A 62399-nucleotide genomic window follows, 5' to 3' on the forward strand; every position below is an offset into this window, starting at 1 on the left:
CTAAGGATTGTGTATTTCAACCAAAATTGTTTCCAACTGGTCATGATTCTTGGAATGGCAAAAACACAAATGTTATATGTGTTTCGTCCAACATTTGGCTTCCACACGTCTTTTAAGAAATGGATAAGGCAGTAAAAGAGTTACTCCGCCTCGTTTTAAAACTTCTTGTCGAAAAGTAGTAAATTTCTTCTAGAATATTCTAATCCCAACATCGTCGAAGATATAACCATCTCTACATCAATCTTAATGTCGAAATCTTCTTAATTTTTCTAGTCGAAAGTTTACCAATTTCACCTAATTCTTCTTAAAAATCTTTTCAACCCTTCTTGCTCTATCAATTTTATATTAACGTAGATTTTTCCAACTAACGCGCTCATACTTTAGAAAGAATTTCTATGTCTTATTTAATAAAAAATGCCACAAATTAAATTATACCAAAAAAATGGTAATTTGTGGTATTTTTTTCCCAAAGAAGACACACATCTCTTAGATGGATGGTATTAAATTTGTGAAATTTAAAATGTCTTAAAGATTCTCACTGATCTAAACCATGTTCTACTGGGTGGTATTTTTTAATTAAGAATTTACCACAAATTAAATTATATATAAAAAAACATGGTTTAGGACGATAAAAATCTCTTCCCTAAAAAATACCCAATTCCTATAAAAAGAATTATACCGCTAACTACACAAATTTTAAAAGCAAAAGTAGAAACCCGGTGGTTTTTATATTATTTTCCAAACCAGCATCTTTCTTCCTTTTTCAACAATCCTGTGTGCTGAATCTCATACATTTCTTCTTCTGTCCTCTCACACTCAGACCACATTAATACCCTCAACTCAATTTCTCAACTTCATTCTCCACTTCTTTCTCTAACCATACTCACACACTCACACTTCACACCACAATCATCATGCACAAAAGCAGTTCCGGTTCACTAGGCCCAGACGGCCTCGACCTAACCCAATCCTTCTTCAAACCCATCTCCAACGCATCCCCTCCCTCTCTCACCAAACGCCACACCAAAATCTCCGTCATCGGCGCCGGAAATGTCGGAATGGCCATCGCTCAGACCATCCTCACTCAAGACCTCACCGACGAGCTCGTCATCGTCGACAACAAACCCGACAAGCTTCGCGGCGAGATGCTCGACCTTCAGCACGCAGCTGCTTTCCTCCCCCGCGTCAAGATCAACTCCTCCGTCGAATACTCCGTCACCGCCGGCTCTGATCTGTGCATCGTTACCGCCGGTGCACGACAGATCGCCGGTGAGTCTAGGCTTAACCTTCTCCAGAGAAACCTCGCTCTCTTCAAAGGAATCATACCCGTTCTGGCTCGTTTCTCGCCGGAAACGGTTCTTATAATCGTGTCTAACCCCGTTGATGTTCTCACCTACATCGCGTGGAAGCTTTCCGGGTTTCCGTCGAACCGGATCATCGGGTCGGGTACCAATCTGGATTCTTCCCGCTTTCGTTTTCTCATTGCTGATCACCTCCAGGTCAACGCTCAGGATGTTCAGGTCATTTTCATTTTCTTTTTAATTATTTAGTATGTAGCACCGAGACCTCTGAAAACCGAAAACTTGCACAAACACTTGTAATTAATTTAATTTATTATTTTTTAAATTATTATCGGTGTTGCATGTCGGAGTCTGGTTCGGTGTACATGTTGGTTTTGTTGAAAGATTGTGTTATTAAATAGAGTTATTGGTGGTGCAGGCAAGCATAGTGGGGGAGCATGGGGACAGTTCAGTGGCATTATGGTCAAGTATTAGCGTTGGGGGAGTTCCTGTGCTGAGTTTTTTGGAGAAACAACAAATTGCTTATGAGAAAGAAACGCTGGAGAATATACACAAGCAAGTGATTGACAGTGCTTATGAGGTGATTAGTCTAAAAGGTTATACTTCATGGGCTATTGGGTATTCTGTGGCTAGTTTGGCTCGGTCGATAATTAGGGATCAAAGGAAGATCCATCCTGTGTCTGTTTTGGCTAAGGGGTTTTATGGCATTGGTGATGTTGAAGTGTTTTTGAGTTTGCCTGCACAGCTTGGGAGAGGAGGGGTACTTGGTGTGACCAATGTGCATATGAATCAAGAGGAGGAACAGAGGCTTAGGGACTCTGCTAAAACCATCTTAGAGGTTCAGACTCAGTTGGGTATTTGAATGGGTGGTTTATTTACATTTTTCATGGTTTTCTTCCACTGCAACTCTGCAAGTGTTTTTGTTTACTACTTGCTTGTATCCAAAATGTTGGCCAGACTCAGATCTTGTGATAGGTTGTGTAATAGGTGTACTATGTAATATTTACATCAACCACTCAAATTATCAACTTTTCTATATGATTGTAGTCTTTGTGCCTCTTCTTTGTTCACCACATTGGGTAGTTTTCTTAGTTTTATTTTAGTATAACAAGTGTCCATAATAACCACATATTCACTCCTATAACATTCCAAATTAGAGAAATGAGTTTAGTGACTTTGAACTCTTAAGCCTTTTTGATGAAGTATTTTTTAAGAGAGAAAAGTGAGAAGGAATCAAATAAGATGAATTTTTATTCCAGTTTCCCAGTTTTTTTAGTGCAAGTGGGGTAGTTTAATGCCAGACTAAAACTAAATTTTTGTTCATTGAGCTTGACTTCTATAAAATTGTCAAGGTAAAGAGACATAAATTATAACTAATGAACAAAAAAGAACTAGAGTAATTCTAATAATTTATTATAATGTTCGACTTGTTATGTTCTCTTTAAATAGATCAACTTTTATTTTTAACATCTTCAAGTATTTTCTTTAAACTTCTATTTTTTCTAAATTCTAACCTAATTTTAGTACATATTACTTTACAGAAGTTTGAGTTACATATTTTTAGTACATTTTTTAATGACAGATCACTAATAAGATTTTAAATTACTATTTGTTTAATAATTTAGTCTTTTTATATTTATTAATTTATCCATAACAAAACCAAAGATTAAATTGTTAAACTATATAGTTAAGATATATTTTAAGGTCTTAACAGTTATATGTAATCTAAAGAATTAATTTGGAACCTAATAATAGAAAATTTAGATGGACCATTGTTGAAAAACTTTTTTTTAGCAGAATTAAAAATAAAAACTCCTATATCTATAATATAATAAGAAAACTATATGTAATGGATTTTTCTTTCCTACCTCTTTCTTTTTATGCAACACCTCATCATTTTGGTTTAGACAATTTTTATCTAAACCAATTATTTTTCAACTTTGTTTTCCATTCCCGACTTCCCGTTAGAAATTGACCTTTATTCTCTTTTGACAATACAACTTCCAATTCAGTTTCTAAATAAACCATTATTTTCAACTTTTAAAAGTAGCTAAATTTCTATCACAGAAGTTCATTTAAACTTTTGCAGTTCATTACTGTGTCTTTTTAATACTATTTTTTCTTTACTTTTTCTTCAACCCATCTATTTTCTAAGGATCTAGATCCTCTCCTTTTTCTTCTCTACTGTCCTGTCCTGCTTTAATATCTACTATTGATCTTATTTTTGTATATTTTTTTTAAATTAATTTCCTTTCTTTATAATTTTTTGACTTTTGGATTAGCAGCAGAATTTATGGTAGATTAAATAGCAGGAGAGAGGATCCATACACAGAAAAAAGTGAATGAAAAAGCATTAAAAAATTGTGTATGAATCCTCTCCTACTATTTTGAATTTACTGCTGCTAATCCAAAGGCCAAAAAATTGTAAAAAAAGAAAATTAATTTAAGAAAAATATACAAAAATAAAATCAATAGTGGATATTAAAGCAAGACAAAGGAAAGAAAATTAATTTAAGAAAAATATACAAAAATAAAATCAATAGTAGATATTAAAGCAAGACAAAGGACAGTAGAGAAGAAAAACGAGAGGATCTAGATCCCATTTGTGTACCTAACCAGGGTATTATTTTTTGTTTGTAGAAAATTGAAATTTCACAAAAATAACAACAAAATCATAGATAAGTAAATAATTTTCTCCTCGTTAATCATATTGCATGTTTCTTTCCTTATTCTAATTTGTTCCTACCTTTTACTTATTCTCCTTTTCAACTATCACTACGCCAAATTTAAGCTGTAGCAGCGCAGCTACTAAAGCGCTTTTAGCAAAAGCGCTCTCGTAGGGCTCGCTAAAAACAAAATTAATAAACAAGGGAAAATGATGCAAAAAAAGCGCTCTGGTAGGGGGGGTTATGAGAGCGCTTTCAAAAAGCGCTCTGGTAGGGGGGGTATGAGAGCGCTTTTAAAAAGCGCTCTGGTAGGGGGGTTATGAAAGCGCTTTTAAAAGCGCTCTGGTAGGGGGTGTTATTAAAGCGCTTTTGAAAAGCGCTCTGGTAGCCCATTTAAAAAATTATATATTTTACAAACACACGCGTTTTGTTTCAGATCCAATTAAAACACGCGAACCTTCTTCTTCCTTTCGTTGCTCCGCCGTCCTCACTCCATCTCCGCCGTCCTCACTCCCTCTCCAGCCTTCAACCGACTCCGCCACCGCCTTCCTCACTCCATCGCCACCCTTCAACCGTCTCTTCTCTATTCAGGTTAGGGTTTTGTGCCGGAAATTTTCCTTCTTTTCATTGTTTGCTTTCAAAAATACAAAATTTGTTAGGTTTATAGTTATAGTTAATATTATTGGGGCTTTTTAATTTAGGGTTATAGTTAATATTATTGGGGCTTTTTAATTTGTTAGGTTAGGGTTATAGTTAATATTATTGGGGCTTTTTAATTTAATTTATCAGTGATTTAGGTTTTATCAGTGTGATTTAGAGTATTGAAGACAAAGTTTGTTAGGTTTTTATCAGTGATTTAGAGTATTGAAGACATGTATCAAGTAAGTAGAAGATGTTATTGATAATGAGACCTACAAGGGATTATATTTATTAGTGTGATTTAGAGTATTGAAGACAAAGTTTGTTAGGTTTTTATGCAGAAAAAAAAACTCAAGTAATTTGTTTTTGGAATAAAAGTTTCATTAGATCCGTGAAGTTAGTATTTACATCTATAGATGTATTATCTATAGTTTTATACACTTTTTAATTTAGTATGAATTGATTTAAAGGGCCTCCAGGATTGATCGCTTTTTACATGATCTTTTCTGGACATAAAGCATAGGACTTTTTGTTTTATTAGCCACTATTACGAGTTCCATTGTGGAACGTGTTGAGAACATTCATTTCTAGGGAACTTTTGAACTCTTTTAGCTTTCACATTCTAATTTTTTTTCAATATAATGTATCTGGAAATTAACATGATTCAAGATTTTCTATATGTAGTTAGTAATAATCACGTTTTTCTATTGTAGGTTGAGCTTCAAACAGTGGATGGACTGGTAAAGGATAGAACACAATGTGCCCCTGCCGATTATGTTCCACAGAATATGAATCAAGTATTGTACCCCGAAGTCTTCTGTGGCAGGATCCTTCGGGGTACAGTTATTTGATTCATATTCTGTGACACAATACAAATTGGATAGAAATGAGGCGATGCAGGTTAAGTCCAACAAAACCTTCAAATTTCTAGTCCAACAACCCCTTCTCATTATTGCAACATTTATTGATTGAGTAAACATACACCCCTAGCTTACACCAACACCGTAATTTTCTACATACAAGGTATACAATTCATTTTTTATTAATTTATTCTATCTTAATTTCTGTGCACAAGTATCTATCTGTGTTAAAATATACGGTGTAATATACAAGTGTAGGAAAATAAGTGTAGATATAGCATAGCTCAAAGATGAAGGAAAACGCTGAAGGGTAGGTAGTAGTAACTAGTTGTCATGTATTATTTGTCATAGAAATTAATATTCAACTTTTATTTGTGTCTAATTTTTCCTGTCAATTGGTTGTGAACTTTACATTAATTGTTGTTGCAGAGAAACTTCTTATATTGCTAAGAGATAGTAGAAAGCTCACAAGGATACTGGGCTCTTTTGATCAATTTGGTAACAACTTCTCAAATTCTGTAATTGTTTGACATGCTGTTGGTTGAGTTTCTAATAGTGTTCCTATCAATAACATGTAGCTAATGTTGTTCTTGAGGGTGTCTGTGACAGGATTATTGTTAGTGATCTATATTGCTTTATCCCTCTGGGCTATATGACGTGGCTGTGTTAAATTTAAGGTAAACTTTATGTACAAAATTTGTTGAACTAATTTACAATAAATGATATTCCATTCCATGTATTCAAGTTAGATATATAAAGTCCTAAATATTAATAAATTAATTTGTATTTATTGATATATTTAATTTGATTATTCTTTTTACACGACATATATATATATATATATATATATATATATATATATATATATATATATATATATATATATATATATATATATATATATATATATATATATATACTCGTTCTACTCTTTACCTTCTTATTTTAGAGCCTTTATATAATAATAATCTTATTTTGATTATATTATTTTTATTTTGCAGATTGTGAAGATTTTCAGTCATTTGAAGATGTTCAGACTTTGCAGGACGAGGACCGATTTAGTTGATTTAGTTGTTTAGGGATGATTTTCTTATTGTTATAATGTCATGTGAATTGGTTTAGTTGTTTTCATGTTAGAAATATGTGAATCGGTGTATATATATTTTGGATTAATTACAATGGTATAATTATAATGCATGTTTAGTATATAATCGAAATCGCTTCTTTGTTGAAATAATGAGATTACTGAAATAATGGGATTACGATTATAAATTATAGGTTTATGGGATAACAATGGTAAATTACAGGTTCATGAAAGAATGCTGCCATAAATGCAGGTTTAGAAATTATAAAAATAATAGGTTTATAAAAAAAAAGCATAAAAAATAAAATAAAAAACGCAACCTACGAAAGCGCTTTTGGAAAAGCGCTCTTATAGGGGGGGCTATCAGAGCGCTTTTTCCAGAAAAAGCGCTCTAATAGGGGGGATACCAGAGCGCTTTTTCCAGAAAAGCGCTCTTATAGGGGGGTCTACCAGAGCGCTTTTAGAAGCGCTTTTGTTACCTATGCCAGCGCTGGCTTTCACAGCGCTTTAAAGCGCTTTTAAAGCCCAAAATAAGCGCTTTCGTAGGCCTTCCGTGTTGTAGTGTATAAAATTAATATAGATGAAAGAAAAATTTACCTATATCTTTTAAATAAAGTTGAAAAAAAATCATCTTTATCTTTTAAAAACTAAAGAAAGTAACTATTTTAGTTTATTGATAATTTTTATTAAATATCTCATCCAAAAATAAATGAATCCACCATTAAAAAAACAGTATAATAGAAATAAAAATTAAAAATAGAAACAAATCAAAATATAATAAGAAATCTTCAAAATTATCAGATCTCCAAAAACAAGTAAAAATATGTCTAACTTTGATTTGATCTTCTAATTTATCTAGTTTTGTTGCATATGTAGGAGACAATAGTGTTAAATTGTAATGTGTGTCAAAGTGTTTGTAATTGTAGAAGTGTGGTATAAGTAGGTTGCTACACACTTATTCAATTTAGATCTAAAATAGATATTTTAGACTTTTGTAGTTTTGAGTTTTATTTGACTTAAGGAAAAAGCAAACTTAAAATTATAAATAGAGGGAGTAACCCCTATTTTAAAATTACAACTTGTATTCACAGAATTTACAGTTGCAAGTGATTAAGAGATTTTTCACAGTTTGTGGGAAGAGAGAAACTCTGCAGTAAATCACTGTCTTCTTCCTTTTATTTCGCAAACCCTAATCCTTTGCAACCCAATTTTTCTTTCTTGTTTACATCATTGTCATTGAGTAGTGATAAAGAATTACTCAAGGTTTGAGTCTAATTCCAACATATGGTATCTAGAGCTCAGGTTAAACGATTCAAGGCAAGAGAATGATGACGACAATGAATCATCAGAATGGACACTTTCCAACAAGTCTTCCAATTCTGAAAGGAGATAACTATGAGAATTGGTTAGTGATGAGTTTCCAATGTATGAGTTCAGATATTTTGAGAAGGTTAGTGATGTAGAATCTGCAAAAGAAGCTTGGGAGATTCTTGAAACGTCTTTTGGAGGTGCAGAAAAGGTGAAAGAGGTAAGGTGAGCGTATGAATTGCTTTAGATGGAAGAAAGCGAAAGCTTAACTATTTCTTCAATAGGGTTGTGAAATTGATGAATCAAATCAAGGTATGTGGAGAACTGTTGACATCAAGATCAGTTGTTGCAAAGATCTCGAGGTCATTGGCTCCAAAGTTCGACCACATAGTGGAAGCCATAGAAGAGTCGAAAGATTTTTCGAAAGTGACAAAGGAAGAGCTTCAAGGGAAGCTTGAATATCATGAACAAAGAATGGCTGAAAGAGCTGCAGGAAACATCATGCATCCTAGCTAGAGAGGGCGGCAAAGCTAATCTATATGCTACTTCTCCGATTCTTCAAATGATCTGATAAGGTCCCACGTATCTCGGACTTAACTTCCGTGACTTAAAAGGTCTTTTCAATCTTAACCTTGGAGTAACTTTCAAGAATACATGATTGCCTTCTTCGTATTGCAACGGTCTCCGTCTATTATTTGCATAAGTCTTCTGACGGTCTTGAGCCTCCTTCATTTTCTCTTGAATCATCTTTATCTTTTCAGTGGCCTCTTAGATGATTTCGGGCCCTAAGATCCCTTCTTCACCAACTTTCATCAAACAAAGAGGTGTTCTGCATCTCCTTTCATACAAAGCCTCATACGAAGCCATATGAAGGCTCTCATGGTACCTCTGATTATATGCAAATTCAATCAACGATATGAGATCTTTCCAATTTCCTCCACTTTCAAGCACACATGCTTTTAGCATATCCTCCAAGGTTTGAATCATCCTCTCGGTAAGACTGTTCTTCAGAGGATGATTAGACGTACTCGAACATAGATTCGATCCCATAGCTTGCTAAAAGGCTTCCCAAAATCTAGAAGTAAAATTTGAATCTTTATCAGACACGATACTAGTGGGAATTACCATGCAACCTCACAATCTCTGCTATAAACAACCTATAAGATGAATAGCCTTGTAAATAGTGTTTACGGCTAGAAAATGGGCTGACTTAGTTAATCGATCCATGATTACCCATATTAATTCGTAAACACCCCGAGTATGCGGTAATTGAATTGCAAAGCCCATTGATATACCATCCCATTTCCACACCAAAACTTTCAATGGTTGCAACAATCCACCTGGCTTTTGATGCTCAACATTTACTTGCTGACACACCACACATTCAGCAATAATCTTCTTCATACCAGGTTACCAATAATTCTTTTTTAGGTCTTGGTACATCTTTGATGAACCTGGAATGGTAAACGCACTCTTGTGTGCTTCCCCCAAGACTTTTCTTCTTAAGTCTACATCATTTGGAACACATATTCTTTGATTAAAGAGAAGAAATCCATCCATGGATTGAGTGAAACCCAGTTGAGTTGGCAAGGTTCCAACTCTTCATATAACACTTGACTTTAACAAATCTTCTCTCTCAAATCAGAAGTAACATTCAAATTCCCAACCATCACATCATTATGAGTCCAAGCAAATTTAAGATTGATATCTCAAAACTTTTCTAACAATTCATACTCCAACATCATTAACTCAGCCTTGTGCATCTCTTTATGATTTAACGTATCCGCAACTTTATTCGCTTTACCTAGATGGTACTTTAGTTCAAAGTCGAAATCCTTCAAGTACTTCATCCATCTCCTTTGCCGCATGTTTAACTCTTTATGATCGAACAAGTATTTAAAACTCTTGTGGTCACTAAAAATCTCAAAGTGTACTTTGTACAAATATTGACGCCACACCTTCAAAGTAAATATAACAACCGCCAACTCAAGGAAATGGGTTGGATAGTTCTCTTCATGAGTTTTCAACTGTCAAGAAACATAAGCCACAACTTGTCCATTTTGCATAAAGACTCCACCTAATCCTTTCTTAGAGGCATTATAAAACACCTCGTAAGACTTACTAGAATCACCCATTCTTCAAAACATGTCCAAAATCTTGAAAAGATATTTTGACATAATGGTTGGATTAAACAATGGCACCATTTTGCCTGGGACTTAGTATATTTTCTAAGTCTAAGTTAGTTGGGTGAAGAGATGTTTCGACCAAGTACTATAGAACTGAATCAGATATTCTGGAAGGCAGTTAGGAAGTTCAAAGCAGTTATCAACATAATTATTAGCATGATACTCGATTTCACAGGAATTATATCCTTGAAGATGCGCGGAAACAAGTTAGAACATGAAGGCCTAATAAGTAGTGAATATGTGTCAAATCCATAGATTTGAACCGTTGTTGACGATTATCTTTATAGTGGTATATAATGCAAGCTTATGCATTGTAGCCGGGGTTGCAAATCCTCTCAGATTCTTTATAGAACTAAAGTACTCATGTCATCGAGAGAAATAGTTTGTGAGATATGTGAGTATGCGTCCACCCTTTAAACTTTCTACAAACCCTTTGTATTCAAAATGTTTATATTAAATGTCATTTACTTCATTTACTTCGTGTCTTGTCTATTATCTTTATCCAAAGTTATCCCCTGCATCCAATTGTTTATTATTCAAACGTTATAAGTCCAAAACAAACACGTTTTTATGACTATCGTTTCTTTCCACAATATGTATTTTATATTTTTTGAGTTAATCTCTTAAGTGAACTAAGCTTGTGATTGTTTACTAAAAACACCAGTAAACTATTCGACAGGAGCAGTTAGAAGACTTGAAGATGGTTTTTGACTAAAGTATTTAAGAGATTTTTTAGAGCAGTTGTTGATTTGGGTGGCAGTTTAAAGGCAGTTCAAAGACCAATGACATGTGGAAGCAAGGTTCGCAAATTTTATGAGTACTCTCTATACAACTCGAGTATCCAAGTCACAAATAGAAAAGAGTTTATGAGAAACATATTTACTAATTCTTTAATCAAAACATTTATTCCTTTACTTGTTTTGTTTTCTTTATTTACTCTATCCCATTTTTGCCCAACAAGGTTATGAAAATCCTCGAGAAGCTACCGTCAAATGGTATGTGCTAATTGCCATTTAGCTAATAAGCCCGTAGATATTGAGGTTCCACAAGCGGTACTTCCCGATACTGTATTTGAAGGAGTTGTTCGAATTCCTTATGATATGCAAGTGAAACAAGTTCTTGCTAATGGTAAAAAGGGGGCTTTGAATGTAGGAGTTGTTCTTATTTTACCGGAGGGTTTTGAATTGGCCCCTCCTAATCGTCTTTCGCCCGAGATTAAAGAAAAGATAGGTAATTTGTCTTTTCAAAGCTATCATCCCTAAAAAAAAAATATTCTTGTGATAGGTCCCGTTCCTGAGAAAAAATATAGTGAAATTACCTTTCCTATTCTTTCTCCGGATCCCGCTACTAAGAGAGATGTTTACTTCTTCAAACAATCTTGCATTGTTCTAATTGGAATTTCTATTCAATTTTCCACATTCAAACATCAACTACTCAAACACAAACACATAATTTCTCAAATATCCTGCATAAATTATCCATAAAATTTTTCCGAGCTTAATCCTTTAAATGAACTAAAATTTATGATTTAATTTACCGAAAACACAAATAGTTATACTTTGTTTTACAATAAAACTTAAATTTATTTTAAACTTGAATATATAAGTTGATTGTGCTTATTTTTAAAGAGAAGTGGTGAATATTATGAAAATATTCAGGTACACAACTCGCAAACAAGTTATGTAACCTATATAAAAAAGTCAGTCACACACACCTACGATTCTTGATGCAAAATTTTGTAACATTTATTATTGTTATTATTATTATTATTATTATTATTATTATTATTATTATTATTATTATTATTATTATTATTATTATTATTATTATTATTATTATTATTATTATTATTATTATTATTATTATTATTATTATTATTATTATTATTATTATTATTAATGTTTTAAAAACCGGACCGGACCGGCTGGTCTGACCGGTTGAACCGGGAATCGGTCAGGTAACCAGTCTGGTTCGATTGTTGGATCGGATATGTCATTGAACCGGTGTGAACCGGTTAAAATCGGTATAAACCGGTGGTTTAAATGCATTTTTAATTTTTAATTTATTTAAAAAACTTAAAACAACATCATTTTAATGAAAAATAAAAATAGAAAACAAAATAAAAAATAGAAAATAGAAAATAAAAAAGAAAATAAAAATAAAAATTTTCGGATTAAAATAATTTTTTTTCTTTGAAATTAAATTTAGTAGACAATGAAGTTATTTTATTATAATTTAGGGTTAAATGGATTTCACCCCGCAACCTAAGATTTGAACCCATGTTACTAAGGCAACATTGCTGCAAGCTTACCACAAAATCATGCAAGTTTGATTGTTTATCAAAGGAGTTCTATATATTATAAATTGATTACATTTTGAAAAGTTAATTAAAATAAAAACGTTGAGTATATTTTAGTTGTATTCCAAAATTATTATATAAACTGTACAATATATCCAAAATTTCCAAAATTAAACGTTTATATAAACGGTACAACTAAAATATTATTATAGTTTTTTAAATTTATATAACCGTTTTTTAAATAATTTTATTTAAATGTTTTTTATTTAATAAACGTTTTTAATAATTTATCTAATAATTTATATAAACATTTTTTTAATAATTTTAATAAACGTTTTAACGTTTTTATTCAGTTTTTTTAATTATTAATTATTGCTCAGAAAAACGTTAATTAAACAAATTATTAAATAAAAGTAAATATTAACGTTTTTTATTGCTCAATTTTTTTATTAAAAAAATTATTCAGTTTTTTTATTAACTAGTAACAAACCTGTGCATACGCACGGGTTCTGCTTTGATACGCGCATTTGTTTACATAATACATTTTGTTTAAATAAAACATTTAAAAAGAAAAAATATTTAGATTATGTTGTTTACATAATACGTGTATTGAATATGATGCTGTTGCTGTTCCCTAACGTTAATTAAACAAATTATTAAATAAAAGTAAATATTAACGTTTTTTTATTGCTCAATTTTTTTATTAAAAAAATTATTCAGTTTTTTTATTAATTACTGTACAACTAAATTATTGCTCAGTTTTTTTATTTTATTAACATTTTTATAATTATTAACGTTTTTATTTTATTAATGTTTTTATTTTATTAACATTTTTATAATTAATACACCCATTGTTTTGATTTCAAAGGTATAACTGAATAAAATAAATATAGATAATACAATAATTATAAAATTAATTATATTTTTCAATTATAAAACTGAGCAATAATTAATAATTAAAAAACTGAATAAAAACATTAATTAAAAACGTTTATTAAAATTATTAAACAGTTTATATAAATTATTATATATAAATTATTAGATAATACATTTATATAATTATTAAAAAAACGTTAATTAAAAAAATTATTAAATAAAAATTATTAAATAAAATGTTTATATAAATTATTAAAACTGAATAAAAACGTTAATTAAAAATATTTATTAAAATTATTAAAAAAATGTTTATATAAATTATTAAATACATTTATATAATTGTTAAAAAAACGTTAATTAAAAAAACTTGCATGGTTAATCACATAACATATTAAGAATTAATATTTAGGCTAAATTACAGTTTTGGTCCCCCTATTTTGCTCTTTTCACGAAATCAATCCCCCTATTTTATTTTTAAACAATTTTAGTCCTTCATCCTCTATTTTGGTCCCAAAAATGTTGAAGTGTAATTTTTTTTACCACATGGCATTTTTTTATTAGACCATGTGCAATGGTGGGTTTATTTGAAGTCAACACCACAAAATCATGTGCAATGGTGTGTGTAGTGTAGTGTTGAGTGTGTGTTGGAGGAGAGAGATGTTGAGAAAACTCAACACCATGTAAACTGACGCAGGGGCTGACGTGGCAGCGCATTATTGGTCTGGGTCAGGCGCGTGTAGTCCACTCGCTGGGTGTGAGAGTGGAACTTAATCCACACGGAGAGAGAAAGAGAAAAGGGATAAGTGGAGCCACGTGGCTGTGCTTGATTGGCTGGCCAGATTTTTATCCATTTAATACTTTGAACTCAATTATTTCGTTGCAAATTATTTTATTTTATTTTTTTTTTACCAAAATTCATGATTTTTTTCTCTATAAATAGAGACTTGGTTCATTTGATTTGGACACAGAAAAAAAACCAAGTTTTTCACTATCTTAATTTTATTATTAGTGTTTATTTTGAAGTTAAGTGTCTTTTTTTAGTGAAATGGATCCCAATAATCATTTTAACACTCAAAATTCTGCTAATTTTTCATTTAACCAAAATCCCAACAATTTTCAAAATCCCAACAATTATCAAAATCCCAACTATTATCAAAATCCAAATCAATTTTCCAACCAACATCCTCAAAACATACCTAATTTTGGTTTTCCACCAAATTTCAACCAATCATCATCTGTTCCAAACTTTCAACCATATTATGGATCTATGCCGAGAAATTCATCTCAAACACCCCCGTTTAATGGTTATGTGACAATGGCGAATGCAAATTTTCCAAGTGGTGGTGTACCTGAATTTCCCGAGTTTTCAACACAACTAACTATTGGTGGCATGATAGTTTCTAATGAAGTCGGTCCAAATTCAGAGGATTCAACTCCTAAGAGCAGGAAAACTCAGCAACCAGCATGGAACACTGAACAAAATTTGGTGCTAATTAGTGGGTGGATTAAATTTGGAACAAGCAGTGTTGTCGGGAGAAACCAGAAAGGTGAAACATATTGGGGTAAAATTGCTGAGTATTATAATGAGCATTGCTCATTCGATCCTCCGCGTGATGGACCCGCATGCCGAAACCGTTTTAATTATATGAACAAAGTGTTGGGTAAATGGATTGGCGCTTATGATGGCGCTAAACGTATGCAAGGATGTGGTTGGTCGGAGAATGATGTTTTAGCAAAAGCGCAGGAATTATATGCATGTGGGAAGAATGTTAGATTCACTTTAATGGAAGAATGGCACGCTCTCCGTGATCAACCACGTTATGGTAGTCAAGTAGGAGGAAATATTGGCTCAGGAAGTAGTGGATCTAAGAGATCTCGCGAGAGTGATGCATGTGGCTCAAACACTGTAGAATCCAGTGCTCGTCCTATAGGAAGGGAGGCAGCTAAAAAAAGGGTAAAAAGAAAAGCAAGGAATATGCCTCGGAGGTGGTTGACAAAGAATGGGCTGAATACAAAGAATTCAAGATGAAAGAGCTTGAACGATTGGACAACATAGCCTTGATGCAACAGTAGGCTAACAATATAGCCTTGGAAAAGACTAAAACCAAGAAAATGAAGATGTATCTAAAGCTAACTTCCGAAGAGCATCTAGATGACCGGAAGAACCAGCTGTTGAAAAAGTTGGAGGTAGAACTGTTTGATAATTAATTTCAATGAAGTATTTGTCAGTGTAGTGTTTGCTTTAATTATTGTTGTTTCAATAGCCAGTGTAGTGTTTGCTTTAATTATTGTTGTTTCAATATGTCAGTGTAGTGTTTGCTTTAATTATTGTTGTTTCAATATGTCAGTGTAGTGTTTGCTTTAATTATTGTCGAATCTATTCCTTATCTGATAATTAACTCTATACAATAAATTATTTCGAATCCGTCAGTGGTCCACCGCCCAATTCGAATCTAATCCTTATCTGATAATTAACTCTATACAATAAATTATTTCGAATCCGTCAGTGGTCCACCACCCAATTCGAATATATTCCTTATCTGATAATTAACTCTATACAATAAATTATTTTGAATCCGTCAGTGGTCCACCACCCAATTCTAATCTAATCTTTATCTGATAATTAACTCTATACATTAAATTATTTCGAATCCGTCAGTGGTCCACCACCCACATCCATTTATATATAGGGACTCATACATCCATTTATGTACCAATATCCCAAATCCCATCCAACCTACTTCCAATATCACAAAAAAAAATGGATCCATCACAATATCATTTTGATATCGCAGCCTACAATCAAAATCGTGAAATTGAAGAAAATTATATAGTCAATCGATTTAGAGAGCGTAGAAACAAAATATCGGAAGATAATGCACCTCGTAGTAGAAAATATCTCAATAGAGATCATGCAGCGGCAAACCAAAGACTAATTGACGACTACTTTGCCAATGAGCCTACATATGACGATGCAATGTTTCGTCGTCGGTACCGGATGAAAAAAAATGTTTTCCTTCGAATCATTGGGGACCTTTCAAGTAGTGATAACTACTTCACCCAGCGAGTTGATGCAGCCAATAAAGAAGGTATATCACCCTTAGCAAAATGTACCACAGCAATGCGAATGTTAGCATATGGTGTGGCAGCAGATGCGGTCGATGAGTACATCAAAATAGGAGGTACTACAGCATTGGAGTGCTTACGTAGATTCTGTAAAGGAATCATACGCTTGTACGAGCAAGTGTATCTGAGAGCACCGACCCAAGATGACCTGCAAAGAATACTGCATGTTAGTGAAATGCGGGGATTCCCAGGGATGATTGGGAGTATTGACTGCATGCACTGGGAGTGGAAAAATTGTCCTAAAGCATGGGAAGGACAATTTACTAGAGGGGATAAGGGAACCACCACAGTTATTCTTGAAGCAGTTGCATCTCATGACCTATGGATCTGGCATGCCTTTTTTGGATGTCCGGGAACGTTGAACGATATAAACGTTCTAGACCGGTCACCAGTGTTTGATGACGTGGAACATGGAAAGGCTCCAAGTGTGAATTTCTTTGTGAATCAACGTCCATATAATATGGCATACTATCTAGCCGATGGTATCTACCCTTCTTATCCAACTTTCGTCAAATCGATTAGACTTCCTCAAAGTGAACCCGATAAATTATTTGCAAAATTTCAGGAGGGATGTCGGAAGGACATCGAACGTGCATTTGGAGTGCTCCAAGCTCGATTTAAAATCATCCGTGAACCAGCTCGCTTGTGGGACATAGCTGATTTGGGTATCATCATGAGGTCATACATCATATTACATAATATGATTGTTGAGGATGAACGAGATTCATATTCTCAACGTTGGACCGATTTTGAGCAATCTGGGGAAAGTGGATCTAGTGCACCACAACCATACTCGACCGAGGTGTTACCCGCTTTTGCAAATCATGTGCGTGCTAGATCAGAGTTCCGTGATCCAAATGTTCATCAAGAATTGCAAGCCGATCTAGTGAAGCACATATGGACAAAGTTTGGAATGTTCCGTGATTGAATTATTTGTGTGTTGTATTGCATTTTAAATTATTTGTATCGTAGTAATTACGTTACTTGTGTGTTGTATTGCATTTTAAATTATTTGTAACGTACTAATTACGTTAATTGTGTGTTGTATTTTAAATTAATTTAAGATGATTTGTATCGTATCCAATTATTTAAATAAATTTTGTTTTTATTACAAAAAATTAAAAAATAAATTATTAAGTATTTATTATTTTAATTTAATTTTAATCGATAATTGTAATTTTATGTAATCATAAAAAAAAATTTAAATAAGAATATGAAAATAAAAAGTGGTGGGGTAGGGTGTTGAGTGAAAAACTATTGGAGAGGGTAAAAGTTGAATGGGTGTTGAGTTATTAGGTGGAAGAAAGAGAAAATGATGTGGAGTGTTGGGAGTTGAAAAAATGGGTGTTGAGTGTTGAAACCATTGTAGATGGTCTTACGTGGCAGATGACAACTCATTTTTAACTAATTAAAAATATATATTATATTAATTAATGCCAAAATTAATATTTTAATTAAAGATCCATTATTCCCCTTTTTCTCCCCCTTCAATTTTTCACTATTCTTTCAGATTTTCTTTTCTTATCCTTTTTCACTATTTTCACATAACCTAACAAATTTTCATCAACAAAATCATAACAATCTTCATTGACTTCAACACTAGCATCTATTCCTCTCACTAACAACCATGTTCAACAAAATTTAATCATCTCAAAAAAATATCTTTTCAACATTCTTGTGTGTTCTTTTTCATCTAGATCAATTACTTCCAAACAAAAGTTAAACCCTTTAAGAAAAATACAAATAACAAATTAATCTTCTTCTTCCTAAATTTGCTGTGTAAACCCAGAAAAAAATTCAAAAAAAACAAATTCATGAACAATAAACTCAAAAAAACAAATCCATAAAAATATATTTTTAGTCAAAGGAGCCTTGAACAAAATCAACTCCATTGTTAAACCACGAAGTTCTTAACCACCAAAAATAACATTGTTAGCTTTGTTTAGTTCAGATCTGAATTTGAGATCCTCTAAATCTAACTCTGTTACTTTGAAATATAAAAAAACAAAACCGTCAAATTGGGGGCACTTCTTCTCACTTTAAAATGAAGCTGAATCCCATATCAGATGCCTCAAAATGTTGGAGATTTTGGAAAATTTTGGGTCTTGCTTGAAAAACGTGCTCACCTTTAAGAAGATTTGATATGCATATGGAAAAAATTTCTCTGGACAATATAAATTTATTCCTCGTCTAGATTATTCAATCGATTTATTTCTCTTCAATCCCAAATAACAAAAACAATAGATTTTCAATCCGAATAAAAAAGGGAAAGGTGAGATATTTGTTATCAATAGAAAATTCTGATTTCAGCTGTCAATAGAAAAGGAAAATAAAGATTTATGTTATTAATAAAAAATCCATTACACTCTTCAAACCTTCCTTGTTCATTTCTATTGTCAACTAGTGAGAGACCCGTGCTGTCGCCCGGGTGCATTATTTTTTGTGTAGTATTTTTTGAACGATATGAAAAATGTGTACTAAATAATCTCAAAAATATGTAGTAATTTAGAATCTTCAAATAATAACCATGAAGTAATAAAAATAATAACAAAATATTTGTTAATGTGATAACACATGAATGAGTCTTAATGTCATAACATTTAGATACTATGAAATACAATTAAGCAATTTTAGATATGAATGCAAAATTTAAAATTGTTTACTTTTTTTTAAAAAATGAAAATAATCATACACAAAGAAGAAAAAATATAATTGTGAGATGGAGAAAAAATCTACTATCTATCTACTATCTACTATCTACTATCTACTATCTATCTACTATCTACTCTACTATCTATTCATTAATAATAGATTGACCAAATTGCCTAAATTACCCTTTCACCAAAATTTATTTGCACTAATAAAAGGTCATTTTTGTAACTAACAAATTAAGTATTTACTCTTTCAACTTTATTGAATGGATGCACCAAGTGTTAGCTTTTCATTGGTCCGAATTAAATAACATTTTCCCTACAACTTTATTGCATGAATGATGACATCACATGTAAGCCATGGATGATGGAAGTCATATTTAAATTTCTTTTACATTTCATTTTCCCACACTTTCTTACTTTCATTTTAATTTTTCTTAATATATTTATTATCACAAAAAATATTAATAATCTATTTTTAAATTTTAATCTTACTAAAAATTTCAAATTTCTTTCGCATTTCATTTTTCCATACTTTCATTTTAATTTTTCAATATTTATCTATTATCGCAAAAAATATTAATAATCGATCATTTAATTATTATTCCCAAAAATATTTAATTATTTCACGGGCCACTATCAACTCAATATTTAATTTTTTTTAATCGATCATTATACATTTTCTCTATCTTAATTAAAATTGCAAATTTCTCTCACATTTTTTCTCACTTTCTTACTTTCATTTTAATTTTTTCTCTATTTATTTATTTATTTATTATCTCACGGGTCACTATCAACATAATGTCTATTTTATTTTAATCAATCATTGTCTTTATTTGAGAGATAATATATTTATTTTTATTTTTTTCTCCATCTCACGATTTTTTATCATTATTTAATACAATTAATCTACTATCTATTCATTAATAATAGATTGACCAAATTGCCTAAATTACCCTTTCACCAAAATTTATTTGCACTAAATTCTCCATCTCACGATTTTTTATCATTATTTAATACAATTAAATTTCCATGATTATTGTTTATTTTACATTTGTTTTTAAAAATATTTTATATCGCATCAAATTATTTTTTTATTTCACGGGTCATTATCAACGTTAACATAGTAGCTATTTTATTTTAATCAACAATTACTATTAATTGAGAGTTAATTTTTATTTTTAAATGTTAATATTTCATTTTTATTATCTCCATCTTATTGTATTTTTTATATGATTATTTAATATAATTGAATTTATATGATCATTTTTCATTTATAATTAAACCATAGTGATCTATATCATTTTCTTTTAATTGTTGTTGGACCGTCAATTATTAAATTACCTGACCCAATTTTGCTATTGTGTTCTTAACCTATCTTAAACATTTTTTTGTGGATCATTGTTTTCTATATAATTATTGTTAAATTTACAATTAAGTAAATTATTTCATATTTTTCATTTATATTTAAAACTTTACATTTGCATTTGTTAAGATTTTATTTTTTTCTCCAACTCACATGTTCTTTTTTATATGGTTCTTTATTACACACAAAATTAGCACATGAATACGATAATAATGTTTAATCTTAATGGCCACTTTCAATACAATGCCTATTTTATTTTAAACAATAATGATTTTTATTTGAAAACTAAAGTATTTATTTTCAAATTTCAAAACGATTCCTATGGATATTCGGTTTTCAAAGAATTGGGAGTATAACAGAGCAATCAATAAAACTCAAACTCTATTCAAGTAAAACAATTCCTTTTAATTACGCATATTGCTTATAATTCCTTTTATTTATATTATTCATATCATTACAAAAATACTACACCAGAAAAATATCACCCGTGCGGAAGCACGGGTCTCTGACTAATTAATATTTAAAAATAAAGATTTTGTCTCTTATATTAAAATAACGATTGATTAAACTAAAATAAATATTGTCTTGTTGTGACCCGTAAGATAAATATATTTTTAATGTTATTAAAATTAAGAAATACGTTATACTATCATGCCATTGATATGGTATAAAATTATTTAAATATAAATAAATTTAAAATGAATTACTTAATTATTAAATAATTATACAAAAAAATTGATCCATGAGACGGAAAGAGAATAAAAATAATTTTAACTTTTGAAAAAATAAATAAAATATGTATTTTGTTGATAGTGACCCGTAAAATATAACCTAATAACATGTAAATTTTTTTAATATTGTATATAATATATTTAAAAACATGTAAATTTAAAATAAATAATTGAATTATAAATGAATAATAATCATAAAAATTTAACTATATTAAATAATCATATAAAAAAGATATTAATACAATCCAATTAAATTTTATAAACCTTAAAGCATTTGAAATACAAAACATGTTTGTTAAATTATTTATAAAAGTGTAAATAACATTGTCTATGTTAATAATAAGTGATATATAACTTAGTGCTAATCAAACTAAAAACCAAAGGATGCTAGTTGGCATGTAGTGAATAGGTTAGTTTTCTGAAAATGTGACAGGAAAATATAGGAATTGATAAAGTAGGCAAGTAACCTTTATAGTAGAGAAACATCTACTTAATGGCTAGCTATGATATTACGAAAAAAATTAATGTCAATATTTCAACTTAAAAACAAATTTTCAACTTAATTTTTTTTTCCTGATATCAATCCTACCCTACCTATTCCTATTCATTTCAACTTAAAAAAAAGTCAATATTTAAATTAACAATTAACATACACTCTTTTAGCCTATGTTTGTTTTAAGAGAATTATAGAAGAGAGAAGTAGAAGAGAGAGAAGTAGAGAAGAGAGAAGAGTTTTCCTCTGTCTGGTATAAGAGATAGGTTGAGGAGAGAGAATTAGCAAAGACCAAATTTTTACTTTTTGCTTTCTTCGTTGTTCAGCAAAGAAAAGGAAAAACTGCATGAATTAGTTATGAAAATTACAATTTTGTCCATGCGTTGATTTTTTTTCTTTGAATAATTCATGCTTTTACTATTACAAGTAACACAATGCTTAGTTGTGTTGTGATCATCTTTTAAAAACTAAGCAAGACACAACCGTTAATTTACAGCAAACAACATTCATATTTTTATTAAAAATAATAATTTAAATCGTTTTTAATTTTATTTTGGAAAGGGATTCATAACTGTTATTTTTATTTAGAAGTAAAAATAATTTAATATTACTTTAAGATAAGGGTATATTTGACAATTTATAAAGTTAGTCAATTTCTCTCTTTTGCATTCCTCTTCTTTCTCTCTTATACCAAACAATCTATTAAATCTATTCTATTTCTCACCTATTTCTCTCTTTTCATACTCTCTCTCACTTATTTCTCTCTTTACAATTTCTCTTAATAACCAAACACACCATTAATGTTTTTCTCGATATCAATCATACCCATTCCAATGACACACATAAAATAATAATCAAGGTTGGAGCAGTGTTTTCTGTATTTTTATACTGACAGGATTGGAAAATATATTTAGCTGTCTTAGGAAATTGACAGGACTGCACACGAATATCAAGGAAAAGCAGTATGGTTGAAGCAAGAAAAAAATAAAAGAGACCTGTAGAACCTATATAATAAAGTTGTTGAAATTGCCGAGCTAATATGTGATCTGCTTGGCTATAGCTGCTGCAGAAGTCAATTCCAATGAAGCTCACAATCTTGAGATGAGCGAAATAATACCTGCAAGTGGTATTTTTCTAATAAGTAAAGTATAAATGAAACAATTAGTAATAATGAAATAGACATGGGCATATAATAGGTACAACTGTAGTTCTATACAAAGGATGGAAAGAGATGGGTTCAAATATATATTAAATTTATTCTGTTATGAGATATATTAAAAGGACATGTAAGTGCAGTATTGAAGAAAAGCATGAAATCGAAGAACAATCCTATCTGGAGAAAAGCATGTTGCAGAAAAACGGAAAATGTTACAACAAATAATGGTAAATGACACCAATAGACAAAGAAAAATCAAAACTTTAAGAAAAACCAAATAAAGATAAAATTTTGAAACAAAACCCAAAAGCTTATAATAAATGATGCAAACCGGGCAAAGTAAAGATCTTTCCACACTTTTAACAACACCCATAATACAAAAGAAGGGAATAAACACCCAACTTTGACAACAAAGCAATATCATTGCAGAAAATATTAAGGAACATATATGAATGCACTTTATGGAAAGATAGATGAAGAAGAAAATCACCTGTGAGCAGGATGAAGATGAAAATTTAAAGCTGAGAAACCAAAATACTGCACTTTGAATTCCGCAGGGGAGAGAGAAATGAAGCACAATGTTTATGAAATGAGGAAGAGCAGGGAGGAAGAGTTGTTTTATTGGAGGGAAATATTATAAAATAAGTAGGACCAATTAAATTGCAACACTTGGTGAATGATTTCACAAAAGTAGGAGAATGTAAGGGTGAATTTGTTAATTACTAAAGAGGACATTTGGTAGTGTATTTAATTTTTAAGGAAAGGGCAATTTTGGAAGTTTGCTCAATTTTTTAGTAATGGCTTTATAGTTGATTGATTACAAAAAAACACAGATTTCTCGTAACCTAAATCAAATTTATATCAGAGCCAATAAACCCAAACTCAATAAAGAAATAGAAGATGAAATTTAAGTCAAGAAGTGAAAGGCTGAAGAAAGAGAGTTGTATTTAGAGATTTTGTTAGATTATTGGCTCTATCCATTAATCTGGGTTTGAACACGATGAAATATGTTTGAGAAAGAACAAGGTTGAATTTAGAAATTCTGTAGTTTTTTTAATTGTTATTTTGTATTTTTACAATTTAGTTTAATATAATTTTTATATTTTTAATAATTATAAGTTATTATTATATTTATTTAAATTCATTAATACACATCGATTGTGACACATCATCCCGTTGTTTGCCACATTACTAAAAGAATGACAAATCATCACTTTTTTGACAAAAAATCAGAAAAAAGGACCTAAATTGTTTAAAAATAAAATAGAGGGACTGATATCGTGAGTTGACTAAAATAGGAGACTAAAATTGTAATTTAGCCTAATATTTATATAAATTATATACAACTTTTTTATAAAAATTATTCCCTAAACTTATTAATTTGAAATTATATACAACATTTTAGTAACTTATTAATATATAGAACTCCTTTGCAATTATATACAACAAAACATGAATGATTTGGTGGTAAGCTTGCAGCATTGTTGCCTTTGTGACCTGATTCTCCACGCCCAGTCAGCCAAACATGAAATAGGGGTGTCTGAAAACAGAATATTTTTTTCTAAGGGGCGAAAATGTGAACCAGTACCCTCATCGGTTGATGTCCGGTCCGGTTTTTAAAATACTGTATTTAAGTATTAGTCATACTATTTTATATGTTAGAATTTACTTAAGAACCAGTACCCTCATCAGTTGATGTCCGGTCCGGTTTTTAAAATACTGTATTTAAGTATTAGTCATTCTATTTTATATGTTAGAATTTACTTAAGAAGTAAAAAATAGTTTAGGGATATTTTTATAAATTATAAAACAGTTAAGCGATTTTTTTAATAATATGCCGCCACGTTAGAGTTTACATTGACTAATAATCATCTTGAGCAAGAGTCTAATTGAAGAAAAGATAAAATAGTTTATGAGTCTGATTATTATCTACTTTTAGAGGTTTATTTAAAAATTTCTAAGAAGCACAGAAAAATTACAGATTAATTAAATCTAAAATAATAATAAACTTTAAAAAAAAAAGAAAATGGGGTATAGAAAGAAACCAGGGGTGTAGTAGGTAGCCCCAAAATTACATAAATTAGAAATGAAGATCCAATTTGAGTCCAGCCCGTTTAATTAAAAATAAAAAATAAAAATAAAAACAATTCTAAAAGAAGTCGTTTAGGACTGTGCGTAGCAGTAACATAAACATTAGGCAATAATAATCAACCAGAAATTGAACAAGAACGAAGAAGAAGAAGAAGAATAGAGGCAATAATCATGGCAGGTCGATTAACAAACGTAGCATCGCAAATCTTAGGTGGAAACGGCGTCGTTCACCGATCGGTAGCTTCCTCGCTCCGTCTCCGCTCCGGCATGGGTCTCCCCGTCGGCAAACACTATGTCCCAAACAAACCTGTTAGTTTCCTTTAACCCTAACCTATCAAATTCATTTTCATTTTCGTAGAATCGTGAAAACTAACCTCGATTTTCAGCTTCCTGTGAATGAGGAACTTACTTGGGACAACGGTACTGCATTTCCCGAACCTTGTATAGATCGCATTGCTGATACTGTTGGAAAGGTAACTAATTTTCACCCTATGGATGTAATTTATTCAGTTTTTTTTATATATAATTTTAACGCGTGAAGTTGATGATTTTTACTTTTGAAAATTAGTATGAGGCTTTGGCTTGGCTATGTGGAGGATTGAGCTGTTTTGGGGCTCTGGGATTATTGGCTGTGTGGAATGATAAAGCTTCCAAGACACCATTTGTAAGTCAACTTGCTAAATCTATGGATTGTTTGGATTTGGTTCCGTTTTGCTATGGGTATTTGCAGAATTCAATTCTTTAATATTTGAGCTTTAAATGCTATGCCTATAAGGTTGAGTGTGATCCTTCGTTGATGAATGTTGGAACTTGGATGTGTTTTAAGGTTGATTGGATATTACTGGTCTTATTTCTTGCTTGTACTTGGAGTTATGTATTACCGTATTTTGTTTAGATCCTTCGGGTGTAGTTGTTTATGGGTATCATTATTCGATAGTGGAATTATGTGACTTACCTTACAATGCTTTACTGAATATGATACATCCATGAGATAGAATTTGTGTTAGACATATAGATATGCTCATTAGTAAATTTTTTTTTAAACTAATGACTTTCACAGTTCGTTATCGAAGTCATGTCCTAATGCACAATTACTATACAAAAAGTAGAAGGAAAATGAGGAATTAAAAAGAGTGTATTGATGAGTGTGGAAAAACAATTCGGAAACAAGAATTATTCAAAGATGGTGCGAGTTTGAATAATTCAACGGAACATAGAAACAAAAATTTAACAGAGGCTTGTGTTACTGGGAGACTTATAGGCAAGTACTGAGTAAGGTTCAGCAAGTAATTGGTGTGCTGAACCAGGTGGAATGAACAGAGACCCATGGTGGAAAACAGTGGTTGGCTGGAAAATGGAAATGAGGGTGGGGAGTAGGTGCTTTCTTTGTGTTTCTTATGTTGTTAATCTTAGATAGTGACGTGTAGCGCTGAATCCCGAAAGTGCTATACTATAGCGCTATGGAGGATAGCGGAATGACTACTATTGTGAAGTCTTAAAAACAATGTACAAAGTATACATAAATTTCAACAAAACACATACATAAATACTCAAATAGAAAAATACACAAAATTAAACAGACAATCATACTTTAAAATTATAATCAACTTTCTCATTTCCCATCAAAATAAGTTCTGAATGTTTTGTATGTTTTCTAGAGAGTAAGCTGCATGGTTATCAATTTTGAATTGTTATGATATATTTGTGTTTTCTTGTTGGGTTGAGTTTAGTCTGCCCTGGAAAACCTGTTCGGTTTGGATGAGAAGAAAGAAAATAGACCTGGCATAGGCTATGTTGATTCTCAAGTCAAGGAAACTGAAATACACCAAACCTGTCTCTATTTCTTACTCCATCCTTCCCACAAAAATTGTCACATTTGCCTATTTCAGAGAGATTATGAAAAGAATATAAATGAAAGAAAGAAAATTGTAATTTTACCGAATTATCATTGTCATGTATTGGTATGTTCACTATTATCATAATGCTAAGTGGGAAATATTGATTTGGGAGTGATGCACATAATATTAATTAGGGGGCACAATTGGAAAAAAATGTAGTTTATATTACTTTGAAAATTGAAAAGACACATTCAATTCGGGTCCTTTTTTTTTGGTTTTAAATGTAACAATTATTAATGGACAGAGACTGTAATTTTATGTTTCTTTTGAATTTGAACTTTAATTTTTTTTTTTCAAAATATAAATTTATGTTGTCTCATGAGTCAACCTGATTAAAGCTAAAGCCATTGCCCAAAATAATTAAACAAAATCTGAACTGACCCGACCTAGCTTATACTGCATCCCTGGATCTTTTGGATGATAGGATATTTCTTTTCTTTTTTCATCCTTGCAGTTAAATAATACAAACAGCTACCATATGTTAGTGTGCATTGCAACAAATGTTTAATTAAGTAGCAAGTTAGAAGCTTGCAAGTTGCAATATAGCTGCTGATTAATCTAACTTCGCCTGGTAGAATTACAATACAACTAACTTACAACATAAATTTAGATGCTTCATTTAGTCCTGTATTTTCCCCATGAGTAATTATTATATCCAAGAGACCCAATTCTCGGATTCTTAGTTTCGCTACAAGTAATTCAGAGGCGAATTACATTTACTGTGGTTGGTTGTAGCAGTTAGTTCTGATTCTGGTCTACTATTTTCAGTTTCTTTTCTTTTATTCTTTCCTCTGTTGTAATCAAGTATTTACGGAACTAATTCACTGTAACAAGACTATTCATCTTTCATTCTCCTGATTCTTAACCTTAACATATGCTATCAAAGCAATTTATCTCCCAGCAAGCTCTTGACCTTGCTTTATCACTTCCTCTGTTATTGATTGTGGTTCTTCATATTCAATGCATTTGCTGTTCTCGTTCATTCTTGGATCTCTTCAATCCAGTTGATCATGCCTCAAATATTTACCTTCAGATAATCCCAGTCTAGTTCTAGTTTCTCAACCATGTCTGGTTAGAACTGTTTTATTGAACCGTGCCATGAAGGTGTCCCTGTTAGCAAAGTTTTTTTGGCTTTGTAGCCTTTGTTGAGTGCTGGCTATGTTCAATTTCCTGATGTACCTTCTATTCAGATTTTCTCAATCTGGCAAAGGGACATCAATTTTGTTGTTTCCAGACTCTTTGATTCCAAAAAGAAATACAGCCAAGCCAGTGCTCGTTTGCTCCAATTCTGCAGCAAAGATTTGGAGTGACCATTGTGAAATACTTTAGCAAAAGAATGGCCCTGGTATTTTTTCAATTTACGGAAAAAAATGTTGGAGCCTCTACCAATGTTCACATATTTTGAACCAATATTTCAGAAAGCCCAAAAGTATTTTGGAAGAACAAGTGCCATCTGAAAGTTCATCAACATTGTAGTACTAGCAGCATATTAGAAAATAATTGTGGTTCAGCATATTAGAAAGTAATTGTGGCTATTCTTAATAACTTGAGCCTATATGCGAAATTACTTTTCCATCGATTTTGGTTAAATTTAAAAGAAAGTTAGTTGGCTAGACTATTGAGTTATATATTGCTTACGGACTGCATAATATTTTGTCCTGCTTGTTACCTTGTCATGGTCTGTATAACCTCCATCTATCTCGATTGTAGTCACGCTTAGACTCGAAGCTATATTTTCTTTGATATTTTCATCTTTTGAAGTTTCACATGCAATGCTACTTTCTCCATTTATTTAGTACTTATGCTGATAGATTTTCATATTATTGTGCCAGGCACCCAAAGTATATCCATATGACAATCTGCGAGTGGAGCTTGGTGGTGAACCATAGGTAGATCCAAGGCAATAATGGGATGATTACTTCTTTTATGTACTTGTTCTGTTCATTTGTACTCCTATCTTATCTAATGTGGTCGAAAATAATGGATCAGAAAGACTTGCTGAAACCAAATACAGGAATGGAACAGCCGAATCTGGTTTAATTCTTTTGATCGTTCTCATGTTTGTGATGGTAATAGTGAGTTGGCAATTTATTCTGCACAATTTCTTCACTCTTTATTAAACCTGAGTATAATCTTACAAGATAAAAAATTTGAACCTTATTTAACCCTTATTCTTTACCCTTACTATTTGTTGTTTGTCGAGTGTCGTATTTAATTTCCCAAATTCATTTGGAAAATTTTTAGGTAGACACAAATATAAGAAGTTGTTTGTCGACTCTCTCATTCATTATCACACTAATTAAAAAAAAAATTTAAATTTAAATAAATTTAAAATTTTCTTTTTTTATTGGATGTTTCTATGAACATGAATATAGGTGTATTTTTATGCAAGAATTTCTCAATTCATTTTCAATGAAACATTGCTCATAAATACAAATATTATATACTAGTACTACGTATGATGGACCCGGACCCTCCGTTCCTACGTTGCCTCATGCATTGCAGTGTCTTCCGTGCCTCTCCCATTACGCCATCTGTGATGTCTCTCACCTATGAGCCATTCAAAAAGAGTCATTTGTATATACTCGCTTGTCGAATCTTCATGATACAATGATATCTATATAGCACACCAACAAAATGATCTGTCCTAACCCGCTCCTCCTTTAGTATCTCCTGATGAGCTGGTCTAGGTGGATCTTCAGGAACATCCAATGTCATATAAGGATGTGACACTCTAAAATACTATTGGATGTAACCATGTACGACACTCCAGTTGTTAGGAGCTATGGTACTCCGTGCCTCATTCGGTACTAGATGATTTAGGTAATCATCATACATGGCACCCATATCTCTACATGTTATAGCAGGAGGAGTAGACTCAAAAGGGTGTCTGGGAGCAATTTGCATGTAGCCGAATTGCCACATGACACGCTCAGGTCAATGAGGATACATCATACATGAACCACAAGCCAACCATCCAGAGTAGAAGGCAATGTTGTCCAAGGCATGTGCCTCACGGTGATCGATGTACGTATGGGAGCGTATATTCTTTGCTGCCATGTGGTCAAGATACGCTTTGTATGGCTTCGTCGTCTGATTCCCTAGGAGTGGGAAGAATGCAAAAGCATGTGACATATCTTTAGTGTAGGTTGGAACACATGACCATCCAGATATGCGTGAGAAGTGTTGGAGGATACAAGCCTAAATACGGTACTTATAAATCATTGATAATTTTTAAAAATGAGTTGCAGATGTATTATGAAAATGACACACACACACACACACACACAAAAAGATGCAAAAATATTATTGTCAACAATGTTATGCTTTAGATCATTTATTTTGTATTCCACATACAACCTTCAACTAATTTGGAGTACTAGTATACCAAACAAGCAGCCCCCAACTGTACTCATGGATCCGCTTAAAGTCAGCGAAGTATCTCAGGTAGATCACACCCACATAAGTGACACTCTTGTCCATAAAATGAACGCGTCAACCAAGTCCAACAGGCATGCTCTCAATGCGTATGCTATATGCAGTGCAACCTCCTCATCCTCACCAGGGTCTGCTTTACATTATGCAGCTGCTGCGTATACAATCTGCCAAGGAATTGAAACCTAGCATGCGCTCCTTAAGTGACTTCTAACTCCTGTAGGACATCCTCTAGGTCAGCTTTCAAAGAGTCTACCATCATCTCCAAAGCGTCATCTATATTAATCCTATAGTGGTTTAACAGTCTCTCCCTGATTGGAAGATGCGCAACAGGCATGAGACATCGTCTAGTGTGCTAAATATGTCACCCTGTAGTGGATTAAGATACATCTTTGTGAGAGGGGCAAGTCGGTGGAGGTGGAAGCTATAAGGCATTTTAGATTATTGATGTGCACCAAATTTTATTTGGATTTGAAATACTCTTTTATGGTTCCTTCATTTAGACAAAATTTAATTTCAATTTCTTATTTTGACAAATCATGTTATTTATGTTCATTTGGAAACAATATTTTCGAGTTTTCTTTTAATTCAGATATTATTGAAACTGGTTCACTTATGAGTCATGATAATATATATTTGGTTGACACAATAGCTACCTATGGTGAATCCTTAAATGTGGAATCATGTGGTACCAAGCGTAAATTTGATAATAACAATTTAGGAGCATTATGGCACAAACGACTAGGTCATATCTATAAAAATAAAGTTGAGCAACTAGTGTCAAATGGAATTTTGGATTCCATTGACTTCATAAACTTTGATGTTTGTGTTGAGTGTGTTAAAGGTAAACACATCAAAACAAACAAATACAATGCATATACAGCTACAAATGTCTTATAATTGATACATACTAACATTTGTGGACCATTTCCCACACTTTATTGGAATGATCAACAATATTTTATATCATTCATAGATGATTATTCTAGATATGCATACATATATCTTATACATGAAAAGTCTCAATCATTGGATGTGTTCAAATAATTTATGGATTAAGTATGTTGAGAATCAACTCAACAAAAGAATTAAGAATGTCAAATCTGACTATGGAGGTGAATATGATGACACCTATGACGGTTCGTGTGAACAACGTTCGAGACGTTTTGCCAAATAACTAGAGGAATGTGGAATCGTCCAACAATATAACATGCTAGGGTCACCTAACTTGAATGGTGTGGCAGAAATACAAAATCAGACTTTAAGAATATGGTAAGGAGTATGATTTGTCATTCTACCTTGCCAGAGTCACTCTGGGAAGAGACACTAAAGACTGTAGCTTTCATTCTAATAGAGTGCCAACAAAAGCAACAACTGAAACATATAATGAATTTTGGACTGGGAAAATGCCTAGTCTGAAACATTTTCACCGATGGCGATGTCCCGCTGAGGCAAGGCCTAATAGGCCAAATGAAAATAAGTTGAACTCTCGAACAATGCGTAACTATTTTATTGGTTATTCTGAAATATCCAGAGGCTACAAATTTTATGATCCCAAATTAAACTCAATTTTTGAGATGGGAACAATCACATTCTTTGAGGATATTGAGTTTGGGGGAAAGAATAAGGTTAGCGACTTTGTTTTAGAGGAAGAATCAGTGACAATTCCATAATCGATTCATACAATTGCTTTTGGTCAAGCAAGTATGAAACCTTTATAAGACATTGTTGAATTTACTCCTACTTATTATGATCTGGTAATTCATGAAGAACAAACTCAAAATCCTCAAGAACAAGTGTTACAAGAACCGATATCATTACGGAGATCCACTAAAGAATGGAGAAATGCTATTCCGGATGATTACATAGTCTTTCTCCAAGAACAGGAGGAAAATAATGGTATGATGGAAGATGATCCAATTAACTTCCGCCAAGCCATGAAAAATTCCAACTTACAAAAGGGGATTAAAGCAATGAAAGAGGAGTATAAGTCCATGCAATACAATAAGATTTGGGACCTTTTCCCTTTACCAAAAAGTGTGAAACCCATTGATTGTAAATAAATTTTTAAGACCAAGCAGGATCCTAATGATACCATGGAGAGGTATAACGCTCGTCTTGTGGCTAAGGGTTATACCCAAAAGGAAGGTATTGGCTTTAAAAAGAGTTTCTTTCCGGTTTCATCAAAAAAATCTTTTAGGACAATCATGACTCTTGTTGCACATTATGATTTGGAACTCCATCAAATGGATGTCAAGATGATATTTTTCAATGGCAACATTGATGAAACAATCTATATGGTACAACTAGAAAACCGTGTCAGGAGACAAATAATATGATATGCGAATTGACAAATTCCATTTATGGACTAAAGCCGACATCTCGTCAATGGTAACACAAGTTTCATGAAGTAATTATCTTATTTGGTTTTAAGGTTGTGTGTATCACAAATTTAGCGGGAGCAAGTGCATTTTTCCGCTCTTGTAAGTTGATGACACATTGCTTGCTAAAAATGATATAGACATGATGCACGGAAACAAGAAATTCCTATCAAGAAAATTTAAAATGAATGATCTTGGTGACACCTCCTTTGTATTAGGAATTTAGATACAACGAGACCGATCTCGAGGTATTATATGATTATCACAAATAAACTATATCAAAAAGGTACTTAAAAGGTTTGGCATGCATGGGTGTAAACAAGGCGCACTCCTATTGCTAAGGAAGACAAATTTAGTCCCAGTCAGTGCCCTAAAGGAAACTTAGAATTTTAAGAAATGCAAAAGATTCCTTACGTATCAGCTGTTGGGATTTTGATGTATGCCCAAGTCTGTACGCGTTCAGATATTGCATTCATAGTTGAGGTGTTAAGTAGATATTTGAACAATCCAGGAATGGATAGTTGGAAAATAGTCAAAAAGGATGGGAGGTATTTAAAGAGAACAAAATATTATATGCTCACATATAGGAGGTTAAACCAGTTAGATATCACTGGATACTATGACTCAGATTTTGGTGGATGCCAAGATAGTAAAAGAGCCACTTCAGGCTATATCTACATGTTGGCCGGTGGAGCAGTTTCTTGGTGCAGTGCCAAGCAAACTCTTACGGCTTTATCCACCACGACAGCGAAATTAATAACATGTTATGAGGCATCCAACCATGTGATTTGGTTGATGAACCTTATCACTAGGTTGCGAATTATGGAAGAAATTGAAAGACCACTTAAGTTATATTGTGACAATAAATCAGTCATTCTATATTCAACAATAATAGGAGCTCGACCAAGTCAAAATATATTGATATCAAGTTCCTAGTTGTTAAGGAAATGGTACAAAGTAGAGAAATCTCCATATAACGCTTAGGGACAAACTCCATGGTAGCTGATCCTCTTACAAAAGGTCTTCCACTCAAGGTCTTTCATGAGCACACTACTCACATGGGTGTTTTATGGTTAGAGGAATATTTAGTTTAGCGGGAGTTAATCATTTATGAATTTTGTGTTCTATGTTTGGTATTATGTATGCATACTATGATTTTAGATATTTTCCAATTAATAAAGTTTGATATTAAGCTATTTACATAATGTACAATAAGGTTATTGAATGATCTCACTAAAGTAAAGTAGGACTAATTGAAAATCGACATGTATATAGCAACTTCATGTGATTTTCATGCTACACATTTCATGATGAATCTATGTCATTTAGTTATGATTAATAGATATAGCAAAAGTCACTTTGATTCTGTTTACTGGTCTGACTAATGGACGAGATAATTTGGATATGTTTAAAGAATATAATGGCAAATTTTTAGCAGATAAAGTCTAACACGTGTGTAAAATGACATATGTGACTAGTGGAAGATTGTTAGAACTTTGATTCACAAATGTAATATTACATGTGTTAGGTGTCGCACCCTAAATTTTGACCTAAGCTTTTTCACCTGATTCATTTGCATTAGCATCAATCAATTCATATGCATCTAGAATAAGTTTCGACTTCACACGTCGATTTCAAATTAGTATGAAATTCACCATTAACTGAATCATCATTCAATTAGTGATCATTTTAATTTCTGCATCAAAATCATGTTTTGCTTATTTTAATTAACTTTTGCATATAAAATTCATTTTTTACCTTTTAATAAATTTTCATGCATTTTTTCAATTTGAAATTCTATTTAAAGTTGGTTTAATTATTAAATTATTATTTAATTGTTATCAATTTAAATTAGAATTAAAATAGAAACTATAAAATCATATAATTCATGCATTAATAATAATTATTTACATCATTTTTTTTTTATTATTATTACATAAAATGAATGTTACATAGAAGAAAAAGACAAAAATTGATAAACATCTTTGCCCATCCTTCAACGCACCATCAACTTCATACAAGCCTCAACTTTGAATCCACAAAACAGACAAACTGCCATTTGCTGGCAGTCTTGTTGTCTGCTCTCTACTACTCTGCTCCATCTTCTCCACTCTGCTGTACCAAGCCAAAACCCTGTACACAACTCCATCTTCTCCACTCTGCTGTACCAAGCCAAAACCCTGTACACAACAAGCCAAAATAATCACCAAATAAGCCATACAAACCTGCACCAAGAAAGCATCAAAACAGAATACCAGATAAGTTCAAAAGCTCACCCAATTTTCCCCCCAATTTTCATCTCAAGGGGGAGATTCAAACCCTAATTTCAGGCTATAAAAAGGACTTAGCTGCAAGCGCAGGAGGGGAATCGCAGCCACCAAAACCTAAGAAAACTCTGCTAAAACATTTGCCCAGAATCCTCCATAAGCCCTTCTCAAACCTTTATTCAGAAACTTCACCAAACAACAGTTACTGAAAACTACGTAACCTCTCAAAACATGACCTTCACCCCCACCCTGTGAATCCGACAATCTCATAGAGAAAACTCTTCTAAACCTCTGCCGAATCAAACACTACAACTTAACCCCACTCTCCTCAAACACTCACGTATCTCACCTTCAAACACACCATACTCAACTTACAATCAACCTTCACAACAATCACAAAACCACACACACACGGTTCAACACAACAACAAAATCATAGCAACAAGAACAACAGATCGAGCAAGAAGAAGAAGAAGAAGAAGATCGAGAAGAAGCAGAGTTCAAGAACGTACCCGGTTTTGTTTTTTTCTCTCTTTTTCATTTGTTATTTCTTTGCTGTTAATTTCGATTCCGATGTGTAACCTGTAATATCCTTTGAATGTAGTGCTATTTGGGGTTTTAGGGTTTGTTGGGATTCGGGTTTACTTGTTGTTTCCACGTCTGAACATTCCATGGCTATATTGCGAGAGAGATTGTAAGAGAACACCGACCGAGAGTGAAGCCGAGAGTTTGCAGCGAGAGAGAGGAAAGCGTGTATGGTTCATACAGAGAGAGGAAATTTTGTTCTGATAATAAAAAAATTAACGAGTGAGAAAACAAAGGGAGATAGGCGGCCAACTTTTGGAGACCCCTAGGGTTTCTTTTGAATTTCTCAATCACCAAAGTTCATGTGGGCTTAAAGAGAACCCAACCCGATATGGTTTTTTCTTAGTGCACCACTTTTTACTATTAAAACACCCCACTTTCTTGTTAATTAACTAGGTAGGTTTTTAATTGATTAAACTTGTTGGTAAGATTTCGACTATTTTTTATTAATTGATTAAATTTATCTAATTAATTAATTTTGTAATTGATTTTTTTTAATTAGCTTGATCAACTAATTTAATAAATATAATAATTTTCATTCAAATAAACTTTCTCGATCCAACATCGAGCTCTCTTCAAATAATTTCTTAAAAAAATCTTGGTCAACACCAAGTATCTTTTTCAAACTTCTTTTGTCACAATCAAAAACCTCAAAAAAATGTTTTAATAATCGAGTTGAGTTTTTGTCAATAATGGATGAAAAGAAGGGTTTGTACGTACTTGTACAAGTTGTTCTAAAGCATTTAGGCGATGACCGTTAAGCCTTTGTTTGAATGCTTAGATTCCATTAAAGACTCGTTCAAACTCGATTTGCCTCTCGCTTTTTACAAACTCTAAAAAAAAAAACAACTTCAACTCATCAAATCATTCTTTTCATCGCCCAAGTGCGAATATTTTCATAACAAACTTTGGTCAACACCAAAGTCCATTTTTTAATCAAAATGCTTTTTTTTACAATCGAATTGAGTTAAGTCCACAATGAATGAAATTAGAAGGGTTTGTACGTACTTGTACAAGTTGTTCTAAAAACATTTAGGTGATGGCCGTTAAGCCTTTGTTTGAATGTTTGTATCTCATTAAGGACTTCTCAAAACTCGAGTCGTTTCAATCTCTTTCACCACCCAAGAGGGGTTTGTACGTACTTGTACAAGTTGCTCTTTCAAGCATTTAGGCGATGGCCGTTAAGCCTTTGTTTGGATGCTTGTACCCTATTAAAATCCTCATCAAGCTCAATTTAATAAATGCTCTTTTAAGTATTTTAGGCGATGGCCGTTAAGCCATTGTTTGAATACTTGAATTCTACCTTTTCATAAAACACTTTCAATTCAAAACTCATGTTTTCTTTGCCCAAATGCAAATCTCGCCCAAGTGCGAACCACATTCAAAAACCCATCTTTCCCGCCCAAGTGCGATTAAACCCATCAAAATTAATCAACAATCTCGTAGTTCTTTAGAACTACAATCGCTCTGATTCTTCCATTGAAGATATGTAGGCATAAGATACAAACGTCTTGGCGAGCACAATAATAAAAAAAAAACCAAATCCCGTTTCTTTCTTGTCCATATAATAATTAGAACGCAAGTAGATAATAAGCTAGCAATCGATCACAAGACTAACTAAATGGGTCCCATCGAGTACGATGGAGGTAAGGGGTGCTAATACCTTCCCCTTACTTAACCGACTCCCGAACCCAAATTTGGTTGCGACGACCATCTTTGTCCATTTCATTTCATTTGTGGGTTTTATCAATATTTTCCCTTTCCCATTGGAATAAATAAAAGTTGGTGGCGACTCTGTTTGTTACAATTTCGTGGCGATGATTTTTTGACCCGCGACAGCTGGCGACTCTGCTGGGGAATTCCAAGAGAGTCAACCCTAGTTTATTTTTCCTTGTATTATTGTTAGCTTTTATTTACTTGCTTCTTTATTGCCTTTATTATATCATTGTTTGATTTCTCATCATCATTATGGTTGGAATCTTTCTATTTTTGGCACTTTATGGATAAAGCTCTACACCCGAGCTCAAGAAACACATAAGATAAGATGGTGGTTTAGTATTAAACTTGCTTGACGTAGTGTCAAGTAGGAGATACTAATACCCCGCCTAGAGTAGGTCCTTTGAGAAGATGTCTTTGGTTGAGCAAGTTATTTACTCGAGCGATGATGTTTTCAATTCGGATCGTTAACTCTAGGGACCTTTAGAAAACCCTGAAACCATGCCTTTTAGGAAATGGTGGCTTCGCACCCAACTTGCGTAACGTAACTATTACCGTGGGTAAGTGCGAAAACCACACTCAGAATAGACTTCGTTTGAAAACACAGTTGGGTGGTAAGTTATTTACTAGATGACTGAGTTTTCGAAAGAAGTTTGTAACTCTGAGAACCGCGTCTAGAACCTTGTCAAAAAAACCTTAGAACTATCCTATGGTGAGCCACTGTGTGCCAAATAAATTGAATTTTTCTGTATCCAATTGATTGAAAGCCCATTACTTGTGAATCATACATGATATGACATTGCATTCATTCTTGCATTAAAAACAAAAAAAATCATCATGCATCTGCATTCATTTGCATCTCAATCCAGTACTCATACATCTATTCCTCCAACAGTTTAACAAGGCAAGCTGATTCCCCGACATCCTTATCAGACGCGTAGTGTTTCTCGAAAAAGAATGGCTGACCAAGAGCAACACAACATGGAAGTTAGGATGGAAATCGACGAGCTGAAGGGAAGCATCACCAAGCTCACTGAGATGATGCAAGTGCTGATTGCTAGGGATGCTGAACCCCAAAGAACTGTCGTAGCTGAAGTCTCCGAAGCTGTTGAGGATCCCATTCCCGTTCAGAGGCCACCTTCTACCTGGCCAGAATTTGGTTTACCACCTGGTTATACTCCCCCATTCGCGAATACTTTGGGAGTAGGACTTTCTGCACAACAAATTGCACCAATACCGGTCGTCGCTGAACAGTCACCGATTGTTCACACTACTGTTCAACCTACTTTCAACAATCCTCCTTTTGTCTATCATGTTGATGATTTTGAACGTGGTGATCAAGAACACAACCACGAGGTGGAGGAAGTGAAAGAAAAGTACAATGTCCTCGAGAAAAGGTTGAAAGTCGTTGAAGGAAATGACATTTTTGGATTTGATACCATGAACCTCTGTTTAGTTTCTGACTTGATTGTGCCTGCAAAGTTCAAAGTCCCTGAGTTCGAGAAATATAAGGGGCACACTTGTCCTAAAGATCATCTGACTATGTACTTTCGCAAGATGGCCGCTTATGCCAACAATGACAAATTGCTCGTCCACATCTTTCAAGATAGCTTAGCTGGAGCTTCTCTGAAATGGTACATGAGTTTGAAGAGGGAGCATATCCAAACATGGAGAGACTTAGGCGAAGCTTTCCTGAAACAATACAAGTACAACATGGACTTAGCCCCTGATCGCAGACAACTTCAGACTATGACCATGAGAGATAGAGAAACTTTCAAAGTGTATGCCCAACGCTGGAGAGAGCTAGCTGCTCAAGTCGAACCTCCTCTTGCTGAAAAAGAGCTTACTGGTATGTTTATGGATACCTTGAAGCCAGTCTTCTATGAGAAAATGATTGGAAGTGTCTCTTCTAGCTTTGCTGATTTGGTCACTATTGGAGAAAGGGTCGAAGAAGGCTTGAAAAATGGAAAGATTGTCAATGCTGCTGAATCATCCAACAACAACCAAGCAAAGAGATTCCCTGGAAACTTCCAGAGGAAGAAAGAAGGAGAAACTAATGCTGTTGTGACTAGTGGTGAAGAAACTCAAAATCCACAACCTTACCAAGTTCCAACTTATCCACAAGCACCATTCATGCCTTACTATCAGTATCCACATGTTGCAGCTGCTCAACATCAACAACCGTACTTCCCAATGCCATCGCATCAACAACCATGGAACACTTCTCATCAGAATGCTTCACAAAGTGCTCCTCAGAATGCTCAACAAAGTCAGAATAGGCAGCAGAATCAGAATAGGCCTCAGAAAGATCCGCCAAAGGAGCCTCGCCGCATCGACCCAATTCCAATGACTTACACTGAATTGTGGCCTGCACTAATCCATAAGTCGTTGATAGCTCCTAGGCCAACTAAAGCTCCAACTCCACCGTTCTCCAAAGGATATAATCCTAATGCTAAATGTGCTTTTCATAGTGGAGTAGTTGGTCATTCCATTGAAGACTGTTGGGTTCTGAAGGAGAAGGTTCAAGATCTGATCGAAAGCAAGATGCTCACCTTCCGAGATATTAATCCAAATGTGGTCACTAATCCCCTACCCCATTGAGGGCCGAGACACAAGGGATTATCCTAAAGCCAGATATCAGACGGGAAAGCTCATCCTTGCTGCTGATAGTTACTAGGCCTCTGTCATTTCATTTGTTAATTTTTCCTTGCTTGTATTGTGCTTTGTTGCTTTTGAATTCTGTAATCCTTAATCGTAATTTTAATGAAATGAGCATTGCATTTGTTTTGAATCAATCATAATGTGTTTTTCTTGCTTTAATTCTGTATCACTTACACAAAATCAAAATTCAAAAAAAATATTTTGCTTTTCCACTTCACTTTCTTTATCAGCTTTCTGTCTAAGCAAGGTTCCAGGGAGGATGATGATAAACAAATACCCAATTTGCATCAGTGTGCTTTCAAACGAAACTTTGTTGATGATGTACAGGCTTTCTTTCAAATCCCCAAACACTGGAGATATAAGGATGATAATCCCTCGTTAACCCCTTTGAGCCTTAGAAGTAGGTGTATTCTTTTTTTGCACGAAATTTGAGCCCTTAATAAAAAACCTGGGGCAGGGTAGTTGTTCAGTTAAAATGACTAATGCATCTGATTTCCAAGAGAATCATTTCATGGGAACCATTCCCGACCAAAGGTTCAACCGCATCCTCTCTTCGTACACAATGTCGAAGTAGTAGTGAAAATTCAAAGCTTACGACAGTCGTTTCCCTTGGAACATCAATAAGGCAGTCACAAATCTCAAATTCTCATATCATTGAACAATTGTCACACAAGTTGTTCCAAAATCAAAGAAAATTCCGCTAAGTCAAAACCTAAAAAGGAGACTTAGGCAAAAAAAAAAAATAGGGATATAAAAGTCAAAAAAAAAGAGATCAAAAGATCATTGTCAAAATCAAGAACAAACTTGTGTGATTTCCAAAGAAGAATAGGTGACTGCCACCTTAGAACTCATTGGTTCTCAAACATTATCTGCAAATTCTCTTGGAAGTCGAATACTTGTGAGAGTTAACTGAACTTAGGACTGGAGTACATCATGAAGAATGGGTGGGTTAAAATCAAAATTTGAGCCTATATCCTTTGTTTCTTAAACCATGAACCTGACCACGTTACAACCTTCAAAAGTCCTAATTGAAGCAAGGTTTCTTTTGAAAGCATACTAAAGCAAGGTTGTGTTAACCTGACTCCTGAATATTTTCTAATCATTTGTTTTGATACCACGATATCAAATCATCTTTCACCACTTGAATTTCAAACTTCCATTGCATCCTCATTGGGATCTATTCATCGTATACCGCAGTTTCATTTCAATAAATGATTTGTTTTTAAAACTTGCATGCACGTCGCATTAAAATTACCATTTTGAATAGAATAGTTTCGTTTGTAAATAAGCACTTTCCACCAAGGAAGTTCCAACAATGGAAATCATTCGAAGAGTCTAAAGTGGCATCAGCAAAGGCACATCACTTCAAAAGTCCATCATTCAAGGGCATTTCATTTCAAAGTTCCCAAGTACTGGGGCATGACATCTCAAGATCATCAGTTTGATTCAAACTTCGTTGAAGCAAAACTCTCCATAGACTCAGCATTCTGGGGCAAATCAAGGCCAAGACCTTTCCTTCAAGCGATCCAAGCATATTTTGTCATATCAAGCAATCCTCAAGCTCAGAGTTGGTGTCGGGAATCATGCTTGCACAAACCTTCTACAAAGGGACTCTTTCCACCTCACAAAAATCATGACCCTCCACTGGGGCATATGTCAAAACATTCCAAACCATAAATTTCATTCATAGCATGCATTCATAAATCATGCATATCATTCATGGGGCAATCTCCCACAACATACAAATCCAAAAATTCAATCTTGCTCGATCTTTTCCATTGAAAATCAAGCCCAGTCCACCATGGACATCCAAAAAATGCACTGCCCATTGGCACACATCCAGTAAATTCATTACTTGCATTGATCAACCATCATACATCATATGCATATGCATCAATTTGCACAAAAGAAAAAACAAAAATATCTCATACATAAGCACAAATCATGCATAGGAGATCATCACCTTCTTGTTAATTTGAGCCAACCCATTGGTTGAAATTCAATCGTTAATTCTCTTGTCATTTTAATCAACTCATTGGTTGAGAATAATCTTTCTCTCGCTGCCAGCCCATTGGTTGAAATTTATCATTCACTTCCTCAACTCATTGGTTGAAATTTCAGTCTTATTTCCCAGTTAACATAAGTCAACTCATTGGTTGAAATCAATTTCTTCATACCCTCATCAGCTCATTGGTTGATGGCAGCTTCATTTCTGTTCTGATCCTACTCAACTCATTAGTTGTGGACGACGTGTCAACTTTCATCAGCTCAATTGTTGAGGTCAGTTATGTCTTTTTTTTCAACTTATTGGTTGATAACGAATTGTTTGTTTACCTTCATCAGCTCGATTGTTGATGTCAGTTATGTCTTTCTTCAACTCATTGGTTGATAACGAATTGTTTGTTTACCTTCATCAGCTCAATTGTTGATGTCAGTTATGTCTTTCTTCAACTCATTGGTTGATAACGAATTGTTTGTTTACCTTCATCAGCTCAATTGTTGATGTCAGTTATGTCTTTTTTCAACTCATTGGTTGATAACGAATTGTTGTTTGTCTACATTAACTTAATGGTTGATGTCAGTCATGTCTTTTAAAGTCAACTCAATTGTTGACACCGAATTGTTGTTTACCTACATTAGCTCATTGGTCGATGTTGGTTGTTTCCTTGTTTTTAGTCAACTCAACTCATTGATTGAGAACGATTCCTTTGGCACCGTTGCCTTTCCCCAGCAAGTCTTCCCACCGGAACTCCTTGACAAATCATTTCATAGTCTCCAAAGAATTTACTTTTTCGTCTTCATATCCTCAACAAGAATTCATGCATCCATGCATTCATGACATTTCATCGCATCGAGGGCCAAAATTCAGGTCACTTAGTATTTAATTACCTTTCGCCTTTGATATCCCGAAGATCAAAGTCGTTCGAGCTATCTGGCTTAAGATAATTAAATAGGGGCATCTGTCGCACCCTAAATTTTGACCTAAGCTTTTTCACCTGATTCATTTGCATTAGCATCAATCAATTCATATGCATCTAGAATAAGTTTCGACTTCACACGTCGATTTCAAATTAGTATGAAATTCACCATTAACTGAATCATCATTCAATTAGTGATCATTTTAATTTCTGCATCAAAATCATGTTTTGCTTATTTTAATTAACTTTTGCATATAAAATTCATTTTTTACCTTTTAATAAATTTTCATGCATTTTTTCAATTTGAAATTCTATTTAAAGTTGGTTTAATTATTAAATTATTATTTAATTGTTATCAATTTAAATTAGAATTAAAATAGAAACTATAAAATCATATAATTCATGCATTAATAATAATTATTTACATCATTTTTTTTTTATTATTATTACATAAAATGAATGTTACATAGAAGAAAAAGACAAAAATTGATAAACATCTTTGCCCATCCTTCAACGCACCATCAACTTCATACAAGCCTCAACTTTGAATCCACAAAACAGACAAACTGCCATTTGCTGGCAGTCTTGTTGTCTGCTCTCTACTACTCTGCTCCATCTTCTCCACTCTGCTGTACCAAGCCAAAACCCTGTACACAACAAGCCAAAATAATCACCAAATAAGCCATACAAACCTGCACCAAGAAAGCATCAAAACAGAATACCAGATAAGTTCAAAAGCTCACCCAATTTTCCCCCCAATTTTCATCTCAAGGGGGAGATTCAAACCCTAATTTCAGGCTATAAAAAGGACTTAGCTGCAAGCGCAGGAGGGGAATCGCAGCCACCAAAACCTAAGAAAACTCTGCTAAAACATTTGCCCAGAATCCTCCATAAGCCCTTCTCAAACCTTTATTCAGAAACTTCACCAAACAACAGTTACTGAAAACTACGTAACCTCTCAAAACATGACCTTCACCCCCACCCTGTGAATCCGACAATCTCATAGAGAAAACTCTTCTAAACCTCTGCCGAATCAAACACTACAACTTAACCCCACTCTCCTCAAACACTCACGTATCTCACCTTCAAACACACCATACTCAACTTACAATCAACCTTCACAACAATCACAAAACCACACACACACGGTTCAACACAACAACAAAATCATAGCAACAAGAACAACAGATCGAGCAAGAAGAAGAAGAAGAAGAAGATCGAGAAGAAGCAGAGTTCAAGAACGTACCCGGTTTTGTTTTTTTCTCTCTTTTTCATTTGTTATTTCTTTGCTGTTAATTTCGATTCCGATGTGTAACCTGTAATATCCTTTGAATGTAGTGCTATTTGGGGTTTTAGGGTTTGTTGGGATTCGGGTTTACTTGTTGTTTCCACGTCTGAACATTCCATGGCTATATTGCGAGAGAGATTGTAAGAGAACACCGACCGAGAGTGAAGCCGAGAGTTTGCAGCGAGAGAGAGGAAAGCGTGTATGGTTCATACAGAGAGAGGAAATTTTGTTCTGATAATAAAAAAATTAACGAGTGAGAAAACAAAGGGAGATAGGCGGCCAACTTTTGGAGACCCCTAGGGTTTCTTTTGAATTTCTCAATCACCAAAGTTCATGTGGGCTTAAAGAGAACCCAACCCGATATGGTTTTTTCTTAGTGCACCACTTTTTACTATTAAAACACCCCACTTTCTTGTTAATTAACTAGGTAGGTTTTTAATTGATTAAACTTGTTGGTAAGATTTCGACTATTTTTTATTAATTGATTAAATTTATCTAATTAATTAATTTTGTAATTGATTTTTTTTAATTAGCTTGATCAACTAATTTAATAAATATAATAATTTTCATTCAAATAAACTTTCTCGATCCAACATCGAGCTCTCTTCAAATAATTTCTTAAAAAAATCTTGGTCAACACCAAGTATCTTTTTCAAACTTCTTTTGTCACAATCAAAAACCTCAAAAAAATGTTTTAATAATCGAGTTGAGTTTTTGTCAATAATGGATGAAAAGAAGGGTTTGTACGTACTTGTACAAGTTGTTCTAAAGCATTTAGGCGATGACCGTTAAGCCTTTGTTTGAATGCTTAGATTCCATTAAAGACTCGTTCAAACTCGATTTGCCTCTCGCTTTTTACAAACTCTAAAAAAAAAAAACAACTTCAACTCATCAAATCATTCTTTTCATCGCCCAAGTGCGAATATTTTCATAACAAACTTTGGTCAACACCAAAGTCCATTTTTTAATCAAAATGCTTTTTTTTACAATCGAATTGAGTTAAGTCCACAATGAATGAAATTAGAAGGGTTTGTACGTACTTGTACAAGTTGTTCTAAAAACATTTAGGTGATGGCCGTTAAGCCTTTGTTTGAATGTTTGTATCTCATTAAGGACTTCTCAAAACTCGAGTCGTTTCAATCTCTTTCACCACCCAAGAGGGGTTTGTACGTACTTGTACAAGTTGCTCTTTCAAGCATTTAGGCGATGGCCGTTAAGCCTTTGTTTGGATGCTTGTACCCTATTAAAATCCTCATCAAGCTCAATTTAATAAATGCTCTTTTAAGTATTTTAGGCGATGGCCGTTAAGCCATTGTTTGAATACTTGAATTCTACCTTTTCATAAAACACTTTCAATTCAAAACTCATGTTTTCTTTGCCCAAATGCAAATCTCGCCCAAGTGCGAACCACATTCAAAAACCCATCTTTCCCGCCCAAGTGCGATTAAACCCATCAAAATTAATCAACAATCTCGTAGTTCTTTAGAACTACAATCGCTCTGATTCTTCCATTGAAGATATGTAGGCATAAGATACAAACGTCTTGGCGAGCACAATAATAAAAAAAAAACCAAATCCCGTTTCTTTCTTGTCCATATAATAATTAGAACGCAAGTAGATAATAAGCTAGCAATCGATCACAAGACTAACTAAATGGGTCCCATCGAGTACGATGGAGGTAAGGGGTGCTAATACCTTCCCCTTACTTAACCGACTCCCGAACCCAAATTTGGTTGCGACGACCATCTTTGTCCATTTCATTTCATTTGTGGGTTTTATCAATATTTTCCCTTTCCCATTGGAATAAATAAAAGTTGGTGGCGACTCTGTTTGTTACAATTTCGTGGCGATGATTTTTTGACCCGCGACATTAGGGCCATTATTTAATTAGTCAAAACTATAGTGGTCTAATTAATATTAAGTTAGTGGCTATAAGTAAAAATGTCATGAAAGGTAACGTTATTGTGTAGGTATCATAAGTCAATATCTAATTTGATGCGGGTCAAATTAGAATATTGAAGACAAAGAAATAACTCTTAGGTTATTTATATGCGTTATGGTCCCCATTTGTAGAGTGATCAAAATATATGGTTTATTAGGATTCTCTCCTCATCCCCATCAGGAGAGATTCAAGAAACCCTAAAGAACTCTATAAATTGGAAGATCACGTACCCGCACCTTTTCCAATTATAAACTTAGGTACACTTTTGCTATCATTCTCTGAATGAATTCTGATATGGGTTTAACGGATGTGAGTAGATGGAATATTTGATTCATAGAAATTAATTTAAAGTCTTGTTCTTAATTTCTATTAGGGCCGACCCAACAAATTTGGAGTCCTAAGGCAAAATTTTAAATAGAAAATTTTAAAATAAAAATATAGATTAATAAAATCTATATTGATTTTTAATTTTAAAAATAGAAGAAATCATCCATTCAATGAATTTTTTAAATAATTATTTTTATCAATTTAATCCTTAAATAAGATTAAAAAATGATCATATTATTTTTTAGGCTAAATTACAGTTTTGGTCCCCCTGTTTTAGGTTTTTTACGATTTTGGTCCCCCTATTTTCTTTTTAAACAGTTTTGGTCCCCCATCCCAATTTTGATGCAACTGTTCATGTACTATTCATGTACGGACATGTACTGTTCATGTACGGACATGTACTGTTCATGCACTATTCATGGACAAAATTGGGACGGGGGACCAAAACTGTTTAAAAAGAAAATAGGGGGACCAAAATCGTGAAAAACCTAAAATAGGGGGACAAAAACTGTAATTTAGCCTATTTTTTAACATCTTAATAGCATTATTTAAACTCATTAATTGTATGTAGTTCTTGGGATCTATAATAAAATAATTATTTATTATATTTATATATTTTAAAAATTAGATTAAAAAATGAGTATTATTTTAAAAATTTAATTTAAAATTGTTAATTTAAAAAATCTATTTAATACATTATCACTAGAAGGGTTGAACCGAGAACCACTAAGAGAACCATTGGATAAATATATTACTGTTACACAATTAATTATAAAAATGAGTTCACTAGAAAAAGTGTGGTCCAACGCTATAGATCTTGCTTGCTTTGCTCTTGGGCCGACTCTGATTTATATATCAATAGAAATTATAAAATTATGATTAGATTTAACATTAGTGTGTATAGTTTTGGAAAGAAGAGTGCTATGCTTACACCCAAATTTTACACTGTATCTTACACCTTGAAAAATACCAACATAGAGATGTATTCATTTGTATTAAAATCAGTGAAAAAATAATTATTTAATATAAAAAACAAAACAAAACCATATAATAAGACAATGTAGTTATAAAAACTTGGTGTAATAATATCAATTCTTTTTTGGAAAAGTTACATATTATCGAAGTCACTTTAAATTTATATTAGGAGTGTTTTCTTACCCTCGATCACTTTTATTATATCTTCTTTTGCTATTAAAAGATGTAAACCTTTTCAATTTTATTGAGCATATACATGGAATACCAAGGAAACATGACACATGATTTCCAATCTCTTTGTATCATCACAAAGGATATGTTTGGTTAAGAAGAGAAAATGAGAAGAGAGAAATAGGTGAGAGAGAGTTTGAGAAGAGAGGAAGATGTGAGAAATAAAGTAGATTTGATGGATTATTTGTTATAGAAGAAGTATAAGAGAAATAGAAGAGAGAGAAAAGTGTAATTATTTTTGAAAGTACAAAATTACCCTTATAATAAAAAAATTAATACATGATTTTTATTTTTAAAATATATTTTATAAACTGTTTTAAATATGTAGGGATTATTTTTCATCCATATAAATTTAAATATCTATTTTTAATTTTATTAAAAATCAAGAACCATTTTTAAAAAATAATGTTTTTTTAGTTAGTTATGGAGTAAATCATTAATATATACGTATATGTAATTGTTATCATACTATAACCAAGTTTATTTTATAAATTTGTTTAATTTATAATTTAATTTTTATCATGTTTAATTATTATACAATCTAGAGAATAATTATTATACATTATATTATACTGGTTTGAAATTAATTGCATGCAACAATAGACCTTCCATGAAATAAAGGGTATATGTGGAAAAATAAATTAAGTAATTGATACAGTGCCATTTTTCCTCATAAGTGGGCAGAAAGTAAAAGTGCATGGGGCCCACCATTTTCAATCTCTCGTCTCTATTTCTCTTATTATCCAAGCAGTAGAAATGCTGCATTTCTCACGTAACTCTTTCGCTTGTATTTCTCTCTTCTTAACCTCACCCCAAACAAACACACCGTAATAGTTTTAAGTTTTTGACAAATTAAATAATTTATGTACCATAAAAAATTTGAGATAAGTGTCGGATATAAAAATTGATTTATGTTTTTAATTAAAATTTTATCTCAGTTTGTGATGATCATTGTGTGATGATGATTGGAAAAAGACCATAACTTAAGGTGTGCATGGTATTATTTTGGGTAAAAGAGTTAGATGAATAAGTTACAGAAACTAGGGATGGAAAATGGAAGATGTGATACATGATGTGATAGAAAACTGAAATAGAAATAAGGATAAAAAGTAAAGAAGAAAGATAAAAAAGACATTTAAGAAAAATATGGATGTTCAATCCATATCAAGGTTTAAATGTTCGTATTTTTTAGGCTAAGTGACAAGTATTTTGCAGCTTTCACATTACCAGCACATGATTTTCAGACACCATCGACTTTATTATTTAATCACATTTTGTTCAACTCTTTTCTTTTTCATAATTAAAAACAATTGTTTAACTGGAGAATTAGCAAATAGTACACCCTCCGGTCACATTTATAAGCAAAAAAAAAAGGTTTTCACGATTATTAAGAAATTCAATTAAGTGTAGTTAACTTTTTAGATTTTGGAGAAAACATTGATTAAATTTACTATAATATCCTCTTTATTAAATTTAATGAAGTATTGGAAAATGAAATATAGGGGTATCTTAGGAATTACAGCATTAAATGATTTAGTAATAATTGATTTTTGCTTATAATAGTGACCAAGAATTAGATCATTTTTTTTGCTTATAATAGTGACCGGAGGGTGTATATACATAGATTCTTGTAACAATTACTTGAGATATTCTACAACGGGATTTGAGTTGTAAGAGACAATTACAGAGTAATACGAACAATCTTTCTTGAGGCCCGTGACTTCATTTTCAATAATAAATTGAAATGATTTGAATTAAGAAAAGCAATGAAAATTTTACAATAATACATAATGAAATGATTTCGTTTATGTATAATTGATACTCCCTCCGGTCTCAATTATAAGCAAACATTTAATTTTTAGATTCATTCAACAATCAATGTATTTAGTCTAATAATAGACTAAATACATTGATTGTTGAATGAATCTAAAAATTAAATTTTTGCTTATAAATGAGACCAGAGGGAGCATGACGAACCAAAATGCAACTTATAGTGCAGATAGTTCCAAATTTCATACAAATAAATTATTGTAATATCGTGTCAGATTTAAAACATATTTATTTGTCCATGTTGATCTGCCAGCTTGTGCTGATCATTAAGTTACACCCTCCGGTCACATTTATAAGCAAAAAAAAAGGTTTTCACGATTATTAAGAAATTCAATTAAGTGTAGTTAACTTTTTAGATTTTGGAGAAAACATTGATTAAATTTACTATAATATCCTCTTTATTAAATTTAATGAAGTATTGGAAAATGAAATATAGGGGTATCTTAGGAATTACAGCATTAAATGATTTAGTAATAATTGATTTTTGCTTATAATAGTGACCAAGAATTAGATCATTTTTTTTGCTTATAATAGTGACCGGAGGGTGTATATGTTTAATGTGTTGATGTTATTTTAGTTGTTAATTTTATTCAACCTAGTATAAATACGTAATTATGCAACCGTAAAAACTAAGGAAATTGATCAAATACATACATATTTTATTTAAGGAAAATTTGCTTTCTCTAAATATTTGATCAAAAGATTATGCTAACGAGTACTTTCGAATCACTCGTTAAACATATTAAATAAAAAAAAAATATTATTTACAAAAATTAATATTTCCAAAAATATGAGATTTCTAATTCAAGTGCTTGTGCTCTCCTCGATTAACTTATATATTTTTTTAAATTATAATTAATTTTATCATCCCAATACACTTTTGCCACCGCTTACCCTCGCAACATCAACCTAACACCGCAAGCATGACGTCCATTGTGAAATAAACTTTTACATAGATTAAATAATTTAATAATGTTGTCATAAAATATTATAATTTTATTAAATTAATCTTATAAATGCATTGAGGTAGTGTACAGAATAATAATAATAATAAAATAATTATTTTTATATTAAAAAAGTAAAAATGATATCTATTTTAAAATAAATTTTATTTGCTAAAACGACATTTATTTTAATACGGAGGAAAAACATCATTAAATTCAAAATTTTAGTTGAACTATATTGGATAAAGAGGAGAGTTCGGAAGATCATCTCCATTAAGTCAAGAACATCTACGTAATAAACCATATTTTAATCTAAATTTTAGTATATGTTTGTGAGTTGGTTTTTAAAATACTTTGAAAAATTACATCTACATTTTGATTTATACTTAAAATTTATAAAAAAGTAAAAATAAAACAATATGATACATTTGTATATAATATCATTTTTTGATTTTTAAAAAAAATATATCAAACACATATTCATATATTATAATATAAGTAGTCTTTCAGAACCTTCTCCTTTCAAATCCTTTACAAAAAAACAACTTGTAAACAAACCCTTAGAGTGTGTTTGGATGAGGTAATTAGAAATTTTAAAGCAATTTAAAATTCAAAACAATTCAAATGATTCAATTCAAATCCATTCATTTTTAAATTATTTTGTTTGGATGAAGTATTAAGAGAATTCATTGTTAGATTTTTGGTGTCATTTTTTATAAAATTTAAATTTTTTGGACTAAATTAAAAAATTAAAAAGTAGGGACTAATTTACAATTTTTAAAAATTTGAAGGACCAAATTGTAAATTTTAAAAATTATTAAGGACCAATTTGCAATTTTTTGAAAATTTTGGGGTCAATTTTATAATTTTGGAAAATATGAGGACCAATTTGTAAAATTTGAAGAAATAATAATAACAAATATATTCTATGGAACATGAGAGAAATTTCAAATTCTTTGATTTTTGGTGTCATTTCAAAATGATTAAAGCTAACTTAGATGAAATACTCCATAAATTTCCATCGTTTTAATAATTCTTCATTTTTGTATCCAAACAATGGATTTTGGTTAAATCATTTTAAATTCCCTCAAAAAATTACTTTCCCTTATTAAAATGCTCCATCCAAACATACTCTTATAATATTAAATTTATAGATCCTCTCATTTATATTTTATTCAACCTTCATTTTTCTCAAATAATGCTTGACTTCTCACTCACATTTGTCACACAATAACTTAAACCCTATTAAAAACAAATAAACTCACCGATCCTCTCCCTATAAAGCCTCCCTTATATTCCTCTCAAATATCATCACTCACACACCAAACCAAAGTCATTTTCCAACTTCCAAATGGCTTCCAAGGTTGCAATTATCCTTGTCCTTAACATTCTCTTTTTCACTGCTGTAACATCCAACTATGTTCCATGTCCACCACCACCCACAAAAGATCACAACCACTCACATCCAAAGAACCCAACATGTCCTAGAGACACAATTAAGTTTGGTGTGTGTGCTGATGTATTAGGTTTGATTAATGTTGAACTTGGTAAGCCACCAAAGACACCATGCTGTTCTCTCATTGATGGTCTTGCTAATCTTGAAGCTGCTGTCTGTCTTTGCACTGCTCTTAAGGCTAATGTCTTAGGCATTAACCTTAATCTTCCCATTAATTTGAGCTTGGTACTAAATTACTGTGGAAAAGGAGTTCCAAAGGGGTTCGTTTGCGCTTAATTAATAAACCTTGCTACTTGATATGGTTGTGCTGTGTTACTATTTATTCGTTATCTTTCATGTGTGAATTTTGTACTTTTTTGGTACATTTTCTCTCACTAGTTATTTGTTTTCGCCAATGAAGATTTAGTTCATACTTTATTATATTGTAGTCATTATTGTTGTGATGATTGGAAACTGAAGCAACTGTCTTCTTTTTCAGCCTCACAATTATGACTATATGGTATTTTCATACTCCCTCCGTCCCACAATGAGTGACCCATTTGGAATAAAATGGTGTCCCAAAATGAATGACCCATTTCAATTTTTAATACACTTTTTCCAATTTTACCCTCTAATTAATAAAAGTTTCATCATTTCCAATACATAATAAGGGTAGTATAGTAAAAATATCATTATCTCTCTTACTTTTAACCACTTTTCTTAATCTGTGTGAAATGGTGAGCTGGTCAATCATTGTGGGACGGAGGGAGTATTTTGTACTACTCCATATCTGAGAGATATTTCTTGTATTAATACAAAAATTACGTTTAAGCAAAGACTCATGATTCCTTCTATTAACTATGTAGTTGAACTATATAAAAAACACTCATTTAAAATGAACAAAATCCCTAATAAATAATTAAAAAAAACTCCGATACAAACTTACCGAAGTCATTTGCACGGATAATGTTTGTGTGAAATAACTCTGATCGAACATAAAATCTTCCATAAAATCCTAGGAAATCATTTACTGCATTTTTAATTGAAAAATATGTTATTTATATTTATCATTTATTTATATAATTGATATAAATAATTTTTAAATATTTACAAAGGCAATGAATATGTACTACTTATAAAAATATTACTAAACTATGATAAACTAAGTATAAATTTTATAACAACAAATAACACTAACTTAAATAATATAATCACTTTATCAGTAAAATAACCAAAAAAAAAAACTATTGATAAAGTGAAAAATGTTTAATAAATTATGGTAAAATCGCAAAATAACGTTAACATGTTTTTTTCAACACAAAAAGTAATATTATATTTGAAATAATTTAACAACCATATATATTGTTCAAAAGAAGACAATAATTGTTGGGAGGAAATCACAAATGTAACCGAATAATCCAACAACATAAACTCTCTCAAATATCACATGCAACGATAATCAACAAAAACACATTAAACAACACAACACAATTTTATCGTGAAAAAACTTCCGTTAACTAGGAATAAAAAATTACGGGATCCGTAGGCCACTTAAAATATCCACGGTAAGGTTCTCTCTAGCACTAGTGAGATGCATACATAAACATCATCAAGATCTACAATGAATCTTGGAATACAACAAGAATAAAGAGGGACAAAATAACCCAAAAAACACCAAAAAATTCTGACCTCAAAGATGGACTAGACAGACCGACTTAGAAAGCTTCGAATCCAATCACCACCGTTCAGAATGTGCTCTTATAAGTCATGAACATTGTGTAAACATTTCAAAACGATCCAACAGTTGGATTTTGGGCAAGCTCCGATTTTCTGGAACTGTTTGTGTAGAAAATGGGCTGCGTGAATAATGTTTTTTCTCTAGCTTTTCTTGTTGTTTTTATCACACAATGAATGAAAATGATCTAATTCTCTTTGTTGGGTTACAACAAAAGCTTACACATACATGGGTCACTAACTCACATCCATTTGGGCCTCTCCAAATAGGAGGGAAAAGCCCAACAAACTCTCTCGACCGACTAGTTGGAGGGCAACACCAATTTGGCTTCCATACGACAAAACTCAAACTTCCCCTAGGAAACACCTTCGTCAACATATCTGAACCATTGTCATAAGTGTGAATCTTCTCAAGCTCCATAAATTTGGAATCCAATGCATCACAAATCCAATGATAACAAACATCAATTTTCCTCTACCTCGAGTGAAAGGAAGAATTCTTTGATAAGTGAATGGGACTTTGATTATCCCAAAACAAGATGTACTTTTCTTGTTTCACACCAAGTTCCATTGCAAATTTCCTCAACCATAACAACTCTTTTGACAATTCCACGATAAATATAAACTCAACTTCGGTAGTAGAGAGTGCAACACACTTTTGCAATTTTGATTGCCAAGCCACGACTCCCCCGACAAAAGTTACCATATATCCCGAAGTAAATTTTCGATCATCCAAGCTTTCGGCCAAATCCGAATATGTATATCCAACAAACACAGGCTTCTTGCATCCCAAAGTTAGTCTCAAATTCGAAGTACCACACAAATATCTGATCACTCACTTCACGGCCTCCCAATGATCTTTTTCCAGATTTGAGAGATAAGGACTCACCATTCCCACGACAGGAACAATGTCGGGTCTTGTACAAACTATACCATACATCAAACTACCAACGACCGACTAGTACAGAATATTCCTTATACTCAAATTTTCTTCATCCGTAGATGGACATAGTTTATGACTAAGCTTGAAATAAGAAGCAAGTAGAATGCTCACCGCTTTAGCCTTATCCACACTAAAACGCCGAAGGACTTTCTCCACATACTTTTCTTGTAAGAAGTACAACTTCTCATTCGATCTCGAACAATTTCAATACCAAGAATTTTCCGAGCCTCCCCTAAATCCTTCATAGCAAAAGATTCACTCAAATTGTTCTTCAACTCTTTAATTCTTGAAATATTTTTTCCAACAACTAGCATATCATACACATAAAGCAAGAGAATAATGAAATCACCTTCAGAGACATTCCGGAAAAACACACAATGACCGGCCTTTGTCATCTTGTACCCATGTTCAATTATCAACGAGTTGAACTTTTGATACCATTGGCGAGATGCTTGTTTCAAACCATAGAGATTTTTTTTTACCAATTTTCAAACATAGTATTCTTTTCCCTTTTCTAGGAATCCATCTGGTTGCTCCATGTAAATTTCTTCATGTAAATCATCATGAAGGAAAGTCGTCTTCACGTCCATTTGCGCTACTTCTAAATCAAGACTAGCGGATAACCCAAGAACCACTCAAATAGATTGCATCTTCACAACCAGAGCAAAAATATTGCCAAATTCAACACCTTCCCGTTGTTTAAAACCTTTTACAACCAAACGAGTCTTGAATCTTCTTTGAGAAGTACACTCATCTTGCTTAATCCGATAAACTCATCTATTTTTCAATGCTCTCTTACCCTTTGGCAACTTCACTAACTCAAAGGTATTATTCTCACGAAGTGATTGCATTTCATCCTCCATGGAATCCATCCACTCCTTTTTGTTCTCATCCTCCAAAACTTCTTTAAAGCTTTCGGGTTCTCCACCATCGGTAAAAGAATATACTCGTTTTAGAGTGCTATCAAACAGAAGGACTTTTATCACAAGTAGAACGCCTCAACTCATTAGAAGCAATCGGTTTCTCAACACTTTTAACCTCTTGATCGACCTCATTTTCAACAACGTCTTCCGTAGCACCTACATAAACAATATCATTAGGATTTAAAACATTATCAACATTCAAATCTATACCTTGATTTTCATTTGGAACATCTTCGAAAGTGATAGGGGTAGGAGCAATAATAGTTGAGTCCGTATAAACCATTTCTTCATCTTCAAAATCAGATCTTTATTCTCAACTTTGTCGATGTCCTCAATGGTATAATCCTCCATGAATACGACATCACAAATATGAATAAGCTTCTGTTGAACCGGACCAAAGAATCGATACCCAAGCTCATCAAGTCTATACCCAACGAAAACACATTTCTTTAACTTCTCATCCAATTTCGATCTCTCATCCTTCGGAATATGCACATAATCCATGCACCCAAACACCCGAAGATGGTCGTAGGAAATATCTTTACCACTCCAAACATGATTTGGAACATCAAACTTCAACAGAACACATGGAGTGAGGTTTAAAAGATGCACAACCGTGCTCAATGCTTTTCCCCAAAATTATTTCGTCAACTTTAATTGAGAAAGTAAACATCTTCAATGGATACAAGCTTAGCTTCCATGGAAGATGCCAAGAGAATATGAAGATGTAACAAAAAGTTTGTTACACACAGAGAGAGAAGCAATAACAGTTTTGATATATTGATAAATCTTATCCAAAATGTATGTACAAAATGCTATTTATATAAGAGCCTAATTGGTCAAAATGACTATACAAAGAATAAAGCTAACTAAATACAATGTATAATATAATGTATAGTTTAATAACATTCATAATTTAGAAATTATCTTTTAATTTTATATATTAAGTTCTTAATAAAAAAACTCAAAAAAAAATAAATATTATTTATTTAAAATATATAAGTATTACCAATAAAATAAAAAGAAAATATTTTTAAAAATAACATAAAAAATTCATGCTCTAACACAACATCAAAGAATAAAAGTAAATTAGCAATTAAAAAAAAGAAAAAAGGGCAATGAGCCAAAAAAAATTAACAAATGAAAGAAGAAGTGGTAGATTTTAAATTTTGTATTTTCTTTTCTGTTTTATTTCCCTGTGTTGCCTTTTATCTTTCAAAAATCAAATATATGATAGTGTAGAGGAGGTAAACGCAATCACTAATGATGTGGTGTTCTCCTGACTAATTAATGGTGGCGTAAGATGAAGCAGAAGCAAACATGCATGTTTTTCTTTTATTTATGCTTTTTTTTTCCTTTTTATCTTTTTGTTTTCTTCAATATTTGTAGGGAAGGAACAAATTTAAGAATGGATCGGAGAATTAAATCAAAAGTACAACCAACAAAGTGTTTGTTTAATGTCATTATCTTGACGCTTCATCACTCAAATTAGAGTTGATATTTTATCTTCCACACAATATTAATTTTCTTTTGTTAGAATATGGCATTACTTTTCCAAGAGAATGGGACCATATTTTGCATCAAGTAGCTCAATCTTTCCACCATACTACTTTGATATAATATTTTTTTTTGAAGTTATTGCTTGAGCGATTTAGACATAGTTGGTGGTGATACTTTTTTCATGGAATGGAATAACCTTAAGCATGGATAATGCCACATCTTGTTTTTTTACCTTCAGAGGTAACTTTTGAATCTGACCTTCATTGGCATTCTTAACACAAAATCTTATCAAGGCGACTTGGTAGCAATTTTTTGTCTTTTTCATACTTCATGGTTTTGAGCAATTTTAATTTTACTAACTCGTTGTATAACTTCAGAGTTTGAATACCTTATTCTAAGTTGATGTTGCATTTACAAATTGATAAAAATGGCCAACAAAAATTAAATGGGATGTTCTCATTTTTAGAAATGCCTAACCCCATAAGATTTTCTAGGAAAATGGATTCATCAACTTTGACCATCACATCTTCTAGAATATCATAAAAACATTTGATGAATTATCCAGATTCTTATAAATAGATATTGTCATTATACTTACCCTTGGACCAATATCAATGAGGATTTTCTTAAATGTTTCATCTCCGGTTATATAAGGTATGATGACACTCCCTAGATCTTTGTGCTTCAAATGTATCTTTCATTGTATGATAGAACTGCATTTTTCAGAGAATATCATATTTTCATCCTTTATCTTATTTATTTAGAGATGATATCCCTCAAGAATTTTGAATAAGAGGGCATATGTTCGAGTGTTTCATAAAATGAGATGTTAATTTGGAGCTTTTTGAACACATTGAGGCATTTGATAAAAAAAATTCATCTTTCGATTTTTGCACTCTTTGAGTATAAGGAAGTCTTATCTCTCATATTGACAACTTTTATTTATTTGATTTGATTAGTTGATCTTTAACATATTTTTATTTTTTAGTGGGCTTAAGGACTTGCACCTACCTTTCTATGAGGTATGGAGAATTTTCACTCTCACTTGTTGCCTTTTCTCTTGGTTGTTCATCGATACTTGTATGTGAGAACCAAGGCGTAAAAAACTCATATTGTGTTGGGTTTGACCACTAGAGATAATGTTTCATTGATAGCCTTTTGCCAATAAATTTACTTTGAACCCTTCCAAATTTTGTTTAACCTTGAACACCCATTTGCAGCCAATTGTATTTCTATGAGATGGTAGGCTGGTAAGTGTCAAGGTTTGATTGGATAGTAGGGCATCATATTCAACTTGCATAACTTGAAGCCACTCAGGTTAAGATAAGTCTAGTTTAACATTGCTTAGTTTAACATGAGAGAGATAAGTATTTGGTTTTAAGTGAGTTGTTTTAGCCCTTTTCAGCATGGAATGGTCATTTGGTAGTAAATGTCCATGTGGAAACCTATTATATAAAGAAGTAGAAAGGGACATATCAGACCAATTGTTTGTGACCTTTAAAAAATTAGTAATTTTCTAACTTTGCTAAGTATTTGTTTGCCCGATAGACAACCAATACTGTCAAGACTTTGTGCAGTTGGTAAGGGTGACAAATGAGTAGTACTATTAGGACATTTTATTACATATTGTTGTTAAAGTTGTACCTATGTATTACATACTCAGTAGGTGAAAGTCAGTCATGAAAAATATGTTCAATAGACTCAACTACCACCTGAGTAGAGGTAGTTGACCTACTAGGCACAACATGACCTTGATAACTGTTAGGACAAAAAGAAGACTTTGAATAGGTAAAAAACTCTGAGTGAATGAACTGTAGCTGAAAATAGAGAAGGAAAAAGATAACTTTACTCATTGAAGATTACTTTGAGTACAAGGTAGATTGAACTTCTTAAAAGGTCAAGGAATCTCTTCCATACATGAGAGTTTCTTTAAAGTGAGCATGAGAACATGGTAAAGCACACAACAACAATGCTTGATATTCATCATCGATCTTATTATTGATATTTTTAAGATCAAGAATCAGCTTGTTGAACATATCCAACTGCTCAGCCAAGACTTTGTCTTCACTCATTTTAAATGAATTCAGAGCTTTCTTCAGGTAGAGGCAATTGACCAACGATTTGGTCATGTACAAAATTTCAAGTTTTGTCCATACACCCGCCGCCATCTTCTCCTTCAAAACCTTTCGGAGAACCTCAGCACCAAGGCTCAATACGATGGCGTTGTGGGACTTCTCTACTGTCGTCGTTTTCTCCTTCTCTGTTAGTGCAACATCCATGGCTGCGACTCCTTTCGACGCTTCTAGCAAACCCAACTGAACTAGTTGCGCTTGCATCTTCAAGCACCACAAACCGAAATCATTTCACACCGGTGAATTTCTCAATCTCATACTTTGTTGACGACATCTTCTTCTCCACGTTCACTGCACCAATTTGTTGTAACAGAGTGCAGTGAAGAACAAATAAAAAACTATGAGAAAGATTGAGTTTCTTGAACAAACACAAGAAACCCTATTAAGTTTACACGAAAGAGAGAGAAGAGAGAAGAAGAAAATTAGGGTTGATTGTTGTTATTTATGTGAGATATTGGATCGAACTCTAGTATTGTCGAAGGGTAGCTTCTTGGTTCGACAGTTTGACAGAGTTAAGCATGAAGTCGAAGGATTGTTCACATGCTGGTGTCGAAGTGTGCATGCTGTAGTCGAAGATGGGTCTAGCATGCAGATGTCGAAGATGCTAGGGTTGTTAGCATGTTAAATTAGGTTTTAGTGTTTAAACCCTAATTTGTTAAGTTAGCTTGTTTATTAAGTTGGCTTGTGTAATGGACCTTGCTGAAAAAGCCCATTAGTTAGTATGTTAGGTTTTATTATAAATAGCATACTAGTCTCTCATCATTGTAAGCTGCAAATCCTAATTTAGGGTAAGAGAGGTTGTTTGTTATTCTTGTAAACTTGTAATCTTGTTTTAAGAGAAAGTAAAAGAATAGCAGTTATAACCAATCTTGTGTTCCTCTTCTTCCTTGTCCTTTATTCATCCCTTATTTTATACTTTGTTTGTGGCATTGAATTCACAACAAATTGGTGCGGTGAGCGTGGAGAAGATGCCTTCAACAAAGTATGAGATTGAAAAGTTCACCGAAGTGAATGATTTCGGTCTGTGGCGCTTGAAGATGAAAGCCCTACTGGTTCAGCAGGGTTGTTTGGAAGCGTTGAAGGGAGAGGCAGCCATGAATGCGGAATTGACGGCAGCGGAGAAGACGAATATGATCGAGAAAGCACACAGCGCAATTTTGTTGAGCCTTGGTGATAAGGTTCTCCGGCAGGTATCAAAGGAGACGACGGCATCAGGGTTATGGGTGAAACTTGAAAGTTTGTATATGACCAAATCGCTGGTAAATCAACTCTACCTGAAGCAAGCTTTGTATTCATTCAAGATGATTGAAGACAAAGTATTGGCTGAGCAGTTGGATATGTTCAACAAGCTGATTCTTGATCTTGAAAATATTGATGTGAAGATCGATGATGAAGATCAAGCGCTGTTACTATTGTGTTCTTTGCCTCGATCACATGCTCACTTCAAAGAAACTCTCTTGTATGGAAGGGAGTCCCTGACGTTTGAAGAAGTTCAATCAGCCTTGTACTCTAAGGACTTGAATGAACGAAAGGAGCATAAACTTTCGACTGTTGGCGAAGGTTTGGCCGTTACAGGAAAACTCTTACGAAAGGATGATAAGTTCGACAAAAAGAAAGGCAAAAGCCAGTCGAAGTCTTACAGTGGCGAAGCAGCTGGAATTCAATGCTACCATTGTAAGAAGGAGGGTCACACAAGAAAGGTGTGCCCTGAACGCCTGAAATATCATGGAGGTAAGGATAATGGCAACGCTGCCATTGTTCAAGATGATTTCGAATCATCTGATGTTCTAGTGGTTTCAAGCAGTGACTCTAAGAAGGAGTGGATTATGGATTCAGGTTGCACTTGGAACATGACTCCAAACAAAGACTTGTTCGAGGAATTACTTGATCAAGATGGTGGATCAGTATTGCTGGGAAATAACAAGGCTTGCAAGATTGCAGGTGTTGGATCTGTGAGATTCAAGCTCCATGATGAGTCAATAAGGTTGTTGACTGAAGTCAGGTATGTTCCTGATTTGAAGAGAAATCTGCTTTCTCTTGGTAAATTCGACAAGAAAGGATATGTTTTCCAAGGAGAGAAAAGTATCCTAAGAGTCATGAAGGGTTCGAAGGAAGTCTTGAGAGGCGTGAAGAAACAAGGCTTGTATACCCTTGAGGCTGAAGTTGTAAGTGGTTCGACAAATGTTGCATCCACGAAACCTTTGTCGAAAACAGAAATCTGGCACATGAGATTGGGCCATGTCAGTGAAAGGGGTCTGGTCGAATTAGGGAAACAAAATCTGCTTGGTGGAGACAAAGTCGAAAAGCTGAAGTTTTATGAACCCTGTGTACTTGGAAAATCTTGCAGAGTGAAGTTCAACAAAGGCAAACAAAGAACACATGGATCCCTTGATTACATCCATGCTGATCTTTGGGGGCCTGCAAGGTGTCCATCACATTCAGGAGCAAGGTATTTTCTATCCATAGTAGATGATTATTCCAGAAAATTATGGGTATTCATCCAGAAGACTAAGGATGAAACTTTTGAGAATTTCAAAAGTTGGAAGACTCTGGTTGAAAATCAGACTGGCAGAAAGGTCAAGAGGTTGAGAACCGACAATGGCCTTAAATTTTGCAATGAGGCATTCGACAGTTTTTGTGCTGCCTCTGGTATTGCAAGGCATAGAACTACTGCAGGTACTCCACAGCAAAATGGTTTGGCTGAAAGGTTTAATCGAACTATTTTGGAGAGAGTCAGATGCATGTTGACTAGTGCGGGGTTAACGAAGGTGTTCTAGGCTGAGGCTGTTTCGACAGAAACATATCTGATAAACAGATGTCCTTCGACAGTGTTAGATATGAAGACACCTGAAGAAGTTTGGTCGGGAAATCCACCAGATCTCGACAAACTGAGAGTATTTGGCTGCGTAGCCTATGCTCATATTAGGCAAGACAAGGTCGAACCTAGAGCTCTGAAATGCATGTTCATGGGATACCCAGAAGGAGTCAAAGCTTATAGGCTATGGTGCCTAGAGCCAGGTCACAAGAGGTGTATCACCAATCGAGATGTAGTTTTCAATGAAGCTGAAATGGCTTTTAAGAAAACTGATGATGTTGGTCAAAGTACAGAAACATCTGACGAAAAGCTGGAACAGGTAGAGATTCCTGTTGAGGTGGAGCATGTTGATGCTGAATTGCATATCCCTGATGAAGTCGTAGAAGAAGCAGAAGATGCTGAGGAGGATGAGGAAACTGTCGATGACTACCTATTGTCGAGAGATAGGTCGAGAAGAGTTATCAAGGCACCTCAGAGACTTGGGTATGCATATCTTATAGCTTATGCCTTAATCTCTGCAAGTGAGGTTCTAGACGAAGAACCTAGAGATTACAAGGAAGTTATGAGGAGTCAAAATAAGACTGAATGGCTGAAGGCCATGGATGATGATATGAAATGTCTTCATGATAATCACACTTGGGAACTGATCAAGAAACTTGATGGGGCAAGGTTAGTCAGCTGTAAAT

The 62399-nt window shown here is 33.0% G+C and overlaps 6 protein-coding genes across 6 annotated transcripts; all 6 read left to right on the plus strand.

The window, feature by feature from the left end:
- The first annotated feature begins 719 nt into the window (after window positions 1-719).
- On the plus strand, window positions 720-2339 carry LOC131606195 (L-lactate dehydrogenase A-like). The gene is made up of 2 exons (XM_058878466.1): window positions 720-1520; window positions 1720-2339. The coding sequence occupies exons 1-2, from the start codon at window positions 915-917 to the stop codon at window positions 2161-2163; spliced, it is 1050 nt and encodes a 349-aa protein (XP_058734449.1). The 5' UTR covers window positions 720-914; the 3' UTR covers window positions 2164-2339.
- A 12147-nt stretch (window positions 2340-14486) lies between these two features.
- LOC131606208 (uncharacterized) lies at window positions 14487-17273 on the plus strand. Its single transcript, XM_058878476.1, has 2 exons — window positions 14487-15075; window positions 16069-17273. The coding sequence occupies exons 1-2, from the start codon at window positions 14487-14489 to the stop codon at window positions 17271-17273; spliced, it is 1794 nt and encodes a 597-aa protein (XP_058734459.1).
- A 7641-nt stretch (window positions 17274-24914) lies between these two features.
- On the plus strand, window positions 24915-28840 carry LOC131637925 (NADH dehydrogenase [ubiquinone] 1 beta subcomplex subunit 8, mitochondrial-like). The gene is made up of 4 exons (XM_058908495.1): window positions 24915-25142; window positions 25220-25306; window positions 25402-25497; window positions 28564-28840. The coding sequence occupies exons 1-4, from the start codon at window positions 25005-25007 to the stop codon at window positions 28618-28620; spliced, it is 378 nt and encodes a 125-aa protein (XP_058764478.1). The 5' UTR covers window positions 24915-25004; the 3' UTR covers window positions 28621-28840.
- A 4103-nt stretch (window positions 28841-32943) lies between these two features.
- Window positions 32944-33483, plus strand: LOC131636976 (secreted RxLR effector protein 161-like). The gene has a single exon (XM_058907574.1). The coding sequence runs from the start codon at window positions 32944-32946 to the stop codon at window positions 33481-33483; it is 540 nt and encodes a 179-aa protein (XP_058763557.1).
- Window positions 33484-38072: 4589 nt separating this feature from the next.
- On the plus strand, window positions 38073-39716 carry LOC131637070 (uncharacterized). Its single transcript, XM_058907669.1, has one exon. The coding sequence runs from the start codon at window positions 38073-38075 to the stop codon at window positions 39714-39716; it is 1644 nt and encodes a 547-aa protein (XP_058763652.1).
- Window positions 39717-51531: 11815 nt separating this feature from the next.
- LOC131606220 (14 kDa proline-rich protein DC2.15-like) lies at window positions 51532-52086 on the plus strand. The gene has a single exon (XM_058878485.1). It carries the CDS (start codon window positions 51583-51585, stop codon window positions 51961-51963), a length of 381 nt encoding a protein of 126 aa, XP_058734468.1. The 5' UTR covers window positions 51532-51582; the 3' UTR covers window positions 51964-52086.
- Window positions 52087-62399: the final 10313 nt, after the last annotated feature.

Source organism: Vicia villosa, linkage group LG1 (genome assembly GCF_029867415.1).
Source record: "Vicia villosa cultivar HV-30 ecotype Madison, WI linkage group LG1, Vvil1.0, whole genome shotgun sequence".
Lineage (NCBI taxonomy): Eukaryota > Viridiplantae > Streptophyta > Magnoliopsida > Fabales > Fabaceae > Vicia > Vicia villosa.

Coding starts and splice junctions, on each gene's coding strand:
- LOC131636976 (XM_058907574.1), top strand. CDS start 32,944: ATGCAAAAGATTCCTTACGTATCAGCTGTTGGGATTTTGATGTATGCC.
- LOC131637070 (XM_058907669.1), top strand. CDS start 38,073: ATGGCTGACCAAGAGCAACACAACATGGAAGTTAGGATGGAAATCGAC.
- LOC131606195 (XM_058878466.1), top strand. CDS start 915: ATGCACAAAAGCAGTTCCGGTTCACTAGGCCCAGACGGCCTCGACCTA. Junction 1,521..1,719: donor TCAACGCTCAGGATGTTCAG/GTCATTTTCATT, acceptor TTGGTGGTGCAG/GCAAGCATAGTGGGGGAGCA.
- LOC131637925 (XM_058908495.1), top strand. CDS start 25,005: ATGGCAGGTCGATTAACAAACGTAGCATCGCAAATCTTAGGTGGAAAC. Junction 25,307..25,401: donor TTGCTGATACTGTTGGAAAG/GTAACTAATTTT, acceptor TTTGAAAATTAG/TATGAGGCTTTGGCTTGGCT. Junction 25,498..28,563: donor AAGCTTCCAAGACACCATTT/GTAAGTCAACTT, acceptor TTATTGTGCCAG/GCACCCAAAGTATATCCATA.
- LOC131606220 (XM_058878485.1), top strand. CDS start 51,583: ATGGCTTCCAAGGTTGCAATTATCCTTGTCCTTAACATTCTCTTTTTC.
- LOC131606208 (XM_058878476.1), top strand. CDS start 14,487: ATGCCGAGAAATTCATCTCAAACACCCCCGTTTAATGGTTATGTGACA. Junction 15,076..16,068: donor AGGAAATATTGGCTCAGGAA/GTAGTGGATCTA, acceptor ATCGATTTAGAG/AGCGTAGAAACAAAATATCG.